Raw genomic sequence first — 72,089 nt, forward strand, 5'->3', positions numbered from 1 at the left:
GTCTTTAAGATGTGGCGTAGTTATCGAACTGGTTGGACTTATATAATAGTTTGGACTAAACTAAAAAAATGAGTTTTTTATTTTTAATTAGAAAAAAAATTATAGTAAATTCTATCCTTAACTTAATAACTTAATATATCTTTAAGACTTGAAATCGATAACTAAAGCTATTTTTTACTTTTGTTTTTACATTTTTCATTATAACAACGATTTATGTAAAAAACTATAAATTTATTACTATACTTTTCTACAACTCTACTTTATAAATTAAAATATTTTATATAAATAGAATCAAAGTTGAAACAGAAATATATAAGAACAAAAACTTATGACAACTAAGAAATTAAATCTTTTTAAGATTTAAAGATTTTTAGCAATAATTTAAAGATTTTATTGCTTTAGAACAATACAAGGATAAACTTAAAAATTTCAATAAAACTAAAACATCGCATTTAAGTTTAAAGTGGTTATTGCTAGAAAAAAAGTTGTTATACAACTCCTAGAAGAAATACTACCTAAAATTAGTTTGTATCATTTGTAGAGTCGTCTTAGGTACGTCCCTGGTATGTAGAACAGCTAGTGAAGCTATTAATTTTTATCATTATTTTGGAAGCTCTCCTTTTCTAATAAAGATGTACTTCTGGTAAACTGCAAAATAAACCACAGCGCAGTTGTAAAAGTATTCAGGTCTTTTATTTCGATCAGCTGGCAGGTTTCGGATTTCATCATCAAACCAGCTCGGGTATCCTTTCTGCCTGTAGCACTCCCAAGCTGCATGGTCGATGACTTCTTTTCGTGCTTTCAACTGCTGTTTAGTTTTATAAAGCTTTAGTTCCTCATAGATTTTGTTGCAAAACTGGTGAGACAAGGCTTGCATGTGCTTGTTGGAATATTTAGGCACAACTGAGATCTGAATGCGGCATTCTGCTAACTCATCTTGAATATCGTTTTCCTTCAAACTCCTCAAAATTGGATTTTTACGAACTTCTTTAAGCTCAGCGTTCAGTTTTTCTTCCCGATCTTTGTTTACTGCAGTCATGACATCTCTGCTCAAGTCAAAGGCTGTGTAAATTGCGGGTCTCATACTTATATAACGTTATCTTTGAAAATATTTTCAACTTTATTATAATAGAATTGATTTAAATAAGGTTTTTTATTTAAAATATCTATCATAAAATTTTTATAACTTAGTTTCAATAATTGGATATTTTTTAAATAGAGACACATTGTAAACAGTGTTCTATATGAAGATATTATCTAAACACTGGAAGATTAACTATTTTAGATAAATGTTAAGGAAAACTAGATAACTGATGCAAAACTATAAGTTTATTAATATAAAAAATGTTTTGAAAAAATTATTTCTGTTTATACCATTTTAGTTTTTTATTGAAGACAAACAATAATTTTTAAACTGAAAACTATCTTTAATTAGTTGAGTTTAATTTTAAACCAACCCTGAAATAAGTTATTATGAAAACATAGTAATTTCTTTTACGTGTCTTTTTTTTGTTTATAATATATGTTTTAGTTATAATTAAGTTATAAAATGAACAATTAGTTTTATTTGTGTTTTAAACGAAATAATAAGTGTTAAAAATCAATTTGTAGTTCCATAACTCAATGTTTAGCGAAGTTCTAAAGTTGTAACAACGTTGACAAAAGTATGAAACGTGATACTTAACAGGGTCAGCTCTCTACTAAATTTGTAGAGTATGAGCTATTTTTAAAGGTATGAGAAAAAATTGAGTTACATAAGCATTATTAACAAAAGTAAACTTTTCTGTTTATTTTTTCAATATCTTTCATTGTAATGCTTAAACTTATAATTATGCTATACTACTTAAAAATCTAGAGACGCCATGGTAGTAATTTAAACTTATAAAGTGAACATTAGGAGCAGTATAAGCTTTAAAACCAACATCATAAATTTTATTTTATTTAATAAAAAGGGAAAGTTTCATCAATTTATACTTAAACAACAAATGCTTTGAAGTATAAGATACATTTTAAAACTAACTTGTTTAAATATAAGATAAGTTTTTTTCTCATATTTATTCAAAAAAATCAGACTTAATTATTAAAAACATGCTTTTAAAGTTATTTATTAAATACCATGTATATTTTGTAGACTAGAATTTAAAGTAAAGATAGACTACAACACTTAATGCTTTATTTATGATACTGATAAACATTCAACAAAACAAAACTAAAACAATACTAACAAATATCTAGTATATAAATAAAATAACAAATTAGCCAGTTTTAAAAACTACTTAAATAAAAACTTTCAATGCAAGTAGTTATGATTTGCTGTAAAATATGATTACTTATTCATTAATTTAATAACTTATTCAAAAAAATGGAATTCATCCATATGAAAGAGTATTTTAAGGCAGTTTGATCTTTTTTTTTTTAATTCTGTAAAATATTTGTTTAAATGTGTTGTAAATTCAAAAATTTATAATTTATTTAAAGTTAAAGTCATTTTGCATTGTAACTAAAAGCAAAAAATAATATGGTTCTAAAATAACAACTTTGGCATCACATTAATTGTATGCTAAAATATTTTTTACAGGAACTAGACTAATTTTTTGATTGTAGCAGGGTTGTCACTCTCTTTTTCAAAGCTTTTACCAGATTTTCCAAATTTCTTCCAGGTTTAAATAGTACAGATTTTTGGATCTATATTTAGTTTAAAGTTATATTTAAAGTAAGAAACTTTGTTAAATAGTATAAAAACATTCAAAAGTTACTTTAAAGCTACTTAAAAATGCTTTTTAATAAAACAAAATCCATGATGATAATTTTTTTCTATTTATTTGATATATATTCTGAGTCAAATCTAAATTTTACTAATGAACATGTGAAAATTTCTCAAATTTCAGTTTTTTATAGCTTTTAACTGTGCCTAAACTGGCAAACTCCCGGTTTTTTCAGCTTCCAGTTTAAGTAACAACCCTGTTATAGGTTTTAGTTTAATAAAAAAAGTTTAAAATAGTTTGATAGAAACTTTGTAATCTTTCATTAACTTATCGTACCTATAAAAAATCTAATGCAACAAACATTTTACTAAATATGTTTCTGTCTTTGACATACTATAAATTTAAAAAACTGTAAGTTTACTTAATTCATCAGAAAAATTGATAAAATAGTCAACTCAACATAAAAAGGCAATAGGGCATAAAAACAGCTTAATTTGTTGTTTAATTACTATTTTTTTTTTCTTATTTAGATTCTTTTGTTATCTTAACTAAATCAAAAGCATTATATATTTTTATATATGTTTAAAATAAATAAGTTTTATTTGATGATAAATTTGTAGATTAGTCATGTATTAAAAGATTCAAACTTTATAGTGTTTAATTACTACTAATGTTTTGTGTACTTTTAAAACTAAGAAACTATAAATAATGTTTCATTAAGAATTCATGCAAATAAATACATCTTTAAAATAAGGAACAGTGGATAGAAAGCATTTAATGAAACAAGATAAAAAAGTTAATACTATCTTAAAAATAAATTTATAAAATAAGAACTATAATCCTAAAACTATAAGAAAAAAAATTCAACATTCAGTAGATCAAAGTAAAACTCTTTTACCAAGGAATTTTTGTTGTTAATTTAGTAAACAAAATTAATCTCTATCTCACATAAAAGTAACTTTTTTTTAACTTTTAGTTATAACTGATAATTTTTGTTTTTGAAAAAATTGCTAAAATCTAGTTTTTATTTAAAAACTACCTTCAGTAAGTAATTTTTCTATTTTAGTTCTAAATTTAATACTAAAATAATTCTGCAACGATTTGTCGATAGAAAACTGAAAACTTTGTTTTAAAAATTAACGTAGTTGTTTTAAATGTATTAATCTTTGTTAATTATTTTTTTGTAGACTAAAGTGTTCATAGCATCAAATGTCGTTATCTTTAAAAACTGCAAATTTCATTATTAAACTGTTTTTATACCAAAACACTTTTATTTTTCAATCAAAATAGTTTACCTTAAAAACAGTTTAAACTATTTAGTCGAATTTTTAGAAAACGTTTTAAATCGCTATGCTAGTTTTGTTTTTATAGAGAGTGTTAAACAAATAATTCTAAGTATAATAAGTTATAACTGACTACTTAAAAAGTAGCGCCAGTTTTTCGCTAGATGAGCTTAAATTAGATTTAAATGTTTAAATAAATTAATTACTTTGTAATAGACATTGACATAAGTCTTGAGCTTTATAAGGTATAAAACTAGAAAATTGCAATGCAGATGACTTAAAATACACAATACTTCTTAAAAAGTAATAGAATGGGTTACATTACAATTCAAATTTCGACGGTCCAACTCCTAAATATATTATTTAAGGGGCCTACATTAAGAATTGATATATAAATAGAAAAAAAATAATAAGTGATTTTGTAAATCTAGATAACAAAAACATGATTAAAATAAACTAATATATGTGTAAAAGCAGTTCTATTAAATCTAAAAAAATATAAATAGAAAACTTATGCCGATAAAAGTAACGAGTTTCAAAATTTCAAATTTATTGCGTTATTTGATTTTATAAGCCTTATTTATAAATACGTCACAATACAATAGTTAAATTTTATGAAATAGTAAACGCAGAATTTCAGTCTAGTTTAGTGTTTTAGTTGCAAGAGTTGTAATACTTTTTAGTTGATAACAAATTTACATGCCTGCTAATAGTAAGTATGTTTGTTTGTTTAAATTTTAAAATTGTGATACAATTAAGTAGCTTACAATTTTCTTACTTGACATAAACTAACCTGGCAATATTATAATTTTTTTCAATTAATAGCTTTAAACTACAAGTTTCATGTTTTTCTTTACACATAAGAGCTAGTTTTATTTCAAGTTTACCTTAATGTTATCTTGCATGTTTATACATAAAAAATTACAGATTTTATTCAGCTTGTGATCTCGTTTGATTTAGTTCAAACAAGTTAAACATTGTTTTGTTAATAATATTAAAAAATTGGAATTCACAACTAAATAAATACTAACTCACATTAAATAAACGCTTAAATATTTTGGTATGTACGTAAATTATGAAAAAAATGTTTTAATGTTAAGTACTAAAAATTGTTCTGTAAATTAACAATAAAACTGTTTGCTCCCTTAATTTAAAATGCATAGACATACCTCTAAATTATTTCGGATATGATTTTTTTTTTCTAAACTCGAGCTTGATTAGTTTTATTTTGTAATCCAACAACGTTGTTCCCTTTGCAAAATATTAATCCCTTGTTTTTTAAACAGTATACTTTTGTTTTTTATTTATTCTACAGAAGAAAAGTTTTATAGATATAGAACATGCTAAAATACAAACCAGATATACCTTAGATACAACAAAAAATTGTTGTTTTGACAGTTTAAACTATATACTTATTGTTGTAAATTTTTTCTAAATATAAAAAAAAATAATTGATTTTTTACAATACTAGTTATTTCCCTTTGGCTTGTTATGATAAAAAATTATTAAAAGTAAATACAGTTGTTAACTTATCAGAAGATAAAAGTTAGTTCTAAAACCTTTACCTATTAAATTTTTAGAATCATGTATAGTTATACCAACTTACAATTATAAATCGATGCCTGCAACAAATAAAAATTATATGTTTTTTTTATTTTTTTCATTTTATCATTCTTTAAGAGAAAATAAAGGAACCTAACTTACTATTAATATGTATATATAATAATTTTATGTTACTGACTCACTAAAAAGACTAAGATACAATTGTTTAATTTTTTTTTTTGATAAATTTATCGGGCGTTATTTTGTATAACCTATCAAAAATTTTGTTATTTATATGTTATTTCAAAACTGTTAATTTTTTTAACGAATTTTTCAGTTATTAAAGAATATTTCATTTATAAAAATGTATTTCTGATAAATGTTCTTTTTTTTTAATTTAGTTTTTACTTTGTTAAAGTAATTAGATGCATCAGTTTTAACAAAATTAATGAAAATATGTAAGTCTCTTTGTAGTACAAAATGTTCAAACTTAAAAGTTTAATATTGCAGAATCGAATTTTAGAGTAAAGTTGACAAAAAGTATAAAAGTAAAAGTAGTACTTTTCTTTTTGTTTGTTATTTTTTTTCTATTTATTATACTATAACGTATAATATTATAAAGGATTAACTTTACTTTAAAATTATTAATTAATGTTTTATTCTGTTTTAAAACTAGTTGTAAGAAGTTAGATTTACAGAATAAAATAAAAAGATATAAACTTTAATATGTAGATGCATATGTCCTAAATTTAAATTTTTTAGCTTGTATTTAAACAATACTTTTATTTTTTAATTTCTTTATTTACTGTAAGTAGTTTTCATTATCTAAAAACTATCTCATCTTTTGCTTCCAAATCCCTTTCGATATAAAATTATGCCATTCTATTTATAAGATGAAAATAAACTCTACTTTTAATTGTAATATTTTAGCTAAGTATGGTTAAAAACTAAACAGTACTTTTAGTAAACATATTTTCAGTATTATTTTTATGTATTATGTCGTTTTTTTTCTAAACAGTCTGTTAAACTTTTCAAAACAAATTAAAAAATTAAAAAAACTCATTAAAATCAAAATAGATGATGTAATTAGCTGACAATAATGAAATATTTTTTAGACGAGCTTTAATAAGCTTGTTTGGCTCAATAGCAAGCACTTGTTTTTATTTTTAACTTTTATTTTTACATTTATATGTTTATGACAAACAAGTGAGCAAAAACACTAACTACTAAAAGTAGTGTTAAGCTTTATTAAAGAACTCTGTTTTTAAATTAACATCACTTTTTTTTAACATCACTTGAATTCACTTAGATCAAATTTTTTAAATAACAGTTAATGAAGTAAATATTTAAGCAAGGTAAATTACACGACATTGACTTTTTGCTATAAAGCTTAGCTACAAAATATTAAGTTGGAAAAACAATGTTAAGTTGTATTTAAGATTTTGTTTTTAAACTACCATAGTTTAAATTCACCAAATTTATTTAAAATGTTAATAGTTTTGTGAAAAATATATGAAAATTTAATTTTATAAGTGAGAAAAAAATTTATTTGAAGTTTTGTTGTTCGTACCTAAAGAATATAACTATAAGTAAAGATATAAAAGTTCAAAAGTCATAAATACTAAACAAAGGTTACACATTTTTTAATTTAAAATTGTTTGTAAACAATTACAATTAAACCAATACACAAATAGTTGACTGCTACAATAAATAATAGAGACGTCGTAATAGCGATGTTTTGTATACCAGCCAAAAAGTTCATAGTGTTCTTGTTTAATATATTGTACTCTTTTAATTTTACAATTATGTCAGGCGATAGCAAAGTTTTCATTTTGTCATTCCAACACCAACTACATTTCAACAAACTAATATGCGGATGAATTATAAAGTTTTCCACAATCATGTCTTGGCATTTAGTATACAAGCTTTTCAAAACACTTTCAGCATTTAATGTTATAATAAATAGTCCGACAGTAAATGAGAGTGCTAAAATTTCAGTTAATACCAAAACTACTAAAAACAAGAAATAAAAATTCTTTTTCGGTTCAAAATTTCTGTAGAGCGTGTAGATTGACAGAGAAGAAAGAGCCAGCCCCACAAGTGACACACAACAAGTTAGAACTAAAATAGAACAAGTGAGTACTGACGGAATTCTCGATTCTAATTTCAAGTATTCAAACACAAGAACTGATTGTGCTAATAATAAAGTACTTATGAAAATAGCTGACAAATACAAAATGTTTAAAAACATTAGATGAACTATAATCTCAGTTTTACTCCATCGTGAAGCTGGAATACTTTTGAGTTTTGTTTTCATTTTTGTATTCTTTTATTTCTACAAATTGTTTAGTTTTCTTTATTTCAGTTTAGTGTTATGTCAAATTTACTATTTTTAATTTATACATTAATGCAAATAAACAAATTTCAAATAGTATATAATAAAAACTTAGTTCATCTTAGGTAAAACATTTTAAACATATATATTTTTAAAATTTTATAATAAGTTGAAATTAAATTAAACTTATATTGTATAAATATATTAGACTTATACACGTTTATTGCTACACATACTTTTTGTTGTGTTTTTTGCTTATCTAAACGTTCATTGAAAAACAACACCTTTATACTTTTTGCTGAACAATATTGAATAAAACTTTTACTAAGCAAATAAAATTATAACTAAAGTATTAGATAAAAACTATCAATTCTTATCAAAAAAAGAAACAATCTTAAACATCAAATTATGTGACTTGTTGTTTTAAATATATCTCCTATTAAGGTTCACATTGTTAAATGAATTATGTTTAAGTTTGTTACAAATGAGTAATAAAAATACAAATATTTTCTAATTTATCAAAATAAATTCAAATTATAACTTTTTTATAACCACTTGAATAATACAACCTTTTATGTTTTAACCTACTAGTTCAATACTATTATTAAAAACCATTAAAGCGGTTATTAAAAAGTTATAAATAACAATTGTCTAAAAAACAAAGGCATGTTATCTCTGTAAAGTCATTTTAACAAATACTTAAAAAAAAAGAATGAAATTTCAAGTATACTAATACTTATGTTTCTAATATATGACGTTTAAGTTTACATTCTACATTTTATAATTAAAATAAATAATTCTACAAATTTTAACACTTTTTAATAAACTTGTTTATATGTTTGCATTCCCAAGTCAATACTTTTATATTTAACAATTTAGTTTTTTACAAAAAAATATTAATTTAAATTAGTTAATTTACTGAAAAATTTAGTTATTTAAAATAAAACCAGGTGTTTAAAAATTTCTAACAAAATTAAGAAGTTTAGTAAAGGTAAAAACAATTTGATGTTTTATAAAACTTTTGTTCTATATGTTTTTTTAATTCATATGTATTAAGAAATCGAAATCGAATATTTTTGCAAATTTTGTTGCAAATGCTTATAAAAGCTTTATAACGTACTAACAAATGATGTTTTCAAAGCGTTTGTTGTTTGCGAAGTAATGTTGTTTTCAAAGTAATGCAGAAGTTGTACAACGAAAGCTATGAAATTCTCGTTTGTTTCATTTAACAGTTGTTAAGAAGCTTAAACAAGCATTTAAAAGTATATACCGATACAATACAAGCTGTCGGGATTTAGGTCATTTCTTGTGCTCTACTTTTACCCCTCTCGATATTTAATTGTATGCTAATCTTAGAACACTTTTATTAAGCAGTACTGCAGAAAATAAATTAATGACTATTAAAACGCATTACTTTGATTTATTGCAGGTCTTATTTTTAGAATTAAACTTAACCGAAAATTAATTGAGTAAAAATTGTAAGAACCAAATATAAAATTGTTACTGATTTTTTTTCGGTTATTACTAAGCATTAAGTCGTGCTATAAATAAAAAAAAATTACTTATAAAAAGTAAACAGTTAATTTATTGTATTTACTTTTAAATTTAAACAAAACTCCTAACAAAGTAAAAAAAACTGATTGTCTATTATATTTTTCTATTTTAAAAATACTAAAAACTTAAAAGCTCAAAGACTTTGTTTTAATATGCTTTGCATTGTTTATATGACTTAATTGAGCAGTTTATAGTAAATAAAACAACAATAAGATTGAAAACTTCAAAAGGCAGTATGTTTTTATTTTTGGTTTAGAAAACAGCTTAAAAAAACTGGTTGTGAGATATTTTTGATTAACTTTAAAAATTTTGTCACATAAATTTAGCTCATAACTTAATTTTAAAAACTTTAAATTATCAAAATTTATTGAAAAATAAAGCAGAATTTTCTTTAATTGTTCATTCTTATTACTCTAACCATAGCTTATTTTTCTTATTACTCAGACATTTATATTTCCAAACTAACAAATTATTTATTCTCTCTTAAACAAAAATAACTAGCTTTTATGCTTTATGCTGTATTGTAAATAAAAACTGTGTTTACTTGATTTGAAAAATAATATAAAACTATTTTTTATGAATTTTTTTATCAAAACAGTCTATGAAACTATTCGAAACAGATTAAAAAAAAATTTTTTAATGAAAATAAATGATGTAATTAGTCAACAATAATTATATTTTTTCTATACGTATTTTAATAAGCTTGTTATGCACTAAAGGCAGGCACTTGTTTTTATTTTTAGCTTTTACTTTTACATTTATATGTTTATAAATAGCTAAGCTACAAAAACATTAACTACTAGAATAAAGTCAAATTTTATTAACAGCTTTGTTTTTTAGTTTTAATATTACTTAAATTTACTAAGCTCAAACTTTAATTGACGTTTAATGACGTAAGATTTTTAAGCAAGGTAAATTTACATAACATTGAATTTTTGTTTTTAATAAACAAAAAGAAAACATTTAATAAATAATAACTAACTAAAGTATTTTTTGCTCGATGAATTTAATAATCAAAATTTTTTACAGGTTTAGAGTTTTAGCTCCGATATTGGAAGCTAATCTTGCATTTTTGTTTATCGTTCTTTAAAGACAATTACTAATTTTGTTTCTAAAATATAAATGTGCAATTTAAAGGACTTTACCCATTTTTTCTTAATGTAAAAATAATAATAACTCATAGTAAATATTAGTAAATAAGCATCTCATTAAAAACTAAAAAATAAAATGGTTGTAAATATCAAGGTAAGCTCTACCTCTCAAACTTAGGTGTAGAAACAGATGACTTACAACTTTTGCATAAGGTTAGTCTATTTCATTTAAATATGATTGAAAAAAAATTGTTAAATTGAAAACAAATTGAAAACAAAATGAAAATGTTGGTTAAATACAGAAAATTTTAGTTTTTAGATCCGAAACTGTAATAAATGTAAATATCATACATGTAAAAAAGAAAAATTAACAAGTTAATGATCTTATTTTACTTTTAGTTAAGCAACAAAAATGTATTAATTAATATTATAATGAAGTATTTTTTATTTGTCAGATTTAGTTTCAGTATATTTCGTCATTATTCTGTTTCTACCGTATTTTATTTGACAAAAATAATTTTAAACAAATATAAAGCAACAATTCAATTAATTAAATTTAATCATAAATTTTTTTATAAAAATGATAAGATAACTAAAGTATATGATATAAACGATTTAAACATGTGCTTAGTAGATATAAAAATGTTTTATTTGTAAATTACTACTTCAATTATATAGTAAGTTTATAACTTGACCCATTTAACTATTTTTTTTAAACCAGTCAACTTAAACTAAAATACAACAAACAGAAATATATGCTAAACAAACGAAAACAACTTATAAATTAAATTAACCTTAAATGACAACATTTTTACTGTTAAACTTTAAAGCTGCACTTTAAGCATTATCTCGTTGGTGATTTTGAAATTGTTTCTACCAACTCGGCTTTAAAGTTTCAAGTTTACTGCTTGCTTCACTTTTGGCCCGTATATTCATTTTTTGCCATATTTGGTAAAGATGCTGATGATTTATCATTGACTATATCAATAACTTGATGAGAACTAGACGAGAGAGTTAGAGTTGGCTGGTGTTCAACTTGAGCAATTCGAATTGCAGCAGGTGGAACTTGACCAGGTTGAAAGTTGATCTGGTTTTTTTTTCAGATCGTCCTGGTACCTGTAAATACTTTCATAATTACGATTGAGTCTCATACAAAAATATTGTTAGCTAAACTCAAAAAATGTAGATTTAATTTATTGTTTGGTTTTATATAAAATAACTAACTACTAAACTATTATCAATTCTTGGCGGATTCACTATTATCATTTGTTCCCCGATTTTTACTCTTCTTCCAAGACCTTCCATCATAATCTATAAAAGCTATAGCGAAAACAATATAAAATGATAGACTTTTTTACTATATTTTAAGAAAAATTATGGAAATAACAAAATTATAATTTGATATAGAAACTTTAGTTGACATAAAACTAACTCAATAATAAAAATCATAATGTAGTGATACAAATTAATTTTTATTTGTAAAATGGAAGTTACATAATATAGTTATAATTTTTAAAATGCGTTTATCTTATTATTTTTTAAAAAGTGTTTAAATTTTTATTGCCATATATTTAAAATGTAGCTTGAACGCAAATAATTTGTTATAAAATCAGTTTTTTTACAAAAGCTGTTAGTTTAGCATTAGCCTATTTCAATCAAAATTTTGATTTTTATAGCATAACGGTCTGTAGGGGAATCCCATAAAATACCCTCGTATAAAACATTTGAAAGCTATTTTATCAAAGTTTTTAAATTGTAGTAATAATGCCTGATGGCATCTAAAATAACAAATTTAAATTTTGACACTTTAATTTAATATGAAAGGTTGTTAAATTTGCTCATAAATGAATTAAATTCAACATATTAAAATACCATGCTCAAAACTTTATGAAAAAAAAATAATAAAAAATTTATCAGTACTAAAAAGACATTTTTCAGTATGTTTTAAAACTTTTTTAGCTGTATATATATTTCATTTTTAACCTAGAAACTTGAATAATACATTTAAAAAGCTGTGATTTTCAACTTATTTAAACAAAAATAATATTATTTAACAAACAAAAAAAACGCTTCGCAAAATATTTTATATATTAAGCTAAGTAAGCTATTTATGAAACTTTGCCAAATCCTTAGCTACACTGAAGCCAAAAATTTCAAAACTTACAAAACATCCAATTTAATGTTAAGAAGCAAAATAGAGGGTAAAGTAAGTCTGATGTTTTTCTACCATTAAATATTATAGTTTCATAAAAATAAAACAATAAAAATGATTAAAGTTTTAAGATACTTAAAGATTATAATTAAAAAGATTTTTTTTTAGTTTATTTTTGTATTCTAGTTTATATATTTCTTTTATGTACTACATATAATGTACAAAAATTTAAGAAATGATTCGTTCAAAATCATTTTTATTCAGGCAAACAAACAATTTAGACCGATTTCGGCTAACTCTTATCAACTACTTATGTTAGCAACAACTTTAAGTCTAAATTTTGTGTATATAAATAGTTAATGTTTCATTAGAAAAAGTTATATTATAATTCCATATTGGAAGAGACCAACATGTTTCAAAATCCCTCAGAAGTTGGATAGACACGGCTTTGAAAAAACCATCTAACAGGTCATCGGCGATTGTCGAACACTTATTAAACAATTCTGATTGTGCAAAGAATTATAGTGACAGTAATTTTTGAATTATAAGTAAAGCTCGTAATAGTAATCATAGTGTTTTAGAATCTTTATATATAAAAACCTTCAAAACTAATTTATGTAAGCAACAATATGTGTATAGTTTTATTCTTTAAAAATTGTTATAAATTTTATTTTTGTGTTCTTGCTAATTTTTTGTTTGTTTTGTTATTTTTGCATATCTTTGTTAAATTACTGATTAACTGTTTATATATATGTAGTTATGAATTGTGAATGTCTAATTAATTTGCTGAGTTGTGTAAATAAGTATTAGTTGATTGTTTTTTTCTAATGAAACCTCTAACTATTTATTTACTCAAAATTTAATCTTAAAAGTAGTTGCTAACATAGATAATTGATAAGAGTTAGCTAATCATTTTCACTTGTTTGTTTGAATAAAAATGATGTTTAATGAGTCTTGTCTTTAATTTTTGTATAATATATAGTTTTATGTTTTACTGCATTTTAAAAAGACTTTAATAAATTTCAAATTTTATTATTTCAATTCAAGTAATGTAGTTTAAAATCAAGACATTACTGTATTAAAATTCATATTTATTCATAAATAAGTTTATCTTTATTTATTATTTAAGAATAAATTTTGAAAATAAGTAATGTATAATATAAAAAATGTCTTCTTTGACTTTATGTTTGCTAATTCTCGCTGGTCACATACTCTAAATTGAAATAAAACAAAAGATAGAACCTTAATAAAATAGATAAATTATTTTTTTTTAACAACCTATCTGCAAAGTTTATTATAATAATGTCTTGCATTATAAAAGTCTAGCACTGTTTGTATGGTAGCCACATAAAACTAGTTTACAAATGTGCATAATTCTATTAACCAGTAAAGTTATAAAATTGGTAACCTGGTAGCAAATTAGTTTAGATTTAAAATTTGTTTTAAGCTAACTCTTATTTTAACTATCTTAAAAGACTCATTTTGTAGTAACAATTGATTATATTAGTTATATTAAATTCATTTACTCAAGAACAAATTAAGTAGACTTAAGACAAGTGAAAAAAAAAATATTTTTTTTTAAAAACTTAACAGTTATATAATGTTTTCTTTTTAAATTTAACACTTAAGTTACTTTAACTCTTCTTTGGTTTCTTAAAACAGTTCTCATTATATTTAATATAAATTTTTGTTTCAATTTTAGTTTTGATAATTATCGTTTTCAAAGTTTTTAGAAGTTATGAGTTCTCAGCTTAAATTTAAAATTGTACAAGTTTTTCTAAAAGCAGTTTTGTTAAAGTCAAATTTTAACGAATTATTTTTTAGTCAGTAAGAAATAAGTTACAAAAATTAATAAAATATAATGTAAACTTAGTTCTTAACATTTTGAAAATAAGTTTTGTATAACAAGAATAAGTAAGCATATAAACAACAAAAAGTTAAATAACTAATCTTGAAAAACTAGTTATTATAAAAAAAGTCATATAAAGAGTTTTAATAAAAAAACATTAAAAAAATTAGGGTTGCTATTTTACCTCGAAACCTGTAAAAAACTTGAATTCGACAATTTAGGCAAAAAAGAATCTAGAATTTGAGAAATTTTGAAAAAAACCTTACAAACCTTAAATTTTGTACTCAAATCACTTAAAAACCTGAAATTTTAAACAAGTTTTACATGTTAAGTAGAAAAATTTTATTGTGACACAAAACATCTACCTAATTTTTGTCATCATTGAATTCACTATAAAACTCAAACTATTTTTAACTTAAGCATAAAAGTTTCACCATGCTTTATTATAAACAGCTGACTGATAATTGTGAGTAGCTTTTAAAATATTTAGTTTTCTTTTTTCAGCTCATAACTCTTACAAAATACTCAAGTCAATGGGGTTCAGAGTGATTATTGTTGTTGTTAAAATAATAAATTACTTCAGTATAGTTATTTTGTTAACTTTATATTATATTTAACAATGTTTGTTACTAAGTTCTTATTAAACGAATACTTATTTAGTTTTGAAATTTGTAGAAGAAAAATTACTTTAATTTTTACACTAAATTTTTGATTTATTAGACTTGTGAAAATGTTATCAAAAAGTTCGCTATAAAACCATAAGGTTTAAATTATTTATTTATATATTTTGTCTACTTTTTATATTGTAAAAACAACTAAACATCTCTTAATTTGAATAACTGAAAAAAATTACTTTATAAAGATATGTTAACTGTTGTTTTAAATGTTTTTACTAGTTTTTTTTTACTATTTAAACTACTTGCTTTTATATATTTTCAAGTAATTTTTTTAATGTATATACTTGTTTTAAACTTTTTTTGCGTATCAGTATGAATCACAACCTAGATAGCCAAAAAAAAATGACACTAGAAAAAAAAATTGTTAACAATTTTTAACGTTCTTTGCATTTTTTTTATATTTTAACAGGTTTTTGCTGGAGTATTATGAGAAAAACAAAGGAAACTTGGATGCTTAATTTGTACTCACAGGTTAATTTCTTATAATTATTGTATAGAACTAATATATTTGGTGTAAGTTTCAAAATATGTTTAAGTTCATAAAGGTTTTATTTTAGTTGTAATTTAACAAGTAAAATTCTCCAAAAAAAACTGGCTTATTACTACTTTAAGTCAGCTTTTTATGACTGTTTCTACTGAAAAAAATTCATGAACGGAAGGAAACTGTACTATTTCTACCTAAATATAAATGAAACTAATTTTGATGGTTAAAATAAAAATAAAATCAAAATGTTCAAATTTTTTATATTGTTAATGGTCAATTTTATATGGTTTATGGCTTTGAATGGCCTTAAATATAAGCTAAATTTATGTAAATTATAAAATTTTAATTAACTTTAGAAATTCTTGCTTTAGGGATCAAGTTTATTGGTTCTCCTACACTTTTTAATTAAAAGTACAACTTTCAACCTTGCGGTTTTTGGTAAACGACAAACAACCTTGGGATTATAGCATATTTTAAAATGAGTTAGTGAAAAACTATGCTTTAGATCATTTTGATTTGGATATAGTTAGCTCTTTAAACTCTAAGTTAAAAAAACATTAAAGTCTACACTAAGAGTTGTTAGACTTTTAAAAAATTTCTTGACCGAGCATCATTGTAGTAAAAAGTAATTATTTGCAAAAAATAGTAAAAAAATTAATGAACTCCATAGAAAAACAGTGTAAGGTATTGAAATAAAACTGATTTTTATATTTGATTTTGATTTATAATAGCTTTAGTCTATTTTTTTTTCATATATGGAAAAAAAAGATTATGAGACTAACATAAGATTTAATAAAAAAAATTTTGGTAAATTTAATTGTTAAATAGATTTATTGTTTAAAGGGTGCTTTTACATTTTTTAGTTTTGCTTTTTTTCAAAAAGTAAATTCCTTCTTATTTTTACAATTAATGTATTGAGTTTGATTTGTTTTTGTTGTTTATGTTTTTTATATTTTTACTGTGATAAAGTTTTAGTTTTTCTTAGTTTATGTTAAATTAAATAAAATCTATTTCATAAGTAACTTAATATAATTCTAATACGTAAAAAATTGCATAAATTGGTTTTAAAATATAAACTAAGTACAAGTGGATTTTCTGTATCCTGTTTCCAAAATGCATCCAAATAGTTTATTTCAAAATTATTTAGACTATTACTAGTCGTTTCTTTAAGTTTGTACAAAAAGATATTTATTACACGAATTTATACTAATAATATTAAATTACAATCGTTTAATTTCTAAATTGTATTATAAAACTGTAAAATAACATTTTCATTAAGTACACTAATACTTAGTGTCGTTTTATGATCAATTTAAATCTGTAAATATTATAAGTGTTAGTGTTCAACGATTAATAACTATGTTTGAAAAATAAGTTAATCTACAAATAATTATAGAAAGTTTCATTTAATTTACTGATAGTTATAATATTTAAACAAACTTTTACTACAAAAAGGTTAAACAGGTTAAAGTTACTGAAAATTGATCTTTAGATTAGTGAAAGTGTAAACATTATATATATTTACATATGTTAAACAAAATCAGTATTCACTAAAGATTCATAAACAATCGTATAGTTTATTTTTTAAATTAAAACTGTTTATTACTTTTATTTTAAGACTAAAATTACAAAGACAATAATAATTGTGAGAAAACTAACAAATGATTTTTTGATTAGACCGTTTAGTACAATTGAAAACTTTACATATAGTTTTCATTACTTTCTCCTTTTTTTTACATATTTAGAATATTTTTTTATAGTTCTTTTATTTATGGTAATAATGATTTAAAACTAACTTTCAGCTTGAGTTGATTATTTTAAAATTGAAAAAAGTACACTTGGAAGACATTTTTTGTTAAACACGCAAACTTAACCAGCAAAGCAAACTCAAAAATTACAAAGATAATTGAGTGTGCTAGTTCAAGAAATGCGAAACTAAGCTTTTAGATTTAGAAATCAAAAGTACTTTAATAAACAAAAACGTATTAACTTAATAAGCATCTAAAAACTATATCCGAGCTTGTTCTGCCGTGTAGTAAAATGTCTTTTAGTATTTTTATGAATAAGTTTACTTTCAAAAACTTAAAGCTTGTAAAGTAAAGGACTATACTATTACTTTTAAAAAGTAAGCTAATAATTTATTAATAGTCAAAATAGAGTCTGACTTAGCACTTGAACGACACTCAATTGTTAAAAGTTGTGTATGTCAATTTTCCTACAAAACTTATAGGAGGGTGATCGATAGCTGAATTGTTCTTGCAACTATGCATGGATTAATAAATTAACTTAATATTTACTTTTCAATTGTCAGCATGTTTACTTTAAATTTTTTAAAAACGTTATTGTACAATAATAAAAAAATACTATGTCTAAATTTAATCTTATTAAATGATTTTGCCTCTCTTATCTCAAACTTGGAGTAATCCTAGGTTTTTTTTAAACAAGTATTTCCTGTTTCGAATGAATTTTAAAATGTCTATGCTAAGTATTTATAAATTAAGTTACATAAACTTAGTTTCAAGCTTTAAGAAAAACTTAAACTTGTTTCTTCTACAATGCTTATTGAATAGCTAGTTTAGAATACAGCCGTTTAATATTTTATTTTTGCTTAAAAAGGTTGCAATTTTTTGTTACTGAAACCGGTCGCGAATAAAATTTATAATTTGCATAAATCTATTTAAATAAGCTCTTTACATCCCAGTAGATTAAGCATTCTTTTTTAGTTAAGGCATATAAATATATAAATAAAAGTATAAAAAATATGATTTCCATTTGTTTTATTCTTCGGATTAATAAAGTAATACTTTTCCTTCAGTCACTATACATCGTCATTTGTCGCAGTCGTTATATATAACAGAATTATATCACAAATATAATTATAATTTATTAATAAATTCGTCATATGTAAATTAATAATAACCGAAACATTTTTTCTTTAAAAAATTTCAAGTTAATTTGGAGAAATAGCTACAAAACAATTAGTATATAATAGTTTTTAATATTAATTTTTTTCCAAAAAAAAAATAGTACTTGTAGGTATTATTTTTGTTAAAATACGCATTTGAAATGTGTATTAATTTTTGAGTTGTGGCTACTTATACTTTTTTTTTAAGAATTTGATTAGTCGTGCATATTTTAATAACATATGTTTCAACTAGTTTTGCAAAAAAAAAAATGGTGTTTAAAAAATTTGAAGTTTAGTCAAAAAAATGACAACTTTGTTAAAAAAAAATCATAAAAACTTTAATAGACCGCTAATTTTCTTGTATATAACTCTAGCATGCTTTTTATTTTCGTTTTTCTAGTGATTGATAGTCGTATTTTAAGAAGTTTTTTTTTGTTATAAACAATAATTGTATATTTTTGTTTTACTTGAAGAGAAACAATCAAGATTTTTAACTGAAATTCAAAGAAAAAAATCATTGATGAACGAACTGATTGTAGCAAAATCAACGATTAGTTTGAATAATGAATTTATATTTTGTGAAATTGTAAACAAAAAAATATAAGTTTTTTGTGCACTTTGCGTCTCATAAAACAAAACTGAATCAGAAGTAAAATTTTAAATATGTTGTAGATTATGTAGTAGTATATTACAGTCTTAAATAAAGTTTTAATTGTTTTAAAATGATTTATTACAAAAACATTTTCTAAATAATACCTTAATTGTCAAAAGTGATTAATGAAAAAGTTATGAAAATTGACACTGAAAAGGCTTGTTTAAGAACTTTTAATTGAGTAGTATTGTATGTTTTGTTGTGCAGCCACAGTTAAATCAAAAAGTAGTATTTTTCACAGTATTTTGTTAATTAAAAAGTTGTAAAATTAATATTTTGGTTAGTAACCTTACAACTACTCTAAACAATTCTTTACTTAGACTTTAGAAATGTTGAACAAGTGACCAAAAGTGAAAATTTACAGATGTTTTTTAAGACTAAGACTTACCCATAAACATATCTAAATAATATTTAACTGAAAGTGCAGTGTAACAAGTTTCTTACTTACTATCTATGCTAATTAGTTTGTTTAGATTGAGACAGAGACATCCCTGGGCCTGGGTTTTTGGATTTTTTTCATCTTCTTTTAATTAACATAACAAAAATTTATTGAATGTTAAAGAAATTAGATGTATGCTTAAAAAGTTTTTAACAGTTTTTCCTATTTTACAAGTTTTAGACTTTATTAAGATAGTATAAAGCAGTATCTCTACAAATAGTTGTCACTTTAAAATTTTAATGTACAAGTATTGTTATTTAGAGACTTGACATCTTGAGTATTTTAACAACTCTTGAATATTTTGTAGTGAAAAACTTGTTGGGTTGTAAAAATTGTTATTACTTACTAATTGCATATTTTAAAATAACAAAAACTACATAAAATAATATCTAATATTATTCACAAACTTGTAAGTATTATCCATTATGATTATTACAACTTTTCTATTATAAACTTAGTTTCAAAAAAAGTCTACTTTAATTTTAAAAAATTATTGATTAATTATAGAAATGATTTAGATTAATGATCAAAGTAATAATAAGAACAAATTTATTAAGTAGCTAATAAAATTTACTGTATTTTAATAAAAGCAACAAAAAGTTTTTTGTTTTAACTAAAACATTTAGTAGTTTAAGTACAACTTTTTAAAGTATTTAAAAAAAATTTTTAACATGAAAAAAATATTAATAAAATTTGAGACCAATAGTAATTAACTATATATAATAACTGACTGTTTATTTGTTCCTTTATTAATTAAGTTTTTAATAACAACTAGTAAAAACTTTTGTTTAATTAATATTACTTTTATAAATATAAAAAACAATAAAACTATTATAAAAATTTCTAAAGAGAACACCAGCTAAAGTCCATAAAAAATCAAGATCAGTTATGATTGCTTCTAGTAAAAGTAAGGAAATTTTACAAAAACATTTAAAAGTTAAGTTTTATATTTTAATACAAGTTTTTAATAATTTGCAAAATGTGCAATAGACCAAGTTAAGAATTTTAAGCAAGGTTTTCAAAATCATTTCAAAGAAAATACCCGATTACTAAAAATTTTAAACTAAACGCCCTTATTTATTGGATTTCGCCCTTTTACTAGTTGATTTATACTATTTTTTCTCGTCCTAAAATAGTCAACATCCCTCCTAAAGGCTAAAATGCCTACTTTAGGAAACCAAGATAACTTGAGTAACTGTTTTTTGTAATTAAAATATTGTGCATGTGGTCTTAACAAGTACGTGAATGTCATTTAACTCAAGTTTTTAAAATTTTATCAATCATAAATAAATCAAGTTGTAAGTGTAATTAACATTCTCAATTCATTTTATACGGAAAAGTAAATTAGACTAAAGTCTTAACTTAATAATACAAATGTTTATTATGCATTCAGTGTTCAGACACTTTAATTGTTAGTTTTTTTAAACAAAAAATCTAATCAATAATATTTGCAAAAATAACAATGAAATAAATGTGTCAAAACTTAAAAAAAAAAAATTCACTTGTTCTTCTCTGAGTTGTTGAAAGTATATTAATTAAATATGATAATAAAAATTTGTAATGCAAGATAAGTTATCTTTGCCTTTTTAAGGCTACTATTTTAAATTTAAGCAGAAAACTGTTTATGAAATTGATACTTAAGTGTAAATGATGCAAACACATGCTACAAAGAGTAAACTAAATATGCAAAGTGAGTAGCACTAGTTCAGTTTAAGCTAGTCTCTGACATATTGGATAGTTATACAGTTCTTGTGTGCAGTTTACATAAATGCATATTTCATATGTTTAGGGTGTACAAATGTTTTAAAACACCTTGAACAATTATTTTAAGATTACTGTAAGTTATTTTTCTAAGTTTCAAAAGTTTCACCTTAAAGTTAAATAAACTTATATATGATTTACATGTTGCTTTATAATTACAAACTGTTTTTATTTGTATACCTTTTTAACTCACCTCTGAGATACTTATATAATTTGACAAATTAAAAAAACAAGGGTCATGATTTGTTAGTTCTCCAAGTTCTGTCAGGGTTGCCTAAAAAACCTGAATGACCACAATATTTAAATTTTAGGTAAAAAATAATTTACAGCCAAAATCAGTATAAAACCAAAAAAGTACTGAAATTACAATTAAATGCAAAAAATCTATTTTATACGATAATTCTTTTTGTGTCAGTTAATGTTTTATTTATTATAAAACATATTCAAAGTAGCATCACAATATGCTTTTGATCTTTCAATATTGTACAAGACAGATTCATATTTCAAATTAAGTTTTATACTAACAACGGACACAAAGATTTGTACTTTAAAAAACTTATAAGAAAATCAAAAACATGTAAAATATTAAAGAAAACTATGACAACCCTGGTTATGTACAAAAGTTGTTAATTAAAAACTCACAAAAACTAATTTTGTTGAAAGTTCTTCTTTTATTTGAAGTGTCTTTTACTAAAAAAAACGTGTTGGATTATAGACAGTTTTTTTAGATACCTTTTTACCTAAAACCAGAGTTTTTATCTATGAGTTTTGTTGTACTAAAGAGTATTACCAAACTATTTTTATTTCAGTGTTTTTTTTAATGCCAGTTAATTTTTATGAACTTATTTGTTATACGATAAAAAGGATAATGCTATTTTTACTTATTAAATTATTTTTACCACGACATTAAAATAGTAATATTAAAACTTTACTTTATATTTATTGTCTGACTTAAATTAAAGATATATAATTGTTTCACTTTTTTATAGTAGTATTTAAGTAGCTTTTATGTGTAAACTTTTATGTTTTTTCTTGGTTAAAATGACAATTTTTAATAAAAGTTTAAATAGAGTTAAAACACTGTTGTGCTTGATAAAAGTTTTATAGTTAAAACAACGTTAATTGTTTTTAGCAAACATATAAAAATGAATGTAGTTATGGTTAAAAAGAATTTCTCAAAATAAAGCATAAAACTGAAAAACGAGTGGAAATCATTACCATATATTAGTAGTAAATTTCAGTTAAACTGGAGTAGGACTTGGTTTCGGACCCGACCTAATCTCAACTTGAAAACTATCCAAACCTAGATCTGAAGCTTAATTTATGAAAAAGTTCTATTAATGATCCTTATTAGTGGACCAAGTAGACCACTAGCTATAACTCAGAACTAAAACTAATTAAGTTAACTAAGTGAAGATATACAACTGTAAAAACTCAAACTTTAAAAATCCTTAATGTTACTATTGTTTTAAATCGATTATACTTAAAGGTACATGACCAGTTAATGATGATCTCAAAAAATGACCACTGTTAACATGTTACTTTAAAATTAATATATAGAAATTGCAGGAGCTAACTTTGTTTCACTTTTTAATTGAGCTTGACTTGATTAGTAGGTTAAACCTTAAGTCGCTGTAGTTTAAACTTTAGATAATTAGTATTTATGTTTTAAAATGAAAGTTATATTTGGTTTATAGAAAAACAACTTGTATTGTATTTTGTAGAACGTGTTTTTATTTTTTATAACAACAAAAGGTTTAGTAAAGTAGTAATCAAATTACCTGAAAGGATAAGTAGTTATATGAAATAATAATAAAAATTGGCGACAAATGAATATGCCTACATATAACTTATTTTTCACAAAAGTTTTAAATGATTTTTATTTTCAGTTGTTTTTTATAAACTGTTTGCAGTAAAAATGTAGTAACAAATAAAAAGTAGATAAATTAAAAAGGACCAGAGATTCATTTTAAGAACTACTTTATACCTAAAGTAATTAGTTTATATTTTATAGACCTCACACGTTGCTTGAACTTAGCATGGGATATATCTCTTACTATAATAGATACAGCACTTATTTTTACTTTGTTTCTGAAAATTTTTTTGTGTATAAAACAAATAAAATTCAACTATACTGGGGTTTACTATTGTGGAAATCCGGTTTTTTTAAAACTGGACATTTTAACGGTTTTCTAATCAGTTCAACTGTTCTATCGAAAACTTAGATTTTTATAAAAAAAAACGATAAAAGGTAATTAAAAATTAATTAAAGTTTCGTTTTTCTACTGTCAACTTTGCTTTCAAGATAGTGGTTAAACATTATAAATTTTTTAACATACTAAAAGCCTCACTACTTAAAGTATGGAATACTTAGTTAATTTTTAAAAATTTAAATACCATATTACATATTTTTTGTTTTTTAAAATGTAATTAAATAATTAAGGTAATTATTTTGTTTCTTTCCGTTTTAAATTGATTATTTTAGAGTATATCTTTAAAGTTTGCCTTTATTATTATTATTATTATTATTATTATTATTATTATTATTATTATTATTATTATTATTATTATTATTATTATTACTATTATTATTATTATTATTATTATTATTATTATTATTATTATTATTATTATTATTATTATTATTATTATTATTATTATTATTATTATTATTATTATTGTTATTATTATTATTATTATTATTATTATTATTATTATTATTATTATTATTATTAATATTATTATTATTAATATTATTATTATTATTATTATTATTATTATTATTATTATTATTATTATTATTATTATTATTATTATTATTATTATTATTATTATTATTATTATTATTATTATTATTATTATTATTATTATTATTATTATTATTATTATTATCATTATCATTATCATTATCATTATCATTATCATTATCATTATCATTATCATTATCATTATCATTATCATTATCATTATCATTATCATTATCATTATCATTATCATTATCATTATCATTATCATTATCATTATCATTATCATTATCATTATCATTATCATTATCATTATCATTATCATTATCATTATCATTATCATTATCATTATCATTATCATTATCATTATCATTATCATTATCATTATCATTATTATTATTATCTATAGTTTCCTTAAAAAACCCAATACAATACCAGTAAAGTAAAACATTTTATATAAAGATTTCCATCAATACCCAAAAGATATATATTTATATATATTAAAATATACATGTAGCCAGAAATCCATTAATCAAAAAATAGCTACAGAATCAATTTTAGAATAAATGACTAACGTTAAAATGATAATAAAGTAGAATTAACATTTAAAAAAAATAAATTTAATTAAAAAGTTTAAATATAAGTCACTCATTTTAAAATTATGTTTAAACTTATTTATTTTATTTAAAACCAGTACCAAAACTAAACTATTAAAATAGATTTATAACAAAACAGCAGACATTATATAATCAAAACAATAACATACTTAGTAAACAAAAGTATTAAATCTTATAAACTAGAACTATGACTTAAATGACAAAACATTAATATCAATAATTAGTTAAAACAAAAGAAAATATATTTCAAATTTTATCGTTTGCATATTGCATTTTTTACATAGTAAATTTTGAAGTTTGTTAGAGATACACTAGCTTATAATTATTTTATGTTTACAAGCTTTATTATAAAACTAACTTAAAATAAATTTAATTAAAAGAACGACATTAGGAAATAATTTTTAGTTTTGTGTTATTTCGTAAATGAAAATTTCTAAATAATATTTAGAATTTCTTCATTACATTGTTTTAATAAACTTGTGATAAATACCGTCTCAGTATTTTTATAATGCTTTCAATACAATATAATAGTATATACATTTTTAAATTCTTATAATGTATTTGATTTATACTCTTCTATTTAGTTATTTATGTTGACTATATCCTATTTCTTAATTTATTGAGTAAAGTTTATGTAATTACAAGATGTGCTTTTTTATTATTTTAATTGCAACCGGTCGTGACCGGTTTGACGGAGAAATATTTTACCTTGTCAATTGAATAAAAACATACTTTATACAATTTTTTAAGAAACTAGTTTTAAATACTTTTTACAGTTATTTTAAAGATTTCAAAAATTTCAATTACTTATTCGTACTTTGATTATGTATATATATTTTTTAATAACATATTTTTTAGACTATTATACTTAAAGGTCAGTCTGGTTTGCATGTTTGCTAAGTCAGCAAAAAAAAAGTTTTTTTTAGTATTAATATCTATAGTTTATAAATTTTTTTTGATTAGTTTTATATAAGTTTTGATAAGGTGATAATGGGATAATGGTATTAATTGAAAACAATCAAAAAGCTAATTTAATGGCTCTGGAATTATGCAAATCGGACTGACCTTTTAGTATAATAGCCAATAAAATAAACTTTTACAAAAAATGAATATATATAATGAGTTGATATGTATAAACTTTTGTGCTTTTTTTAATTTTTTTAAAATAATAAAAAAGTTTAACTTTCCTTTTTTTGTACATATGTGTTTTTGTTGTATACATTTATATATTTGTGTAAAAGTTTTTGGTTTTTATCAAGTTATATACATAACTTAATTATAACAAACATGATACACAAAACTATTTTACCTTAAAAGTAAAATGTAATAATTTCTTTCCACGTGAAACATTTGTTTATATTTTTTATAATAGTGATAAATTAAGTTACGGGAAATTTTTAATGATTGCATCGGTATTACAGTATAAAATATTTTAAAGGCTAAGGTTTCTAATAAAATTATTATAAAAAAAAAGTTAAACATCATAAATTGACATAAACTTTTTATACTTAAAACATAACAAAACTATTGTTCCAGTTTTAAAAATTTAAGGCTTGCCTTTACCAAACATTTAAATAAACCTATGTATTTTAACTTAGATGCTTATATTTACAAAGTAAATATCAAATTGTGTTAATTTTTAGGCTTTATTGTTTGATCATTGTTAGAATGGTTTGTTTTATCTTTACCATGAAGATATATAGTTATCATTTAACATATTTTTTTTAGTAATAGAAAAACTGTAAAATTCAAACAATAAGTCAAGTTATGTTTTATAATATTTTTTATAGTGACTATTTTTTAAGTATAAGCTAACAACTACAACAAAATAAAATGTTAATGTGCAAAATACTTTAAAGCATTTGATTTTAAAAAGTATGCAGGCGACAATATTGGAAATAACAAGTTTAGCTGCTTTTTATTAACTATTGGTTTTTCAATAAATTTATAACAACATGTATAAAATTTATTTGTTCAAATATGATTCTGTTTAAGGTAACTTAATTAAATTAAGTTTACGTTATCTATTTTATTGTTTTCTTATATAGTATTATTTTCCATAAAATATGTTTGAATGTTATTTTTGCTTATTATCTATTTTATCTTAATCAAGTATTTAAAATTTGATACTTTACCTTTTTGTGATTTATCGATTGCTTGTAATATGTATTTACTTTTCAACAATGATAGGAGATATAAAAAATTTTTGCTGGTGCTTTGAAAAAAAAAAAATTTCACTTTACTGGTGTTGCATTTGGTTCTATCTAAAAAATACGTAAATAAATAAGAAACACTTAAAAGTTGTTAACTTTGAAGTTATAATAGAAAAATATACCTTAACACTTTGAATTACCCTTAAAATAAAAAACAAAAATGCATAAATGGTAATATGTTTTAAAAAAAATAAATTTTACAAAACAATTTAATACATTGAGTAATGTTATATTTAGTAATATTAATAAAAGATATTAAACCTTAATATAAAACCAAAGTTGAAATTTCAAAAAAGCTTTGCTTAAGTTTTCAGTTTTATCTATTGAATTTGAGTTTATAAAAGAATTAATTTTTTTAAGCTTTGATGGAATAATTGAACTTGCTAAAACTTAGCTATCGTGACCATTTATTTAATGACAAAAATGAACCCAAAATGTTTAGAATTTTGTTTTTATATAAAGACAAAAGTTTATTATTTAAACATTGGAATAAAAAAACTAAGTCTATTATAATGAGAATAGTATCCCATGCTAGAGTTGTCGCAGAAAAAAGATAAAAAATTTTAACCTGTATTTAATTGTATAGTTTAATTATACTAACTATTTGTGATAGTTTTAGGAAAACAAGCCCAGTTTATGGTATCAGTGTACAATAAAATTGAATACCACTCAATGCTTTTATATATACTGAACGTTTTACAGTAGATACCAGTGTTTTAAATGTCAACGTCAAAACGCAAGCATCTTTCTCCACCGGCTCTTTCAAACTCAAAGAGAAACAAACCTGCCCTCAATGAGCTTTTAAAAAAACTCGAACAGGATGAAGGCGAAGACAATTGCAAAGTCTTAAAAATTTTCAGGCTACATTCAATCAATCGAATTGAAAACAATGTTGTACAAAGTTTTTCAAAGTTTTATGGAAAAGGTTTGTCTACATGAGTCTTTTATTATATATAAAGCGCATTTCACATGTTATAAATAGAACTAATCAGTCAAGTCTTTTTAAAAATTGAAGTATCTAAGAATTTATTTTTTAATTTTCCTCCATTTATACGCATTTGAGGACCTTTCTAAAATTTACATCCTCTCAAATAAAAGAATTGTTCTTAAACCTCTACCACATTATTAGAAAATATAGATTTTAAGCAATTTGAAATAATGATTTTATAAACTGTCGTTATTTACCACAGAAACCAATAAGTTATCTCTAAGAGAGACGCTTCAGGTGTTCAGAGCGCTCAAAACAGTGAGCAAAAAACTTAACGATGAAATTTCCAAGCACGAAATTGCTGTTGAAATGAGTTGCGACAACGCGTGCTTTTTTTACGAGCTTTCCCGCCACTTCTTCCGCAAAAACGTACGGCCGCTGAAATTTATCGAAAGGTGTTTCGGCTTCTTGGCGGGGGGCGGAAAGCTTTCAGACTTAAGCTTCGGCGCTTTGGGAGCGCTGTGCTCGAGTTCCGAGCTGAACATCACTTCCGAGCTGGAAGTGCTCAATGCGATCCGCGATTGGGTGGCAGCGGAAGAAGGGAGGAGAAGCGAGCTCGCCTTCCGGCTGCTGAAGGCCTGTGTTCGTCTGCCTTTGCTGTCGCGGGCGGCGTTGAAAGCCCTGTTGAAAAGCGGAAATCCGTTTGCGGGTTGCGGCAAAAGCAGAAGCTACTTGAATGCGGCGGTCAAAAGCGCGAACCCTCTCGATCGCCGTCGCGTCGACTGCCACAATCGGTACTGCCGCCAGGAAAACTTTGACATTTTTGTCTGCAGCAGCCTTCATAGCAGCAAAACGGAAAATTTTTCAAACACTCTTTACAAGGCAAAAGACGGAAATTTTTCAAACGCGAACAGGCTCGCTACGTCTGGTTTCGTCGGCTGGGTTCAAAAGATCGTTTTCTGCAATGGCGCCATCCATATTTTGAGCAAAGAGTCAATCAGCTCCTACTCGGTTTTCGACAACCGATGGACCGCGACGAAAAGTTTTCCCGCCACACGGCCCAAGGGCTTTACAGCTTGCGCTTTCATGGGCGAGGTGCTCGTGCTCGGCGGCGGGAAGTCGACGGCCGCTTACGACCCGCGAAGCGGCGGGTTCAAAAAGACGGCGAGGATGAGAGAGACAAGAACGGACTCGGCGTGCTGCGCGTTCGGGGGGCGGGTGGTTGTGTCGGGAGGATGGGAGGGCCGAGGCGAGAGGCAGAGGAGGAGGTCGGTGGAAGCTTACGACCGCAGCGCCAACAAGTGGTCACCGATGCCGCCGATGACGCACCCGAGAGTGAATCACCGCTTGGTGGCGGTCGGGAGCAAAATTCACGTAGTGGGAGGGCACGCGAGCGATCGGCTGAACTGGGAGGTGTTCGACTGCTTCAGCGGCGAGTTTGCCGCCGTCGTCGCCCCGCTGCCCGTCGCCTCCTACGTTGGGGAGAGCGTGGTGGTGGGTGAGAAAATCTTCAACTTTTGCAAGTACTCGCCTCGATACACTGTAAATAATGTTACGGAAGGAGAGGCGCTTTCTAAAATAGCGAGAGAGTTTTGCTTGCCGCTGGCTGCCAACTTGTATTCCTGCGAAAGAGTGCCGCGGCACTAACTTGGTTATCGCCTCGGTGGCTGCCGTAATTTTCCACGACTTGATTTTTACAAACGTAGCCGTTGCAACAGTTGTGGGTTTTTACATTTTAGTTGCACGTTTGTCTAGTTTTGACAATTTGACTCCGAAAAATATGATTTTTAGAGCTGCTATACCTAAAACAGCCTTATTTGTTTTGATTTTAAATTGAAGAAAATATAAATTTTGCGAAAGAGTTCCACATTGCTTACAAATTTTTTTTTTAATTTTTTTGCAAACATTTTCAATATAAATTGAACTGCAGCTTTCACAATTATCAAAATTTTCTTTAAGTTTTATTTCATATACTTTTAATAAGCATATTTAAACTTAAAAATGTTGTAATAATAACTGCTGCTTTAAACAAAAATTCGTCTTCTAAAAACATTATGGACGTAAAGAAGTTTTTGGTATGGATAAGTAGTGTTAAAGTAAAAATATAGTTTTTAACAATTTAAATTGTTTTTAATCTGTGAATGGTTAATTTAAATTATATATATAAATGTATATGTATTTGTTGTGATCTGTTACTGCAAGTTTTCTACAAATAAAAAACTGAATAATTTATTGTTTGATAGTTTTAATATATAAACTAGATTTTTAATTGACCCTTATAATTTAACAAAATTATTTTTCAAATATAGTTTATGTCACTAAAAAATAATTGAAAGTTTTTATGTAAAACTAAAAAAAAGTATATACATTATATAAACTTTATATTTGAAATTTTCTTTACTTCTATTTTGCAAAGGTATTTCAAAGTTTTTGTGCAATTTAGTTCTAAAATAAGAACACATGTTAAATAAAATTGTATTTGTATAAGTATATTAATGAAAATTATAGGTAAACAACCAAATGATTCTTATTCCAAAAGAAAACACAAAGTTTATTGCACTTTATAAGGTCGAGTCGATTCTTTTATAAGCTTTCTTAGAAAAAGTATTTAAGTCGATTTAGAAAATTAGTTTTATCGCAGGTTAAAGGTTTTTAGCAGTTAAAAAAGGTTTTGATTATTTTTAAACGGAACCCAAACAATCTTACTAAAAGCTAAAAATGTAAATAAAAGATTAATTAACTGTAGTTTTAAAGTGCTTGCTAATTTTATTAACGCACTTCTTGCTGTCTCAGTAGATTAAATTAATATATACAAACAGTTTTAAAGTAAAGGCTTTGATTTAGTTTTTAAAATTAACGACTAAAAACTTTAAGTATATTAGAAAGCTGATTTCACTTTTAACGAGTACCACTGTGGCAGTGTAAGACTTATAAAGTTAAACTTATGATACTTAAATTTTCTGTTAAATTTTGTTTTAACGTTTATAAACTAACTTGTAATAAAAACAACAACTAAAAAAATACTTTACCAATTATTCTTATCTTTACAAAAGAGTTAGCGGCAATCTACTCGACGTTTCAATGGGCTTCTTTTTTGGTGCCAAGTTATCCATCCCGTCTGTATGCATTGAGCAAGCTTTAATCTCTTTATCGTTTTAAAGAGAAAGACTTATATAGAGACGACGGCTTTGCCATTACCCAACGAATATTTAGAAAATAAAAACTAAAACATTTAAAACATATAACAATATACATTTCATTTATCTTAAATATATCTTATTACTTTTGTAGTAAGGCTCATCAAAAGTTGTATCTTACTAAATTAGAATAAATAGAAATTGAAATAAAGTCATACTGTAGTTTAAAGTTTGAAAACATAAATTGACGTAACACTCGAATACTAAAAATTTACTAAATTCTTATGCTGAACACATTTGGTATAATAATAAAATTACGGTAAACGGTGCACTTTAAGTATAAGTTTACAAATATATAACAGTTTTTAAGATACCTACAGCAAAATTTAGAAAAAAAACTTTACAGTCAAAAAAAAAAAAAAAAAAACGACAATCATGTTTAAAGTTATTAAGTTTGCACAGCCTTATCTGCCTTTTTTCAGTTTTGTAAATAACCAAAAACTATAAAGTTTTGAATTTTAACTCTCGTAGATCTTTATCAAAGTTTGTATGTAAAAAATTAATTAGTGTTTTTAGTTCTTTCAGTTGTAGCATAAGCTCAATACAGCGAATCGAGAGCTGTTTCTATAACATAGTAGAAAAATTCAAAAGAGTTTGAACAAAACTTAAACAAATACTAATTTTGAGTTCAAATATACTTTAAACTGTAATATTATTTGAAACTAATATTTTTTGTTTAAGTTGTTGTGAATAAAACAATAAAAAGGTCATAATTATTTTGTGTAAAACCATTGGTTTCAAAATTATAAAGTTTAAAAATTAAAAGTTTAAGTGATCAAGTTAAAATTTTCAGATATTATAAATAATTGGTTGTCCGCTATATTATGTAAGGAACAACAATTGTTATTTTTTTATATTTCTTATATTTTATGTTTTGAAGGCTTGTGCAAAGCTAAATGATCTATAAAATTTAAAAAATTAGGAATTGGTAATTTAAAAATTTGTTATAATGATTTATTGATAAAAACATTTTTGGTAATATTTTAATTTAAAGATTAAAGTAGTTTAGCTTATACTTTAATTGGATTTTTGGTACTACAGTATTTTCATTCTAATTTGATAAAACTTTTGTTAACACAAAGCAATCTAAAAAAAAAAATTCATAAAAATGTGAAAACTAGTCTTATATTAAAAATATATATTTTTCTTAATTACATACCTAACTTAAGTTTAAATTTGTTAATTTAGTTCTTCAGTAAGCAGGTCTTTATATACAAGTACAAAATTTAGAACAAAATACTTTAGACTAAAACTTAATTTAAAGATTAAGTAAGTAATTGTTTAAATAAGTTGTAGTTTGTTTTTTACTTTATAATGTGTTGTTTAAGTACATACAAATGATTTCCAAATAGTTAAACTGATATAAACACATTAAAAATAAAATAATAAATATAAAACCAATTTTTTTAATAATATTTAGATTTATTAATTTTTTTTTTTTTGCTTATAAAAAACTTAATAAACACTTCAAAATCTATTAAAATTTTTGTTTTTATAAATGAAAATTGAATATTATTTTGCTTTTTTAAAACTATCAAATACTTAAACAAAACAATTTTTCAGTCTATAAAACATTGAAGCCTTTTAAAAACGGATAAATTTGACATTAAACAAATAATATACGTTCTATTACTTTAATTAATTATGATAATTGTATTTGTTTTTATCAATAGAATAAAAAGTATCAAAAAACATAAAAATAAAACCAATAAAACAAACATTTTATAAATTCTTATATGCAGTATTTACGTCTTTCCATGTATAAATACTCAAAATGCGTCAACACTATAAAATATGAAAACTATTATTTTTTTTATTGCTATTTTTTTGCTTTTAACAAAACCCTTTTTATGAAAAAAACGTAGTGTAAAGCTTATAACAACAAACAAATATGCAATACAAAAAAATCTTTTTATCAAAATATACGAAAAGTCAGTAAAAACGTAGTAAACTAATAAGGATAAAATAAAACTAGAGGAAAGTTTTAAATCGAAAATGAACCGTAGTAAAATTTCACATACTGGACCAAAACATTATAACAAGTAAATCTGTTCAAATCTATTTAATACACCTAACAAACTATTTTTTAAATTTGAAATTAAATTGCAAAGCAACACAAACAAATTAATCTTTTAACAGATTTCATTCATGCAATTTTTTTAAATACATAATTTATATTTTGTAATTAAAATTAATAGTGTTAGTTGTAATCAAATGTAATGAACTATTAAAACTGTAAGTATGCCTGTTTAGGATACAAATTTCTAATTTTAAAGCAGTTTAGCTCTTAATGTTTAGTTGTCACTTTGAAAATAAAAAAAAATATTTGTTTATTGCTAAGCCAAATCCTTGCTTTCAACTTATGATAAAAGTTTGATTTATTTGAAATCTAAGACTATTTTTTGCTTAGTAATTTTGCTATTATTTTACCAATAAATTAACTTTCTATATCTCTTAAGTATATTTTTCAATCCTTAGTTTTGTTAAGAAGTGGCGAACTTTAAGCAGAACTTAGTTTGTAAAACAAACATTGAATACATAAAAAGTATAAAATCTCATAATTTATTTTTTTCTCATTTAAAGAGTTTTTTCGAAACCTGTGTGTATAACTACAAAACTGTTACTTTTTTAAATAGTATTTATTCTAAAACTTAAAATGTATATACAAAACTTTATTTTTAAATAAACATTGTGTGTATTATACTAAACTAACCAACAATATTTTTAATATAATTTAACGAGTTTACAAATCATTATAAGACTGCCCAAGTTGGTCATTACTTAGTTGGAAAGCTGGGCACATAGATTGAATGAAAGTAGAAAATTCAGATTTAAAACCGAAAACTCCACTGGTTATTTCGATAACAAAGCTTAAAGTTCATAATAATTTCATACTTTTATTTATTTGCATAAAAATTAGTTATATAGTACTAATAAATCAGACGAAATATTCATAATTAAATGTGTTATAAGCAAACTAAAGTTTATTAAAGTTGTTACATACAGTATTTTTTTGCATCAGATAATAAAAGTAACCTTACTGTCTCTTTTCCACTTTTCAAACACTAATGACTAGGATACACTTAAATGTTTTTAATACACTTTAGTAAGTATATTGCTTCATAAAAGCAGAAGTCTATTTTCACACTGAAATAATAATAAACAATGCACGATGATTTTAATGTACGCGTGACATTTGTTTGCTTTTGTTTTAGGATATCGTTCTTTTATACTTCATTCAGTATTTTTTAAATTAAGCTGAAATTATTGTGACATAAAAAATAAGAACAAAATAATTTCTTCAAAATAAGACGTAATACTATTGAAATACTAGCATAACTTTTTTTTTTTAATAATTACTGTAATATTTTTTTTTCAAGAATTTTATTTAATAAACTTTGCAATTTTGATTTTAGTCATCTATAACTCTAACTATTTTTTATAGTATATTTTAACATATTGTTTAATTGTATGTAGTTTTAAAATCTTCTTAAATTTCAAAATCTCAGTGTTAATTGAAGATTCAAAAACTGATATTTTAGTTTAGAAAATTGTTTGATTTCTTATTTTTTAAAAACTATGGTACAATACTAATTTTATTTTATACTAAAAAAATTTTAGTAAATATATATAGGTTTTACGTTATTAAAAAAATCAATGTCTGTATAATTGTTTGATAACGCTATATATATAACTAAAATAATGAACTACTAATATAGATAATTTAAATTTGATAGGTTTGCTAAAACTAAACATATTTTAAAAAATGTTGAAACAACGTGTTTTAGTATAAGCAAGGTTGGTAGTATATTGAAAATGGATTAAAAACCAAAACTTTTAAAATATCTTTTTGTGATGTGTTGTTTCATGTAAGAAGCTTAAGTACAGCTATATAATGTAATATGCATAGTATTTGTAAAGTATTTTTTATTACTTAGTACATCAAATTTTTGTAGTTACATGACACATAACTCAAATATGAAACTAAAACCATAAAAGTGTGGATAGAAACTTCTTTTAAGTACTTTATTTACCAGCTTTTAAAGTAGAGGTTGAAAAATTGCTAAAACTAAAAGCTTGGAACTATATCTAAAAGAATGCACTTTTAGAAACCCTCTTAAGTATATTTTACTATATTTGTGTTTATGTTTCACCTAAAAATTAAATTTTAGAACTTAAGTATAAGAGTAAGGTTTTTTTTCTTTATGAAATTAGAACAACTAATGCATTTAACTTTTACTTATGTTTATGAAACGTTATATAACATTTAATATCTCTAATAACTTAATGTGATGAACAAAACTTTTTGTAGTAGTTTTCGTGAAGCTTTTTGATCGAAAAAAAAAATAACGAGATTTGCAATTAAAAATAACTATTTGTAAAGTGTGCAGAATTTGATTAATAAAAAATAACACTTGTTAAAATCAATTTAAAAAAAGTTATTTTAAAGGTGTAAATCATAATTATTTTCTGTAGAAGTTAATTTCGTTTAACATAGTTTGACTTAAGTTATACTACAGAATAAATTACCTAAGTTCATTTATTTAGGCTGTAAAATATTAATAATTATCCTAAATGTAGAAGATTATTGTTAAAATGCTTCAAAATAAATTAAATGTTTGCTGTGAATTATGATTTGATGTAAGTTGAGCCGGAATGCTCCATGTTATCTTAAATACTGCGCATTATCAAAAGCCGCTAATTTACGCAATTAAAAAACTTTAACTGTTTTAGTAAGACTTATAGATACTTAAATTAGGCTATAAAAGGATTAAAGCTCAATAAAACTATGCGAAGTTTGTTAAACTACTTGGGTTCTTTTAAAAGCAAAAAATCATGTTTAATTTTATGATATATGATTTAAACCTTGTTATTTTTGTATGTTATTTAAACATAAAAAACAAGTGGTACTATTTTTTTTTTAATAAACAATTTTTTTTATTTTAATAAGTATCATTTTAGATAAATATTGATAAAACTTATTTTAAAATAGATATAACTGTTTAAGTTTGTAAATTTGTTCTTCAACATACAAAATGAAAAGGAATTTCATATTTAAATTTAACTAAATAAGTTTTTTTCAAACAACATTCGATATCACATTTAAGTGTTAACAAAAAGATAAAAGGCGACATTTTTTTAATGATTAATTTACATATTGATTTCAATTCGATTTGCATATTTTTTTTTTGTTAACAAGTAAATAAAAATCGACATTCTTATTTAGTATTTAGTTAACATATTGATTTCAATTCAATTAACATTAATTTGTATGTTAACAACTACAGAGGAATCGAAACTACTTGTTTACTATTCACTTAACATATTAGCTTTATTTTAATTAAAGTATGTAATAACAAGAAAGTGTTAATACGACTCCTAGCGTTTCAACAATCTGAATATATATTTTTTATTTCAAGTTTAATTTGATACGAACTGTTTCTAATGCATAAATAAACAATAAAGATACAAGTACAAACAAAAGAAATGCTAAAGAAATGAAAGTATTAGAAAACGGCTTAATTTCAAGTACAATCATGTATCTCGGTACTGTAATACTTGCTTCTGCTACAAACTCATCATACAAACTTGATCCTTCAACCGGGGTGTTTCTGTATAACCTCCCATAGAAATCTTTTTTGTAGTCCTCTCTAGCTGGCTGTAGACTTGACTCGGTTATATGTTTTTCAAACTGGTATTTCAGTTTAGTGGTAATAAGACTCATACCAGAGTCAAAACTCATTTCAAATTTAAATTCTTCTAGTTTATCTGATTCAAGAACCTCATTAACAAATATATAGTTTTTAAGAGCATTGAAGTCGAGTCTCTTAGAATATTTATATGCAGTTTCTGAACAGTCTGTCATGTACACTCCCTTGCCAAAGAATCCTTCTTCAGAATTTCTGAAACCTTCTTTCAAGATACCGCTTGCTTCATTTTCACTTGTGCCATGGAACAACATTAAGTTGTTGCTTTTTTCATTTACTGTCTTATTCGAGTTTTTTACATTAATTTTATGTATTTGAAAATCATTAAACTCTTCGATTACCATTAACATACGTGATGTTTTATCAAAATATTCCTTTATAAGTTTGAACTCCTCCGAAGTAGGATCAAGTTTTTTGTAGTCATATTTAAAAGAACTATTAGTTTTTATATTCATATTAGTATTTTACCTGTGTGAAAAATTACTTTAATGATGGAATTTAATTACAATAACTTACTCTTTCATTATATAACCAAAATTTAAAATAAAGTAAAATAATGTTTTTTTGATAAATGAAAATCAAATACTTAAAAACTTGTGTGTTAAAAATATATGGGAACGGGTCTAAATTGCACGAAGACAAAATTGTACAAGGTTACTAAATTGTACGAGCCAACTAAATTGCAAGAAGCCAAATTTGAACTAGGGCACGAAATTGCACAAGAAAACAAAATTGCACGAAAACGATTTTGCGCAAAGAATAAATTTTGCACGAGATACATTTTTGCACGAGAGTAAAAAAAAAAAAAATTAACTTAAAAATTAAAAATATAATAAAAAAAATGAAAAAAAATTACTGACCGAGGGTAAGGGTTAGGGGTAACAGCGATAGTAAAAGTTAAAAAAAAAGAAAAAACTAATAAAAAAAATATTGACAGAGGCATAAGGGTTAGGGGTAATATTGATAGTAAAAAAAAAAATTAAAAAAAATAATAATAATTAATTAAAAAAGTAAAATATTAAACCCTTGCAAAATTATCTGCTCGTGCAAAAGTGTCTTTGTGCAATGTTATGCACTCGTGCAACTTTGTACGCTCGTACAATTCTGACAACTACCAAACATACATAGTAACAAGTTCTTTATCAAAGTGTTGCGAGATTTCATTTTAGTATAGTAAAAAATTTAAAGACTTATATCTCGAAATTTTTTAAACTTTCACTAGCTAAAGAGCAAAAAACTGTATCTAGTTACAGCCTAGGTACATGATACATACAAGTATGGCCTACCAAGATACTTTTGAAATGTACACAAACAATTGTTAGGTGCCCGGTTCGCATGTTGTAGTGTAAAAACAACACCGTTAATGTTATTTACATATTTCTATTTTTTAAGAAAATCTATTAATCATTTACAAACATTTTCACCGTAAAATGTTTTCGACATTTTTCTAATGATAGAACTTCTAGAAGTGTATGTTCTTTTCTTGAGCAAGAAACAGGCAAGTTTATTTTTTCTTCCAAAGTCGTTTCTCCTAATACTCAAATAATTTTGTTGCCTTAGAAGGCACAAGAAGGTATTTGGTGCAGTCCATTGTGCTCAAATTGGGAAAAAAAACTTTACATTTACAATGTTTTTGAATATATGCATAACTTAAGTTAACAGAACTATATTTGTTCAACAAACACGTAGTAAAAAAAAACAGTTCTAGATAGTTCAGCCGAATTGTTATTAGTTCCTTAAAAAGTTCTAAATATTATCTAGTCCTAGAACATTTTGCGAGTAAAAGTAGCGATAAACCTTGTGAGAACACGCTTGTGCGATTGTTTCTTAGGAAGATTAGCTAATGGTGGAATATCTAGTTCTTAGCTGAAAGAATCACTAGGGATTTTCCAGAAGATCCTTTGCTTTTAATCACTAATGGGCAGAATGATTTTGAGATTTTATTTTCTTGGCTCTTTTTTCTTTCAGTTTTTTTATTCTTTTGATGTTCGTTTTGTCTAATTAGCCATAACTAGCTACTTTATTAGTTTTTGTAATTTTGAGATACTTCAAGTTTGCTTGAATAATATTTATATATTATTGAGATAGAAAAAACTCTTTAAGATATTTTATTTATTAATTCTTTACAGTGTCTCTAGTCCATAAGCGCGTGGTTCCTTAGATATATTTTCCTTTGTCTTTATAAATTTTGTCCAATTCTTGTAACTCTTTAATAGCTTATCTAACTCATACTAAAATAATAACAAAGTTGTTAGATAGCACTTTTCATACTGCAATTACTTCATAAAAACTTACTTGCAACACATTTTCCAGAACATTATTTTGGTTGTCTCCATGTTTTGGCTTATATTTGATTCTAACAAAGCCATACTTGCAAAGTAGGTAGTAATCTGCTACTAGTTATCTTTTAATAAGATGGACCTGGTGATACAACAAGATACATTTGTTGGTGTGTATCTTGCTTGTAAATCATATTTATCTAAGAAGATGAAACTACAAGTATCTTATAAAAATTGTTTTGTAATATTTTAAGTAAAATGTAACTAAAACTAGTAAGCTAACTTAAAATTTAAAAATTAATATAATTAATTATGCAATAAGGCACAGAAGAACTAATGTTTTTAAAATGTTTTGGTAAGCCATGCTTGTATGCTACATGTACTGCGGCTATAACTAGATTCAGTAATCTATTCTCTAACCATTGAAAATTTAAAAACTTTCAAATATTATTCTACAAAAGTTTTACAAAAATCAAATTAAATTCTAACTACATTTAGATAGAGAACTACAAATGTTAGTAAAATTAAAACTGTTTTTTTTTTAATAGCTAACTGCTGTGCTGTATTCCAGTTACTGTTTTTGAATAAAGTTTTTTATTTTATTTTTGGTAATTATTCTTAGTTTATTATCGTGGGACCATTTTAAGCATTTTATAATTTAATCAAGTGTAATAAACTTGAAGTTAAGGAAGTCAAAATTCATTAAATAACAAAAAATGAATTCCTACGTTTTATAGGAGAATTATTTTTATTATTTTAGTTTGTTTCATTCAAAAAAACAAGTGATTTTTTTATTTTTAGTTGTTCATATCTATAAAATTACTTTCTTATTAAATAATTGATAAAAACAACTTCTAAATTTAATAAATATTCACAAAACAAAACTTATTTGTGAAAAAAAACTCCCCTTCACTAAACTTATAAAAATATCAAAAATGAAATTTTAAAATTTCTTAACGCTCATTGGTGGTAAATGCTTGAAAGTTAAGTTTTTATGTATTGTATTTTATGTGAATTGTCAAACTAAAAAAAAAACCTAGAAACTCGATTTTGGCACCATATACATCCTATGGCGTAACGTGGTATTTTTGTTAGGGGGTGCGTAAAATTTAATAATTTCACAAAAAAATTCCTAACTTAAAACTTTTGTTTTTAGCTATATAAAAACTTTATTTCAAGTACTAAAATATTTTTACTTTATAAAAAAGGGTAAATAACTCTCAAAAAGATACATAGTTATTTCAAAATTTAGCACTTTTAAAACAACTAAAGCTCTAAACATTCGATTATAGGTTTTTGTAAACTAAATAACATAAAATTAATACTTATACTAGTATACTCACACTAATTATTAACAAACAGCATCTATTATATTAAAATTTGCAAGTAGCTACAAAAACATTACTAAAGTTATTATAATCTTATAAAACAATTTTATAAAGCATCTAAACATTTTTAAGATAAGTAGCAAAATAAAAAATAATGTTTAGTTAGGGTTAGCTAGAAAATGTAAAACAAACTACAGTTAAAGTTAATTTATAACAAAATAACATGTAATACTTGAAAAACAAATAATGTTTTTCAAAAAGTCAAAACAATAATCATTACAAAAAAAAACAAAAGGCAGTGTTTATTCGCTCTTTTGTTCAAATAGACAGAATTATTAAATATAGCAAAATCAATTTAATAGATCACAAACTACTATATAAACTTTAAAAAGAGTTTAATTAGTTTAAACTTTATTTCTATTTTAATACAAAATAAATTTAGTTTAAAAACGTAAAATAAACAGAAAAAGTAAAATACAGGCAGAATTAGTCTTCAATACACAGAATATTCAAATAAATCTAAATATATAAATAGTTAACTGTTTGTTAACTTGCAAAACTAAAGCTTGTTAAAATACCTGTAAAAACTAACACATAATAACAAAAAACAAAAGCGTCTAAAATATTTTCAAACAAAAAGAAAAACTTTAAAGTTAAAAAATTCAAACTGTTTATTAGATTAAATAAATAAATTCTAGTTTTAACAGAATTTTTTATATTTAAACATGTAGTTTTTATTAACGTCTTTAAATTATAGATCTGTAAATATATATAAAAAAAAAGTTATAAAACAAAAAATATATATTATACTAACAACAATATAACAAATTTCACAGCATTTGAACTGCATTCTTTAATAATAGGAACTTCTTGTGTTTGATTGCTATTTTTTTGACCTGATCTTGTTAACTTTTGACAACCAGCTTTTTTTTTTAATTTTGCAATGTTATTTACAATATCACTGATACTACTTTTCATATTTGTTTTATTAATAATCTAAAAGATAAACAAGATAAAATTTTGTCTAATTTTTCATAAGCTACAATATAATTTGTTTAAGCAAAAATCTATTTAACTTTAAGATATCAATGTTGCCACTCTTTAAGACAAAAAATGTCCTGAGATAATTTACAACCGTCCTTAGTGACCTTAAACAGTCTTTAAACATTATGAGTTTTACACATCATTAAAAATTTTTATAAATTTTTCAAATCTTAAAAATTGAGTTCTTTAACAAAATTGGTGATAAAATAACAAGACTTACAACTGAATCAAATAAACCTTATTCAAAATCTATAAAAAAAACTGTTCTGACATTTTAAAAATATTAAATTTATTCTGAGATTCTCATATCAAACAAAAGAGTTCTGAGTCAGCCTGAGTTTAGAAAAAAATTTAAATATCCTAAGCTGAACTGGGTCATACTGACATTTTGTAAAACTTCAATATCCTGGGTGTCCTGGGAATCTTGAGTGTGTGGCAACCCTGAGCTATATTAAAAAAAAAATTATAAAAAATTTCTGATATTAAAGTATATAAAAATAAATTTACCAAGGTTAATTTTTTTCAGAGTTTGTTTAAAAGTAAAAAAAAAACATAGTTTTTTCTTTATTTTAAAATAGTTTTTATTTTATTTTCAGACAACAACTTTTTTATTATCATAAATATTTTTTAGAAAGAAAACTTTTTAAATGATACTTTAAAGTTAACGACTTAAATAAAAATAGATATTGTTTTATAGATGAAAACTACTTCTTAAAAAAGTAAAATCTGTTTCCTACAAATTGTTTAAAATTTAAATATTACTCAACATAAATTTTCTATAAATTAAATATACTTTTTTTTAACAAAATTCAGAGATTCTATTATTGTAACAGTTGATTTTAATAACCCAATACTTATTTGATTATAGAAAAAAAAAATTTCTAAACTTATTTCAAACTTACTTAAATTTTTGACTTTTAAGAACCAATATGATTTTTAAACTATATATAGTTTTATAGTACATAGCTAAACAAAGTAAAAATAAATTAACTGATAGAAATTGAGAGATTTAAGTAATATTTCTAAAAACATACGGAAAAAAACTAGCAGACAAATTTTCTATAAAAATTGATGAATTTTCTAACTAAACTAGTTGAAGAATTACATTTTTTAATTTATTTTATTTTTAAGAAACAAGAAACTACAATTTAACAAAAAGTTTTAAGTTTAGTGAAATTTAACTTAATCTTTTCTACACTGAAAGTAATATTGTATTCGATGTTCATTTGTTAGTTATTTCGTTATTTTTGAAATTTATAAAAGGATAAACTTTTAATTTTTTTTAATTTATTTTATTAATTTCTAAGATCGATTTTATTATTTACCATCAAGACTTTTTATTTTAATTATTAGTTTAATTTTGTTTGATCAATAGTTACATATTGCTTTTTTTATAAACTCTTGTTTATTCTTGAATCATTTTCATTATAAGATATATTTAGCTTGATGATTTGTTTACAAAATGTAGCATTTATCCTTGTAAAAAATCAATCATAATTGTTATACTACCAAGGTGCACAAACACCAGTAAGCACTTTTTGAATCTTAATTTATATTTATTTATGGATCTGTATTTTTGGTATTCAAAAACCAAAAAAATTACTCAACTATTACGTAAACATAGTTAAAAAAAAGCAAATTAATTATATAAATTAATGATAAAAGGATAACTGTTTAAAATATAGATTTAATCATTTGCTAACAAAAGATTCTAGTCCAGGGGTCGGCAAACTGCGGCCCGCGGGCCAATTGCGGCCCGAGAAGGGTAAATCTGCGGCCCGCGAGCACATTATTTTTTTTAATGGAATGTGGCCCGCGAAAGAAAATTTTGTGGCCCGCGAGTATGTAAATGTGGCCCGCTGAGCAAAAATATATTTTAAGTTAAACATTTTCGGTAATTCGATTTAATTTGATTAGTTGTTTTTAAGTCTCTGTATAATATCTAAAAATAATTAGAAGAAATTACTGCTTTACTCTAAAAATGTAAAAATAACAGATTAGCATTCTAACAGGATATTTTTCTTAGTTTCATAATAACTTCTTTTTTACAACAGCAAGTAATTATTAACTAGTAAAAAAGAGTGTAAAGAGTGCTTGGATTTGATAAATTAAATATATGATACCTGTTTATTAAATAAACTAAATGCAAATGTTTTCCATTTTGTACAAAAGTAATACACAGTTATTAACTAAAGTGTCATTTCTTTATAGTTTAGATATTCTTTTTAAATATTTTTATACCTAAGTTTCCTTTATAGATTTTTTATTTGTAAATGTTATTTTTAAGTATAAAATCATTTAAAATAACATAGTAAAAAAGAAATAAGGTTTATTTGATTATTGCTTTGACACATTTTAATTAAAAAAAAAATTCTTTCAACTTTAAATTAATTTCTATTTACACCAACTTAAAAATGCTCATATTTTAAACAACTTTTTTTTTAATACTTAAGATAGTTAAAGTTTAGTTTATGCGTAGTTTTCTAACATTGTTGTTTCTACATGTAATATCTATATTGTACACACACATTTAAAACAATATATATGACAAAAATTAATATAGTTTTTGTTAGGTATACATTTTAATTTTTCAAAAATTTTTTTTTGTCAAATTTAGTTAATTTTTATGCCTTGCATATCAATGCACACAATTGCTGTTTTTTGGAGCTACCTATTTAATATAATTTAGATTTAGGGATGGTAAGTTTATAAAGTTTGTACATTGTTAATCAAAATAGTTCAAATTCAAGCAAATAAACAACTAAACATTGCCACACACTCAGACTATCACTATTTGAAGACTTAAAATTTCAGGCCAACTAAGTCATTTTTTAAGTTTTTGGCTAGAATTGCTTTTTGTATACAAAAATATCAGGAATGTTTTTGTTGACTCAGGCTGGCTTTTTTGCTTGAAAGAGTGGTAAATTAAACTTATGATGTATGTTTTGCTCAATCCACAGTGTTAGTTTGAGCTATAACATATGTTAAATTTTAAGTCTTGCAGTTAATATAATTCGAAATGTTATTTATATCATTGTGTACATAAGTGTAAACAATCAGTGTTGCCAAAAAACTTGAATCCCGGAAAAGCTTTGAATTTGAAAATTTATGCTTAAAAATTCTGGAAAAAAGCTTGAATTTGAGAATTTTTGAAAAAGCCTTGAGTTTCAAACAATTTTTACAAGTTAAGTAATAAAATTTAGATTTGACACAAAAAACTTACCAAATAAATATTTTTCTACTAGAAAATATATTAAAGTAGCTTAACAGTATTTTTTAATATTAATATATTTGTCTAGACATTTTTTCAACTTTAATTAAACTTTCTACTAAAAATAAAAGAAGGAATTGTTCTTCCAAAAACTTTGTTTTGGTGCATTGCACCTTTACTTGTAAAATTTCACCGATTGTTGTGCTTCGCTTTGAAACTAAACAAAAAAATTCTACTAAAATGTCAAAGTTAGTAAAAACATCTCTAATAAAAATTCTCAGATGAGCAATAGTTTTTTTTATAAGTGCTCTCATGTTAATAGATTCATTAAAGTCCTAATTTGACTTATGCGACTATTCCCTATAACCTTAATGCATTTCCTAAACACGACTTCTAGTTGTCATTGAAAAAATGAACAAAACTTTTCATTACCGCCAACATAAATTCTTTAGAAAAGTTTTCAATTATAAACGGTATATTATTTTAAGTAATAAATTTTGCTACTTTATAACTTGCCTTAAAATTTTTTTCTGATCATTCTGTAGTTACTGAAGATAATCATGTGCTTTGTTGGAGAACTGACTTTGGTGATTTCTTTTATATCGTTTCTCGCAATAACTCCTAACTAACGTTTTTTTTTTCTTGTAGCTCGTCTTATATTTTACAATTACTATTTTTAAATTCAACATTCTTATTTTAGATAAAGAATTGCTTAAATGCTTAATAACAAATAAGTTTTTCTACATCGCTAATGACTCAATAGAATTTTATACTTTTGTTAGATTTTTTTAAGAATCTTAATTGCCATTCCAGCTGACTTTTTTTTGGCATGTAATTTATTTACAGTTAATAACCTTCGTTATTTCTTTATGTTGTGAACTTTATATTAACTGGTTTGCTACACAAACAGGCTATTGTAAAAGCTTGAAAACTCAGGTGTGTGTGAAACCTTTAATTCAAACACTTTAAAAAAATCTTTCAATTCTCAGAATAGTTTTTAGACTGTAGTGTAGTTTACTAATTGTAATTCTTTCTTGTTTTCTTACATTTTGTGTACTTTTTTATAAAGATGATATTTTAACTAGGTATTTAAGATTGATTAACAACTAATAATTAGAATTTTCAACTTTTTAATAAACTTATGCTGGTTTGATACAACTCAGACATTTTTGCTTTTTAAGTGGCAACCATGTAAGATACTAATTACTAATAAGTTATTTTATTAAAATATAGAGAACTAATTATGTTAAAGAATTTGTTTTAGCTTTCTGGAATACAAACAGGTATTAATTTTATTAAGTTAACTAATTAATAAATTTTCTAATGAGTGTAAATTATTTTCATTCGCATTCAGGTCTCAATTGTGCCTAAATATTCCAACAAGCACATGCAAGCCTTGTCTCACCAATTTTACAACAAAATCTATGAGGAACTAAAGCGTTATAAAACTAAACAGCAGTTGAAAGCACGAAAGGAAGTCGTCGACAATGCAGCTTGGGAGTGCTACAGGCAGAGAGGATATCCGAGCTGGTTTGATGATGAAATCCGAAACCTGCCAGCTGATCGAAATGAAAGATCTGAATACTTTTACAACTGCGCTGTGGTTTATTTTGCAGTTTACCAATAGTACATCTTTGTTAGAAAAGGAGAGCTTCCAAACTAATGATAAAACTCAACAGCTTTACTAGCTGTTCTACATACCAGAGACATAGCTAAGACGACTTTACAAATGATATAAACAAGTTTTAGGTAGTATTTCCTAGAGTTTTATATTAACATTTTTCAAGCATAAACCACTTTGAACTTAAATGCTTTATTTATTGAAATTTTAAAGCTTATCCATTTAGTGTTTTAAAATATGATGTCCTTAATTTAGTACTAAAAAATCTATAAAACTTGATAAATTTTTATTTATTTTTTGTCATACTTTGTTGTTCTTATATACTTCTATGTCAACCATTTTTGTAAAATGTTTTAATTTTTAAAGTAGAGTTATAGAACGAGTGTAGCCAATTAAACGAAAGGTATTTTTTTACACCAGGTTATTTTACCGAAATTTTTGAGCGCTGATTTCTTTAGCGCTTTCAATAAACTTATATTTTTTTATACAAATTGTTGTTGTAACAAAAAACTTCAAAAACATATGTAAAAATAGATTTTAAGTCTTACTTTAAGTTAAACTTTAAGTTATTAAGTTAAGAAATAAGTTTACTAAAAATTAATAGAACTTAAAAATAAAAAAGTTCATCTTTTTTCGTTTAGTCCAAACTATTATATAAATTTAACAATAATTTGTCAATAATTGCGCCACATATTAAGGACGCAGCATTATTGATACTGCGAAGATAAACTTTTCTGGAAGATTTTATTTTGTAAATTTTACTTATAATCTTAAAAAAAAAAACTAAGCTACTTCATGATCTACATCAAGAGCGGTATTGGATCTTATAATTTATAACCCTGCATTATTCTATACCTTGTCTATTTCAAGCTGGTGTTAAATTTTTAGATCTAAGATGAACTGTATTTCAAAGCCATGTTTGATCTTTATAAAAAATTGGTTACTTTAAACACAGAATACTGATATTTTTTCGACATTTTTGTATGTTTTAGTATAAATTGTTATTTGATATTAAGCTAAAATATTTATTAAAACAGTTTATAATGCTCTGAAAGTGTTAACCATAGGAATAACAATTATTCTAGGTACTTAATTAAAATCAGTTTCAAAAGAAAATTTTTTAAAACTACTCTTTCAACTTGATTTTTTTTTTCTTGTTCTAAAAACAACAATTAAAACCTCAAAAACACTATTAATTTTATTAAACAAAACTAATTTTTAAAATTAAGCTAAAGGAATAAAACTAAAGAAAATTTTAAGCTAAGTAAAGGTTTTGAATATTTTTGTTTTCAAACAGTTTTTAAAATTTTAGGTTTTTAGTTGTCTTAAAAATCGATAGTTTATAAAAAAGTATTTCATAAGTTTTAAAAAGCTTTAAAATCTTAAGCAAACAAGATCTTTGTTTTAAATATATAATAATTACATTCAAATACTATAATAAAACAATAATAAATAAAAATTTATAACGATTATAAAACCTAATACAATGATGCTGTAAAGTATGTACAAAATCTTAAATGTTATAAAATAACCAATGTAGTTTTACATTAAAACAACATTTAAAAAACAGAAAAAAAAAATCAGGAATATTAGAGTTTTAAAAAAGTTAAATTTGACTGTAACGTTACATATATTTAAAATGTAACTAAATTATAAAGATATACAAAACCATTATTTAGTAATTTATTGCAGAGGACGTTACAACTACTTAAAAAGTGTTTTAAAACTAGATTTAAGAAACAATGTTATAATTTAGGATTAAAAAACCAATAAAAATTTCAAAACTTTCTTTGTAGATAGTTTAGAGCTTTTACACATCTTTATAGCGATTGATTTTTTTCAATTTAAAATCACAAAAACAAAATTAATTTTTTACTTCTAATGAAGTCTACAACGTGAATTTTATTTGAAACAACACTAAACAACTTTACACAACTGATTTTATTCCATATATTCTATGTTCCATATACGGTTAAAAGGATTTTTGATGTTTAACAAATATAGTTATAACTAGTTATTTAAAGTAGAAATTAGTAAAGTACACTTAAGACTAAGAATTTTATTAAAAAAAAACGCTAAATGAAGTTTTTCTTAAAGTTTCTTTAAAAAAGAAGAACTCTTAAAAAGTTTTTATTATTTTTAAAGTTTTTAAATATGTGCCTAAAAAGTTATGAGACTAAAATATTTTGAAATTAGACTTTCAAAATACCAAACAGTGTAACATAAAAGGTGTAAATGTTTTGCTGCATGTAAGTTTAACTTTTGTTTTGAGTAAAACATTAAACACAACTAAGATTTCAAATATAAGAAAACAATAAGTATCGACATACTGCCATAAATCTTTTGTGAAATTAAAATTTTACTTTTAAATCATGTGATAAATTGGATATTTTGTTAATGACACAATAGTTTTGTTATTATTCTGTACACTATTAGTCGTCACTAAATTTTAGATAAAACGTACATTGTTAACTTTTGTTCGTGATTTGGTATTTAATGTCAATAGAACTAACATAAATATTTTACTACAACAAAAATTATTACTATCTTTAACAATATAGTTAGGTTTAAATATGAACGACTATCACTCAAAAGTTTTTCTTGTTTAATAATGTTAGTTTATTATAACACTTTATTTTAACAGTTTATGTCTTAAAACTTAAACAGTTTCAATATTAAACCAGTTTAATTCAAGTGTACGTAAAAAAGGAATAAATGTTGATACAGTTTTTTTGTTTAAACAAAAATAAAACATTATACTTTTATGTTAAAATATGAAAAATATGAGAAATAAAAGGAAAAGAAAATTTAAAAAAAATATGGAAATACACTAAATTTAAAACAATTTGTATAAAATATAGCAGACATGTCAATAACTGAATGCAATTTAAATAAAAATTGAACCTAAAGCCTTAAAAAACATTTCAAGTAAACTGTATCTTACATTTAAACTGTAGTATAGATTATTAAAATGCTATACTATAATTTAAAATATAAATTTATCTTATTCAAATCGTTTTTAGACCACTTTCATGAATTTAAGAATCAAAATTGGTAAGTTCTGATAAGATTAGTTTGGATATAGAGGGTTAAATGTAATTTGAATTTTGTCTATAATTTTTTATTGTACTAACTTTTTTTGTTATAAAACACACTTAAGATTTGTTAATACCACAAATTAGGGACATAGCGTAATTTGGATAAGATAAGCAAGTTTGGTTGCTTAACACAGTTTTATATAAACATTGTTTGTGAAAATTGCTTTAGTTTTTTTTTGTATGAATTACACATGATCCATGATTCCAGTTTATCTTATAAAAATGATTCAACCTATATTTTTTTCAATGTAATGTAATTGCCTAATAGGTTGTTTTTATGCCTATGTTTACTATACTTTTCATTTAAAACGTGTGCAGTTATAGAAATTGTATTTTCAATGACACCACTTTAGAGTGATTATAAAGTTTTAATCACTATACCAAATTAGTACTGTTATAAAAAGGATCTTTAAAAGCCTCTTTGCCATTATAAAAAATTTGTTATATCAAGTACAAACAAAAATTAATAAAAACTAAAAATTTGTATGGGTTACCAAAAACTCATAAAAAAAACAATCCTTTGAGGCTCATTTTATGTACGGTTTAACTTTGCACAGCATAAATTGGCCAAGTTTTTAAACTTTAGTCATGAATCAGTGTTGAAACACTTTTCATACATTGTTTAAAGAATTTCTTTACGTTCGTTGATAAAATTAGAGACATTAAAGCAAATTATAAGTAATTGCGTCGTTTACTAAGGTACAGTTATTTGAGGTCATTGAATTTTTGTTAAAACATCGTATAAAATAAGAAAACCTACCTTAAAAAGGGGTGCACGTCTATTCAAATTCGGACAATTCAAATTCCGGCATTCAAATTCTTTAAAAAATTTGAAACGGCCACAAATAAAAAAGTAATGTATATTTGTCAAAAATAAAAAAATACCTATGTAGATCATATTAATATTTACAAGCCATTTTTTCTATTTATAGAAAAATTAATATTTTTTGAGATATGGCTTAAATAAAGTAAAAAACATAGTTATTTTTAATAATTTTTAAAAAATTTTGAAAAATGTTTAATATTTAGCAAAAAAAAATGGCTTGTAGATTACAATAAAATATACATATGATTTTTTGGTTTTTTTTAAATTTAAATTATTTGTTGAGATATAGTCTTATAAGTATTTTTTTTAAATTTAAATTGTCGGAATTTGAGTTGTCCGAATTTGAATTGTCATGTAACCCTTAAAAAGTATGAATTTTAGAAAATTTTTAAAGCTTGCAACTGATGGCGTTAAGTTTAGTTCTAATTCTTTAATGTTTCACAGCAAGACGGTAGCCATGGGCTCCCCTTGGGACCACCACTGGCTAATATTTTTATGGGTGGGTAATATTGAATTAAAAATTATTCCTGCTTTCGAAAACAAACTATTGTAACTCAAGTATGTTGATGATTGTTTTGTGTTGGTCAGAAGCAAAAAAATTATTTTTGAATGTTTTTTCAATATTTTGAATAATGCTCATAACTCAGTCAGCTTCACAATGGAAAAAGAAAACAATAATAAACTTGATTTTTTAGATGTACAAATTAGACGAGAATAAAATTGATATTTAAACATCGGTGTATAGAAAGAAAACCTTTACAGGTTGTTATTTGAATTTTTAATACAATTGTAGTTAAAAGAAAAATGAGAATCTAATCAGAAATCTGTGTCATCGTGCACATAAAATTTGATCCGCATAGTTGCTACTAAGTAAAATCAAACAGATGAAGTTACTATGAAACGTAAACGGGTACCCACAAGAGTAAAAATCATTAAAACTTGTACTAATGTTTTCGTTTTGAATAAACTAGAGATTACTTGTATTTTGTCAAGGAAACTGAAATATATAAGCAAAAGGTTTTAATTATACTGTTTCTTTATTTTCGTAATACTAAATAAGAATTTTTTATTCACTATATTGATATATAGTTATATTGTAGATTAATCAAAATGTAAGTAAATTTATATGATTTTAATTACTACTAATTGCTTTTGTATTTAATTAATATTTTGATTACTTTCTGTTTACTTAGTTACTATATAAGTTTGTTAAATAGTATTAAATTTAAAGTTTTGTGTCTTGTATATCTTATTGTATAATTACTGGTCACTTATGTTCCAATATTTGAAAAACTAAAACAACAACTATGTTTAAAATTAGAAAAATACCGTTAATGAAATAATTGTTGTGAATTATTTAAAAGATAATATTAATTTTATAATAATTAAATTTTTCTATTCAAAACACATTCGGAGCTTTTTTCTACTTATTACCCACACGAAAAATTAAAATATTAGAAACAAACCTAAACAAACGTTTGAGTTAATGTTTTTTAGTTCTGTAAAAATCTCAAAAATGGCTTGGAATAAAAAGTCTTTTAATATTCAACTGGATTATTAAAATTATATAAAATTTAAAATTGTATAAAACATGTGAATTTGTAGCAGGCACCTAGCTTGGTACATTTATGCAAACCTGCAGAAAAGTATACTATTGTGCGATAAAACTTGGTTTTGTTTCAATTCTTCAGTTTAAAAAGGCCCTGCTTTTTTAGCTTTTAGTATTCATTTATAATTATTTTTCATTCTTGAAAGATATTTTTGACATATACGTACTCTTTAAAAGTTCTAGTGTCATAAAAATTGAAGGAATTAATTACATCTAAATTGTATACATTTAGCTTATTAAAAAATTCACTTGTCAAAAAGCTATGCATTGCATAATTCATTCTTATAAAATCTGTAGTTTTTCTTCAAAACCGAAATCATACAATTTTATGTTACAAAAATTTGCATACCTTAATTTTGTTTCTATTGACTACTTTAAATGTTCAATTTTGAAAGTTTACACAAAACTCCTAAAGTTGTACAATTAACAATATAATTGTTATTGAGTTAAATAGTGATTTTTTTATACTTAGTTTCAATTAAAGTTTTATGGGTTCACACAAGTGGCAACACATAAAGAACTATAGGGGTTGTAGAGAAACATTAATTACCTTGTATACAGTTATCACTCATACTACAACATTCCATTCATTTTTGAAGTACTAATATTTTCATATCAAATTCAATAACATTAGAGGTAATTTAAATTGCTGTGTTCCCGCTAGGACAATATCACGCGTCATTTCAGATGTTTTAATTTTTGCATATTCGTAAATTTTTTAATCACGCTATGTCCCTAATTTGTGGTATTAACAAATCTTAAGTGTGTTTTAAAAGAAAAAAAGTTAGTACAATAAAAAATTATAGATAAAATTCAAATTACATTTAACCCTCTATACGTTTTTACACTTTCTTAATTAGGATACAGCAATAAATCATAACTGTTTTGCTCGCTTAAATGTACGAATAATATTATGTAGTTAAACTACTTACAGGTAAAAATTTAAAGATTAATTCATATATAAATTTAATTCATGAGTAATATCTTAAATAGTAATTTTTCAGTTTTAAATACTGATAGCTTTTCTTGTGAATCAATGATAAAAAATACTAAAATAACGTCTTTAACATGTAAAATATTGTTTATTTAAAAAAAGATATTATAATAGATGCTTATCAACTATTGTGGAAGGCTGATACAGCAAACACTTGTTTAAATTAAACAATATAGGATAAAACCCTTAGGCTTAAGTAAAAATGGGTTTAACTAGTATAACTAAATGAAACAATGTTTCTTTAGAGCGTTTTAAATTTTATGCATTTTTGATTTGAAAGATAACTAGTATTAAATTAAATTTGAAGAACTCTTTAAAACACTTCTAAATGCACATGAATACAAATGTTTATAAAAGTAGTTGCATCATGACAATAAGACTAATTAAATTACGTCATTAAGAGTTGTTTTTACTATATTAAAATCAATATAACTAGCCATATTAGAATTATTTTTTAAAACTACATATGTACTGCAGACTAAACTTTTTTTTTATACAAGTACTACCTTGAGATAATTAAATAGTGCAGTTCTTTTATAGTATGATACCATCAATTAAATAACTATACTTATAATCCAAATTAGTTTTTTTTTGTATAGTTTACTTTAATGACAAAAGAAAAGCATTTTATGTTATTTAAAAATAGCTAAAGAAAATACAACTTTTTGAGAGTATAACAATGAATATTAAATATTATATCTAAATATTATAAAGTTATTACACGTCTTTAACGTTGACATCAAAAACAAGACTATCAAGTTTAAAGTTAATAGTTTACAATTTAGTTTTAAGTTACATTTGTATATATATTAGATTTTTTTTTGGCAAAGTGTAAGCATTTATGTTTTCTTATTTTTTTCTAAACGTAACCACTAATTCAGTTTTATTAAGTAAACAGGAAGTTTTCTATAAAATAACAAAACAAATTGATATTTTTAAACTTTAGATACAAAAATTTTAAAGTAATAAATATTAAAATTATTTGTAAAATTTAAGAAAGTTTATGTTAGAATTTACAAATAGTTATTCCTTTTTAAATGAAAAAATGATTTGTTTTTTTCAAAATCACACCATAAATTTTATCACAATTCACAAAAGATGTAATTTTATACTTTCGTATTAATTACCCATTTGAGACCTATGATTAGATTCTGTTTTGGTTTGTTTTGTGTCCACACAAACTTGTTTATACAAAACAAAAAAGTTTATGTGTATATAAAGTAACAAAAAAAAAATTTTTATTTTAATTTAAGCATGAGCAAAAAGTGTTTATATATTGTCTCGATGAAATATATGTATATTTGTAAAGTTTCTTAGTTTTTTTAAGTTTCTACATTTTAACCCAGTTAACTGAATTAAAAGTAGTATTCGAGAGATATAAAACTAAATTAATATCTATTTTAAATTTAACTAAATTACTGTTATAAACAATTAGATTTGTTTTGTTATAAAATGTTATAATTTTATTTAATTAGTATTGTTCACGTGAAATTGAATTATTATCAGTATAAACTTAAGCAAATGTTAATTTTATTTATCGGTTTTTAAAAACACAAAATTTAAATTAGTTTTCATATCTTAATTTTTTGATATAGTTTTTGTTACTTTCACATAAGTTTAGGTTATGTATAAAAAGTTTGGAACTTCAACAAATATTTACTTTTGATATTTAATCTATAGTTCGATATTGGTTAATTTGTAGATATGGAAGCTATGATTAATGTTTTTACTTTTATAAATTTTATAAGAACAAATCAAATAAATTACTTCATAGCAATTTAAAAACAGAAAATCAAACAAATTAATGAGTAGTTACGAATATATACATTTGGCTACTAGTACTATAGGTGTAGACAACCTTTGTACAAAGTGTTAGTTTGTTTGTTTTTGTAAATAACAGTACATAAATTTTTATATGAATGTTGTACATTAAACTTCTAGCTTTGATATAAATAAAACACATTGTTTTAAACTTTAAGGTTTAAATTGTTTAGTATATTTTCTACCAAGATAGAAAAGTGCGAAGTTATTGTTCACAAGTTTTGTTTTAAATTTTAAATACTTTTATGTTGTAGATCGTCGCAAACAGCAGAAAAGAAAACTAGATGATTACGAATATTTGAATTTGGCGGGAATGGAGAGGCAAAGAAAACGAAGAAATGATTATGATTACTTAAATTTGGCCACCGGTACTGTAGAAAAACTAAATAAAAGTATATTAATTTTAAAATAATTTAAAAAGGTTCCCGTTTTAAGCCTTTTACAGTTTGTAGATGTAAACTTGTATTGAATTTACAATTAAAGATGTTTTTTACGATTTTAATTAAAAAATTAACAATGTTAATCTATAATGGTTTTGTATTTTTACAAAGATTTTAATTTCAGTTGATAGTTGTAAAAACAATAGGAGAAATGGTTATGACCACTTAAATCTGGCTACTAATCCTGTAGGTAACCATTGTGAAAAAAGTCAGTGTTTTTTTTTATGTTTTAGAAAACAAGTCAAATTATAAGTTAATCATAGATACAAATAAAACTATTAAATCTTTATATTCGTACCTAAATAAGCTTTTATGTTTATTAGATTAGGTAAGAGTATGTACACAAATTTAACTTTAAGTTTGTATTGTTTTTTGTAACAAATGTATACTAAATTAAAATTAAAGTTTATAGAAATTCTTTAAAACTGAAAGTGTTTTGAATTTTCTTTAGTATTAACTTTTAGAATTTCTCGTTTTGTGGTAAACTTTATAAAGGTCAACTAAATACTTTTGATTATTCTTGTAAGAATCATAAAATGATTTTATTACTATTTAATTAAATGAATATAAAAAAAAAACTGTTGTTACATGTTTTCTATAAAATATATTTTCTTAAATTACTTTTACAACAGTGAATGTTAATGAATTTATATATTTTTTAGTTGCTACAAAGTTCAAATTTATTTCTAAATGGAAATTTTAAATCTGGGTATATAATCGATTGTTCTAAACGTAACATGTTTTTTGTCACTTTTTTAAACATTTCTTTTTAGTTGAATAGAAAAAAGTTAAAACGTTTTCATTGTGGGTATACTTTGATTTTTTGTGAACGCATACATATTGATTACACATCATTGCAACTAATAACAACAACTTCAACTTATTTTCAATATTTTTATGTTAAGTTTTATTATCATAGAGTCTGCGAATCAGAATTAATTTAATGTAAGTAATGTCTTTCTATTTATATTTAGTGAACATCTTACGTTATGTTTTTGATCATTTGTTCTAAATTCAAAAAGTATAATTTTTAACACAATGTTTTTTTTTTGTATTCTTTTTTAAACAAAGTATTCTTTTTTTTCTACCTTGATAACAATAAATTTACTTTAGAAAAACTAGTTTTTAAATATTTTTAGGCATAGATTATAAAGACTTTAAATTTTTAAATTTTTTTATTAATAAGGTTTTTTAAGTATTGGCAAAAATAATGTATTGTAAATTTGGTTTGAAGAATAAAACAAGAATTGAATTTAATAATCAAGGTAATTTTAAAGCTTATATCAATAAGTTATATTTTTGACGAAAATAATAAAAAACTATTTTAGTCCAAACAGGTCAGGGACGTTTTGAATACCGAAAAAGAAGATCAGTTTTAGGAAGTTCTTTGAATGTAAATCAAGATAACTTATTTAGTTACCCATGCAATGTAAATTCGTCAATTGATGCTCAAGGTAATTTTCTTTATAAAGATAACTTTTTAACTTGTATTACTAAGTTATAGTTAATTATATTTTAACAGGTATGCCTGTTATAAAAAACGAAAACACAGCATTTTCAGCGTACAACCAAAAATCACCAATTTGCAGTGATAATCAAGCTGATGTAAACGTTCCGCCTCGCATTCAAAGCAGACAAATTAAACGGCAGAGTTTATTGAGCATTCATGATAATCACCAAGGTAAGTAAACCTAACGTATTCTTTTTATCGTCACATGCGATCATTAATACTTCGATATAAGTTTAAGTATTTCAATTTTTACTTGATCAAAAAAAATCCTTTAAATATTTTTCAACAAAATAAAGATTTTCTACTAACTGTTTTCTCTATCTGAAACGCTTCAAGGTTTAAAAAGCTAAGCCTTTTTATTCTTGTGGAAACAAATTATTAATTTTTTGGTATTCAATGTGCTATCTGTCGACGCAAACCCATTTATTATAAGCTTAAGCCATCAAATAAATGATAGTTTTTTTTTTTGTTTTTTTTTGGTATATCATAAAATAAAAGCCAACAGCTGATATGACATTTTTTTTCAGATAAATATGATTTGCTAGTACTTTAAACTTTGTGAATAGTAAACGGTAATGTTGTTTCCAAAAAGATTTGAAAACACTTTTATTAAGTTAATATTGTTTACTAAATTTAGCTATATCTTTTACATTTTTTATTAAATATTTTTTTATTTAATTTTTCTTTATTTTTGAATTGACAACTATGGTTTATTATTTTCAACAGAAGACCAGGAACCTTATACCTACCAGAATAGGAGACATCTATCGAGAAACTGTATGAACTCAAACCAAGGAAATTTTCAGCAATTTTCCTTTTATAATACCTCATCACCAACTGCTCAAAGTAAGTTTAGAATCTAAAACGTCTTGAGTAGCGGTTGGTAAAATAATATTATTCAAACAGATGTGTTTAATAAAAGTGACGAAAATAATGCTCAAGCATTTTCTTCGCACAACCGGAAACTATCGATTTTGAAAGAAAGGCATGAACTTGTTAAAAAATAAAGAAAATGTTCCGGTTCACGTTCAAAGCAGACAAATTAAAAGACAGAGCTTAATAAATATGCAGTTTCAGCAACAAAGTAAAAAAAAAACTATAAAACTATTTTTTATAAAAAATAATTTATTTTTGCAAATTTGCATTTTTTTAATACTAATATTTCGAAAATGAAAAAAAAAATTAGCAAACTTAATTTAATTTATTTTTCAATGTATTTATTAAAAAATGTTTAAAAACAGATCAATGGCGATCAGGATACCCAGTGCATTCTACTTTGATGGACAATAGGAAACAAATGAAACAATGTAACGATTTTGAAACTCGTGGTGATTTAGCAGATATTAAAGCAAGTCTTAAAGATTTTTTGAGTTACTATACAAAGAAAACTGGGAGGTCTGTCAGCGACTTGAAAGGTACTATTGTTTGCTCCAAACTAGTTAATTTTATACTTTTAATGTAAAAGAAATTTATGTAAAAATAAAAGATATATATGTAAGAGTTAAACTGTTAGTATACTGAGACGGCTCCTTGGATAAAAACCAGGCAGTGATATCGAAACATCTGGCTTGCTTTTTCATTGCAAGTTTTACCTATAAATGTTTGTGCCAATAATTTAGTCTAAAATTAGACATGAGCTATAGTGCTACTAGACGTGCGCAATAACTAAAACAAACCAAAGGTTTCAGGTCGTGTTTTTATAACTAAAAAAATCTCTTTTGTAAAGTTTCTGGCCTTTACACTCGAGTTCTACCTCTGCTACAAAAGCTTGTTGAAAACATATATCCAATATCAGAACTCGGGTTTATGTCTAAACGTTTCACTTATGGTATGGTTCTCACGACATGTCCAACAGAAATGCAATGGACAGAATAGAATTTAAAGTAGTATGTGTATTGCTTTAAATAACTTCAATATATTTTTCTATCTAAGAAATAGGAAAAGAATATTAGCTATAAATAGTAATAATGCTAATTATTTTACAATAAAATTGTAAAGTCATTTTATACAAACACAAAGGATTCTATACAATATAACTGAAACGTGTTTAACTCGTTTTAAACTGAATTTGGTATAGAGCAAGGTATTTCAAATCCTTTTTGGTTTTTTTTAAAGCTATTGAAGCGCTTTTTCGAATCGTCGGCTCACTATAAGAACTTATGACTACCATTTTAACTTTGATTAAATCTTATAAAAACTTTAAATGACCATACCTGTATCGACATAATGATATTAGTACTTGTTTTTGTTTTTGGTACATATGTATATATAAATGTTTAAAGCAGCTTAAAGATAAGTAGATCAATAATATTTAACTTATATTTTACTTTTAATTTTATAGATAAACTATTGTTTTTAAGATATAAATTTAATTTTATCAGGTATTATGAAACAAGTTGCTTATGAAGAAACACTAATAGAAAAAGATAGAATGCAAGACTCGATGTCGTTGAGTGGTTCGGATCAAGATAGAGCAGACGTTCAATACGAAAACTTTTGTGCCAATGGTAACTAAATTTTACTTTGAATCAGACTTCAGATTCCCTTACTAACATTTAATTAAGTGTTTAATGCGCCTTCAAAAATCTTGCTCATCACTTATAGCTAAATTAAGTAGATCAAGCGTATTCAAAAATTTCTAACTTTAATCTTTAACTTCAATTAAACGATAATAATAATATAGGAAATGAATGTGGCATGTGTATTCAGTGTCAAAAAGTACCGAAGACTGAAGAAGCACGCTTGATGATGATAAATCGTAACATGAAAAATAAAAAAGAATTTCAAGGTAAATTTTATTAAAATAAGTTGAATTTTTATAATTAATTGCATATTTTTGTATCCTATGTATTTCTTTTGTGTTCTAGTTTTGAAAAAGTATATTGTATTTTGTCTACTACTTTCGTACAAATGTTTTCAAAAGCAAGTCTTAAATAGAGAAGATTAAAAAATTCACACTTTAAACTAGTTTGAGATCTTATAAGTGGTTTGAGTTATTGTATTTAAGTTTGAAATTAAGAGCCCTTAAAAACTTAAAAATTCAACCGACATGCTTAGTTATCTTACTTAAATACCCGTTAATAAAAGTCCAAAGTTTTTAAATAAAAAGTATAAAATTATTTAAAGCATTATAAAAACATGTACATTGTACATATCTTTTGAAAAGTATTAGCTTACTGGTCAGGTTTTATTAAAATTTAGTAGCCATTTAAACGTCCTTATACGAAACAATAAACACGTCATATTTGAAGTCTTTAAATAGTAAAATTATAAGTACTAGTTTTAAGTAAAAATACTTGTTGTTGTACTAAAGCGATCATTTGCGCTTTAGTTGTGCAAAAGTTTGTCTATTGTGATCTTTTTTTCCGAAAAGATTTTCATTTTCTTCTTAATTTAGTTTTCACAGTCGTACGAGATTGTATTCTTAGATATTAGCTTAATTATTTATTATTGTTTATTAAGGTTTTTTTTCAAACACATAGGATAGATTAATTTATAAATGTTTCACCTGATAACGACTTCAAACGTTTTAAAAATTCAATCGATAGCTACTGAATATTAGCCATAGTATAAAATTGTTTTTTTGTTTTGGTAAGTCAAATGACTGCATGTATTTAGGAGTCAAATCTTTTATTGCTACATTATAGTTTAAATTTTATTAACTTTGAGTACTTGTAAGTCATTTTTGATTTGATACTTTACTCTACAATAATGGTTAAAACAATAACGGTTTAATTTTCTAAATATATATATACTTTTTTTTTAGAAAAAGAAAACGAGCAACCCAAGAAAATGGAACTTTTGAACAACAAAGTTGATTTCAATGATGCTTTTCAAAGAAATATGAAGATTATTGACAACAAAAACAACATTTATCAAAAAATTAAATTAAGTAAGATTTTTAAATACATTTAAAAAAAAAGGCTAGAATACTAAAATTTAAACACTTGTATAAAATATACAACTAATTAATTTGACACATTGATAAATTAAGAGTTAAATTTAGTTTTGGTAAATTACCTTGAATTTATAAATTTAATAAATACGACAATGTTTTAATTTACACTTGACATTATCTTCTCATTAGTGTTTGTTTGATGAAAACACAATCCTTCTATGAAAATATTTATGAATATTTAAACAATTTAGATTCGTATAAATACCGAGCTTTTTACCTATATATTTTCAAGTAAATTGAGTAAAAAAAACGAACCCGAAGTTATTTTCACATTATCGAAAAAATATGTTATAATAATACTTTTCGTTTTTATAGAAATTATTGTACTAGTTTACAATATAAAAGTATAATTTAATATCGTACTGGTATTAGGTAAAGAAGTTGGAATTGGAGATTCTTACGATCATGTTGAAATTTACCCGACAAACTTTGCACCTGAAAAACCAAAACGTTCAAAAGTGAACAATGATTTAGTGAGAAGTGGTTTTGCTGATAATAAAGAAAGAGATATGGCTGGAACAAAAAATATAGTAAGTTTAGGAAGTTGCTGTAAGTATTAATTTTTTTATCAATTTGATTATTTAGTTTTCAGTATTTTTTAAAAAGAATACTAAATATTTTTTTTTTCAATCTAAAATAATTTTAAATTTTTTTAAGTCCTACTTGATTAACTAAAATATCCTTTCTAAATTTATTCAAATAGTAGTACTACTAAAATTATTTCACTAAAGCAAAAAATATACATTTACAACTTACATTAAACACGTTTATTTCAGATAGTTAACTACTAACACTTTATACAAACTTTTTAGCCTTTAACTTTTGTTTTATGCTACATGACCACTATTTTATGCAACAACGGAAAAGTATCTTATTACTTGTATTTTCATTAGACTCAACCACAAGTCGACGGATGTGAAAAAATTGAATTTCAAGAAAATGCTGTTGCAGACTTGTTACAAAAACACAAGTTCTTTTACGAATGTGATAACGATTTTTTTCCAGAAGGAAATAATTGTAAGTAATTTTTTTTCCTGAGTAAAGAAAAAAGAACTATACTTTTTGTTCTTTTAAGTAGAAATTAAAAAGTGCTTTATGGCTTTTCAACTTTTTATGTGTTTAAGATTTATTAGTATACTTAAAACACTTGTTCGTTAAAAACTGTTTTTTTTTTTAATTTTAAGTGAATACTTAAGTAATTTCCATAAGGCAAATTATAGACTTAGAATAATAAGTAAGTAGCTTTAAATTACCTAAACCAAAAAATTCTATATATTTACCCAAATATATAAGTTTAAACAAAAACTTTTCATTTTCAATTTAGACTGTGCTGATCGTTATATTTAGTTCATGCATGTTTATTTAAAACTTTTAAAGAACTGTTTAACAATTGTAAAAGTAAAAAAGAATTTAAATATAAACTTTGTTCATTAGAATGCTTTTGTTTCCAACGACTAAAATATGTAATAAACATTAAAAAAAAATCGAATCAATGAAATTTATATAACAAAGCTGAAATTTAGTACTTTTGCTTTTACAGGCAATACATTTAACATGAATGATTTCAAAAAACAAAAAGTCGACCCAATTGATGCTGCAAAGTCAAAAATGCACTATCTAATAAATATCTAAATAATAAAAATCTACGAAGATGTTGAATTAGATGCTTGTTCGTACAAAGATGCTAGTAAGAAAGCTGATTTGTTTGTAGATGCTGATAAGAAGTACCGTCCATACGAATTGCAGAGAAGAAAAATAATTTTGATCCAATTCTTGACGAGTCTGTAGTATTGAAAAACGACAGTTAAAAAGTAAGTCTGGCAAAAAAAAATGTTTCCTAGTTTGTTATATAAGCACTGTAAAAAGTTACAATACTATTTAGTTGTTATATTTAACTAAAATTGTTATACTACTAACTACAAATTATAAGTTTTAGTATCTAAATCTACTTGCTTACAATAACAATCTATATTGATTAAACTTTTATAAGTATTTAACATTATAAGATAAATTTTGCAATCGAGCAAAACAATAAAGAAAAACAAATTATTTAGTTGCCAGTAGGAAGTAGTCCTTATTCTTATGAAACTTACTGGCAACGTGTTGGCAGTAAGATGTTTAGCAAGGATGAAGTTTGTGGTGAACAAAACGAGCAGATAAAGGTGATTTTCACTTTTAAGTTATAGAATGTAAATAACAATAAAAAAGACCTAATACCATATTAAACTAAATAAAATAAAAACACTTAAGTTTATTTTAAAACTTAGAAATAATTACAGAGAATAACTTTCATTGTGTTTATTTCAGAAAAAGACTTCTAAGGAGGAAAAGCAAAAACCTAAAAGAAGAAAATCAATGATGCATCGTATCTTTGGAAAGAAATAATACTTTTAAAAATTTATGTTTCTTATGCAACTAAACATTAAAAAAGTTTATAAGCCTAAAACTCTTTTAGAAAACAAAATAGTTATTTTTAATAAGTTTAAATTTATCAAAATGAATTATAACTAACAGCTGTTTTGAGTAGAAAAAAGCGTTTTCTTGCATTTAAACTTGAAAAAAAGTCTGTTCCAAAAAATATGTTATAGTAAAACGTAAACTTTAGTATATATATTTTTTTTCATCAACTTTTTCCTTTGTCAAAAAATAACAGTTCAAAAAATTAGAATGTAACTGAAACATTTTAAGTTTTTTTTGTTATAAGACTTTAGATAAGATTATTAAGTATTCTGACCAACTTAAAACCTTAGCATAGAAAACGATATTTTCTATGTTAAACTGTAGAAAATTCTCTTGTTTTACTTAGTTTGCTTTGTATTTTAAAGAATACTTACTGATAACGAAAGCTTTTTTTTTCAGTAGGAAAAGTATGTTTTGAGTAGGAAAAAGCGTTTGCTTGCATTTAAACTTGAAAAAAAGTCTGTTCGAATTTAAAGTGTTATAATAAAACGTAAACTTTAGTGTATATATTTTTTTTCATTAATTTTTTCTCTTGTCAAAAATAACAGCTAAAAAATTATATAGAATTTGTTAGTATTAAGTCTAAAATAAATAAACTAAAGTAAAAATACAAAATTAAATAACAAATCATAATATAAACTATTTACATGAAGTTAAGGAATGTGTCGTGATTATTAGATACTTTATTCAATGAATAGTAACCAGCGAATAATTAGATTTAGTACTTTCTTAATTTCATGTAAGTAACATATATTAAGATTTGTATTTAATTTTGTATTTTACTTTAATTTATTTGTTTTAGACTTAATAGTTACAAACTTATCAAGATTATTTTAAAAAAATGATTCAAATAAAGTCTATTCATACTTCTATTTGAATAAGATATCAAATTAGCACTGAAGAAGTCTTTGATCGAAACTGAGTCTGCTTTAAAATATCTTGAAAGAAGTAAATAAATACTTCATAGTCGCTTGATTGCAATTTTGTAAATTTTAGTAGTTTGTTCGGACGGAAAATAATTTTTTAAATTGATATTTCTACTGTAAAATATTCATTAATTACGTCATATTGTTATTTGTTTTTTTGTATAACTTTTGTACCACTGTTTAGTAAAGTGCTATTTATTTTAAGCTTTAATAGCTGATAAACTAAGCATTTAGCTTTGTTAAACATATGTTCTGTTTTTTTTTAAATTACTTTTTTTAATGCACCGTCTATATAATGAGAAAATATTAAAGGTTTAACTAAAACTTTATATTTTATTTAATTATAAAAAGTTAAGTACCGAAAGTGTATTAAAAGAACAAAGTTATGTAATACATACTAAATTTTTTTTTAAAGTTATAACGAATAATTTTTAAATATAATACTACTAAACATAACTTGATAAATAGTATGAATAAAATTAAAGCAAATTACATAGTCATCATCTAGATACCACATATAAATAAAATTATAAATAAATTTTAATTTCATTTTTTTGACACAATGAGTAATAGTTGTTCGTTAAATCTTTACCCTTTTTTATAATTTTGATATATGTTGTTTAAATGTTTACAATAACTTAGTTCAAAATTTTTTTTTTTCCAAAAAAAAATCTATAGAACAAGTTTAATCAACAAATATCTATATGATTGGTTTTAGCTGATTTATCTAGCAATAATTTGATTTGAAGTTGAGTCTTCGCTCAGAAAAAATATACAACTTCGAATCAAAGAAAGTTATTGAGTTTTATGGAAAAAAAAAATTAAAAATAATTAATTTATCTTTCATAAAGTTAGTAAAAACCTAAATTTAAACTTAAGAATTACAAAATAAATGTTAAGAAATTATCAAGTGAGAATTTCATTTAAGTTTATTTTATTTACTGTAGAAGAAAATAGTTTTATTTATGGGTACACTTTATAGTTTTAAATTTAAAATTATTTACATTTATTTAAGTTAAATCTAGTAAAGTTAAATTTGTTAAGCTGTTTAAAAATTCTATTCCTGTTGCAAACGTTTTTAGGATGCTTAATATATATATTTATGATAGCTATAAACAAGCTTTTTTTTAGTGGGTTTTATTAGCATTTGAAAAACTTAAAATAAATACAAAGTTTTAAAATAGTTTTAAATCAAAATTAGCCTATTTGTATCTAAAGCAGGGTTTCCCAAACTCATTTTCTAAATCGCCCCCTTCTCAAAAATTTGAAAAATAATCGCCCCCGACAATTTTACAAAGTAGTTTTCGCCTTGATTTTGAGCCGAAAAAGTTGTGTTCGAAATGTAATTTAGTCTGGTACATCTTATGCACGCTCTTTTGGGCTGTGTTCAGAGTAGTTTACAAGGCTTGAGAAAATAAGTTAAATTTGTTTTCTTTTAAGCCCATTAAAGTGTATTAAAATACTTAATGATTAAAAAACTTTGTGTAATCTGTAATCATTCCTGTTTAGATATGAATCGTTTTGAAATTAATGACATCTTAAGGTTAGTGGTGGTCAACTTTTGTAGTCAGCAAGTCATATTTACTACACAATCGTTTCTAGTTTTCAACTCGTTTAAACAATGTAATTGCGAGCTGCATAATTAAAAAAAAAACATATAAGATAATTAAAAAACTCGAGCAAAATTGTAATAAAATGATTTCGTACTATTGTGATCAAGGAAATACTACATTGTGAATTGAAAACCAAATTGAAAGTGTACTTTAAAATATTAAGTATCAAATAACTAAATTTTGTTTATTTTCCACAAGTAGTTTTCAAGTTACTTAGCGGGTCGAATTTTGACTGGATCTTAACCGTACGTTACCCATATGAAATCTTGATTGAAACCTGTCATTATAATAATCTCTCATATAACGAATTTCGGACATTTTGAAGTAAATACTTAACAATTTATTTAAGCTGCACGAAATACTTTAATTATTTTATAAATAGACATATTCTAAAATTACTATACAGTAACCTCTCGATTATTTACGCACATTGTGTCCACAGAAAAAGTGCGTAAAGATGTGAGAGATCGTAAAGATACGAGAGGTACCAAATATACTTATTATAATGGCTGTTTTTTGTATTGATTCTAGTTATAAGCAGACTGGGAACTTTCCCACTTTTAATAATTTGTTTACTTTATTTATAAATTTGAAAACAAAGGATAAAACTATACATATTAAAAAAAAAGGTTTTAAATTTATGTAAAATAATAATATTTGTAGAAAAAATTTACTAATTTAAACAACAAGTAGATTTTTGCTTTATATTTGTTTATATGTGACTTATTTGATACTTAACATTTATATTCTAATCTACTTAGCAAACTCAATTATAACTAAGTATTTGTTTACAATTAAGAAATGGTGTGGTGTCTATATTAAAATTTGTTTCTTTAGTCTTTAAAAACTTTTTGCATTTAGTGCTGTAATAGATTTCTTCTTTTGAACAAAAATATATAAAGTATAAGAAAAATATTTAATAAAAATAGTTTATGTTACTTAAACTTTTTAATTTGACCTTTGCCCACATAAGGATAAACTTGTCTTACATTGTATTAAAGATATATTAACTAAATGTTTATCAATAAGTGATGGAACATAAGTTTACAAAGTCTAAAGATATAAAGAGGTGAATTAGCATTTAAACGCATTTTTTAAATTAAAAATATACATAAACCTATTTTGTGCAATATTAAAAAAAGTTAAAATTTTTTATTTTTGAATTTTTTAGAATTCTAAAATGCGTAATTAAACGAGAGTGCGTAACGTCACGAGTGCGTAAAGATCAGAAAGGTTACTGTAACAGAGATTAAAAACTTTAAAAGAATAAATAGTTTATTTTACACATAATAAAATAAATATTTAGCATAATTTATGATCTAGTTTGAGGAAGTTTGACCGACTGGTTGATTATCTCACATGAAAAGTGGCTTCATCAACAGCTTCAGTTATAAGCAAGTTAGTTATAAGCAAGTTTTAAACTTTTTAAACTACATGTTTTGTAGTAGAATACCATTAAATAGTATTTGACTTGGAATAAATTTTAGGAAACTAAACCTTAATTTTAACATTTCATACTTTCTTAATTTAAATTGAAAAAAAAATCAAAAGTTTTACAGTTTATTTTGGAACAGAAAGTAATCGATTAAAAAATTCTTTCAATTAGTTTAAAATTTTGTTTTGTAACGGTAGCAGTCTTTTTGATAGTTTATTTAATACTGTTTAAATTTATTTTTCTCTATTTATTGGCCTATAATAATTTACCAGAAGAAAATAGTGAAAATCTAAAAGCTAGTGTTGAACTACTAAAATAAACAATACATTTTAATTGCTAATATATTAAAAATTACGATAAAACAAAAAACAGTTGTATTAATAGTTTAAAATCCTTAATATATATAAATTTTTCAACTATAATAAATTAAGTTAGAAAATAAAATTGTGTTAAAAAATCTTTTAAATGAAAATTTTGAAGTCATTTCTAATAGAGACCTTAAATCTATACTCTTTTAAAACCAAAAATAAATTTTTGAAATAAAAACTTTAATAGTTATCAAGACCTTTTAATTAATACAGATTAAACAAGTAACAACAAAAGTATTTCAAATAAATTTCTTTCAAACAAATACTTTGATCACTATGCTTTAAAAACTTTTAGTGTAATGTAAAACGACAAATATAAACTACAAAATTAACCAGATTTAAAACATAAACCATTTAATAAATACAGTAGACTTCCGCTTGAGTTCGATTTTAACGAAATCAAAAAGTGCAAACTCAAAATGATTATTACCATTTTTTTTTACAACATGATAAATTTAAATATTTTATATGCAATAACGTTATAAATAAACATGAAATTAAATTAAAACATAAAACAAACAATCATAAAAAAAAGATCTATATAAGCTATATAAAATTATGTTTTTTTTAATTATTACTTCGTTAGTAATAGACTTTATTTAAGTTAAATTTAAGAAAATATAAATTTGCACTTTTTTGTGTAAAAACTGCGAACTTAAGAAGAAGTCTACCGTAATTAATATTTATTAGGCATTATGCAAACCTGTTGTAGAATAAACAACTTAATAAATTTTTTATTATAAAAAGACTATTTAAATACAATACAAACCAGGTAAAATAAGAAGTATTTTAAAAGATTAAATAAAATAAAATAAACTTTCATAAAATAATGTCTGCTACTGAAGTCTAATATAAAGTGAAGGATGAGGTTCATGACTGCTTGCAAGTTTTTCTAACCTGATTCTTAATCAGTAAAATAAAGACTCCTTTACAAATATCTAGATAAGATCTTTTGCTCAAGATGTTGATAACTGAACTGAAAGCTTTCTCAACAACATAGCTTGAAGGAAAAACTATAAACAACAGTCTAAATTCCTCTCAAATGATTGGATACTTTTGTCTTAGTTTTTGTTAAGTCCAAAAGCTTTCATATCGTTCTTTTGAAAAATCTACTTTTTGTTCAAGGTCAGTTTGCAAGTCTGAGAAGGTTTCCTGTAAGTTGTTTACTTCAAACGGATCTGCCTCGAAGGGATCCATATTTTTATCTATATGATAGATTTTTTGTGTCAAATCGAAACTTTACTACTTAATATGTTGAAATTGTTAAAAATTCCAGATTTTTTAATTTTTTTTTTGCCTAAATTGTCAAATTTCAGGTTTTTCCAGGTTTCTAGGTAAATTGGCAACCATGTTTAGTTTTATTTTTTAGTCTAACTTAGTGACTTTTCAAAAAACAATTGAAAATATCATGAGGTTAATAATCTATAACGTAGATTTTTACAAACCATTTATGATCCCAAATAACATATATGTCAGGTTATAAAATGTCGAGAGGGATTTCGATCGTCTATGATCTATGTAATTGTTAAATAAGAAAATATATTAATGAAAATCTGTAATTTACTTGAAAGTGGGAGTCATAAGTACCTGATTTTTTTCTCTATATTATACATAAACACAATAAACTTTTTTTGTTTAAGTTTTACCTTAGGTTCAAATATTTAATAGCAAGCTAAAATTAGTAAAATAGCACGATAAAAAGTAAAAATTTTATGACAGCCAAAAATTTTTAAATTGCCCCCTTTTCGCCCCCTACTAGTTATCGCCCACCCTTTCGCCCCCTTACTAATTATCGCCCTCCGACTTACTAAAATCGCCCCCAGGGGGGCGATATCGTCAACTTTGGGAAACCCTGGGCTAAACCTTAACTATAAAGAAAAACAGAGTAAGTTTAAAACAGGCACTTAAATACTTTTAAAGAACGAGTTTTTTCTCCTAAATTTACACATGTTTTGTATATCTAACTTTGCTTGATAGATAAAAAATAGTTTACATAGACACATAATTTTAAAAAAATGACAAGTATTTTTTGTTATACTTCTAGATAATGATGGTAGATATTAACTAATTATTTAATTCTGAAGCGAATAAAAAAATCAGTTTAAAACAAGAACTAAAATAAATAGAAAACTAATTAAGTATGTAATTTACATTCAAGATAAGTTATTTATCATTAGTTAAACATGATTATAAATTTTAAGGCAACTACAGTATTTCATCTTATTAGCATTAATATAAACTAGTTATCATTAAAAGATAAATTACTACAAAATAGTAAATGTTAGTTGCCAATACAACACCTAAAAATAATAACATATACAAATAATAAAACTTTAATATTGTGAAAAAGTCTACTTTATTTTAAGCAAGAATTTAATTAAGTTGTACGAATAAGTTGAAAAACGATTGTTTTACATGAATTTATTTACTACAAGTAAAAAAATATATACTAGAACTATGCAGTCATAAGCAAAACTGTAATATATTGATCAAATACACTACTAGTTATTTTTACAATAAGGCTTTAAATCACTAAGCTTTTTGTAACATCAAACATGTTTAATTTTCTACACAGTAATAGCTGCTTCTAATGGGATTGCAAACATGTGGATCTTCACAGTAGTTAAAAGAAGTATTTGCACTTTATTTATTATTGTACAACTGAAATTTTGGAAAGAAAGCTTAAGCTAATCTACTAAAATAAATATGAACGTATATAAAAACACCCTTTTTGTTCAATATTTTAATTATTTTTATTCAGGGTCGCACAGGAAACCAGTCTAATAGCGCCAATGCTTGGGTGTGCGACTAGATGATCGAAAGGTATTTTGGTGCACCCTGGCCCTATATTTTTAGATTATTTTTTGTTTTTTGCTCAATAAACTTACTAGTATAATAAAAACAAAGATTTAAGTTCTGATTTTGTTGATCAAAAGCAGCTACTTTAATAAGCATTGAAAATAATACTTTAAGCAATAAAATCTGTGATAAAACAATTCTACAACTTATTAGAATAAGGAATGTAATTCAGAACTAAGCTTTGGAAATTATAACAGAAATAAGCTTACACATCAAAACTGAACTAAAATGTTTAAACTTCATTTTATACAAGTAAAGTAGTTTTCATATGTGTATGTTTAGTTTATAAGCATAAAATTAAAACAAAAAAAATACACCAGAATAAAAATTTATTTAATTTTATCTAATAAGGACTATAGGCAGTTTTCTTTTTTTTATTCATAGAGCTTTTTGCTTTACCTCCCGAATTGTTCGAATAGCTCGGCTCATTGTTAGTGTAGCCACCGTACCCATCTAGTGCACCTCCGTAACCGCCATATCCAGTGTACAGCGACTCATCATAACTGGCAGTGGTTGCTGTTGGGTAACCTCCATTGTCTGCATAACCTCCGTACCCCGTTTGATAAGCAGCTTCTGCGGTCGTTTTTACTTTAATTTCTTGTTTTGATGTGGTGACTGAATACTTGCACTCGCATCTGCTACCGTCGACCATGTGATATTGACCCGCCGACAAGGTTTCATTGATTCCTTCGGGACTTCTGAAATAAATAAAACAAAAGCCGCGGGATTTTCCTGTTCCAGGATATGTTGGCCTCCTGTACTTTGTAATTGTTCCATACTTTCCAAAATACTCTCTGATGGTTTTCTCATTTGTATCAGGTTTTATACCACCAATAAACAATATTTTTTCTTCCTCACTATTACTTTTTTGAGCTTGACGAAAAGGGTCAAATTTTTTAGGGTCAATCTTTTTACCGTCAAGTACGTGAGAACGTTCTTTTAGCACTCTGTCTACGTAGCGAGGAAATTCGAAAAGAACAAAGCCGAAGCCTCTCGAAGCCTTGTTAACCAGATGCCTTTTAATTTCAACATCTACCACTGTTCCGTATTTTCCGAATTTTTTTTTTTAGTCTGCGCTTGTCTGTTTCCGGTGACAATCCTCCAACGAATATTTTGCAGTTTTTCTCTTTGCTTTCTCTAACAAGTTTGCCGTACTCCATTTTGTGCATAAGTTATTTAATTGCTGTAAAAGAGTTTATTTAGTTAACTACTTAATTATGCATTTTCTTAGAAAATAATATATTCAAAAGGTTTGTAGATGTTTAGTTATTTAAATATTAAGTTGTTTTATTTTCATATTTCATCGTTAATATATACTTATGTTTTATTTGACAACTTTAAGTAACTTAAAAATTTTAAGTACTTATTAACAACATTGGTGTAAAGTTACGTTTGTGTGGCACGAATAGGTTTCTTGCAGATTTTGAAGTTAAAAAAAAAATCAAATAATCTAAAACACTTGATGTATACATAGGCTCAACTATAAACATATGTTTTGTTGATTAAAAGACTCTAAAACATTTTTTCTAGAATTTGTACTGTCGAAATTTAAATTGTAATGTAACCCAACCTATGCTTTTCAAGATATTTACTTTATCTTAAGTCATTTGACACTAAAAAGCTAAGGACTTCTGTCAATGGCTATTTACATGGCAAACAATTTATTTTATTATTAAAATGTTAAACAAGCTCATCTTGTGAACAAACTGGCGCTACACTATAAGTAGTCAGTTATAACTAATTATATGGTTCATACTAGTTATATACAAATCTAGTAACTTTTTTTTATCGGTTTCAAAATGTGCTAAAAATTTGAGTATTAAAATAAATAAAAGACTTACATTAATGCAATC

The sequence above is a fragment of the Thalia democratica genome, chromosome 6 (assembly GCF_965202585.1).
Source record: "Thalia democratica chromosome 6, ktThaDemo2.hap1.1, whole genome shotgun sequence".
NCBI lineage: Eukaryota > Metazoa > Chordata > Thaliacea > Salpida > Salpidae > Thalia > Thalia democratica.